Source organism: Jaculus jaculus, chromosome 11 (genome assembly GCF_020740685.1).
Source record: "Jaculus jaculus isolate mJacJac1 chromosome 11, mJacJac1.mat.Y.cur, whole genome shotgun sequence".
NCBI lineage: Eukaryota > Metazoa > Chordata > Mammalia > Rodentia > Dipodidae > Jaculus > Jaculus jaculus.
In genome coordinates, this window is record NC_059112.1 from 50,554,418 (window position 1) to 50,615,365 (window position 60,948).

The window sequence follows — 60,948 nt, forward strand, 5'->3', positions numbered from 1 at the left end:
CTCCCATGAGCCACCATGTCTTGAAGAGAGAGAGATAAAGAAAGAGAGAGAGAGACAGAGAGAGAGAGAGACACTATGGCCTCTAGCACTACAAATGAAACCCAGATGCATGTGCCCCTTTGTGCATCTGACTTTACATGGGTACTGGGCTTTTCAGGGAAGTTCCTTAACTGCTATGCCATCTCTCCAGCACCAGCCTTACTTAAATCACTAAATTTTACTGCTAGACAAGTGTGACAGCCAGAGAGCAGTGTGTGTTGAGGGGTGAGCAAGCACCAAAGACGTAGGACAAAGGGTCAGGAATGAATGGATGTGGCACGAGTGTGGGCTGTAGAGTCAGGCAGGCCATGAGTTTCAACCAGTTGTCAGCACTGGTCAAGTTCACCTTCTTGATGTTCAAAACTAATAGGGGGGATTTTTGATTCATCCAGAGAGAGCTACATGCCTTCATCATCACCAGAGTGGTTAGCTCTGGTCTGGAGAGCAGAAGCAGCATGCAATGCCAAAGGAGGCTGCTGAAAAGATGAAAATAATAGACGATTCTTATATTTGGGCACAGGAGGATTTGTGTCTTTCTTCTGTCTAAGGTAGCACAGGCTGGGAAGGGATCCCACTTGGGATGAAGCCAGCTCTTTGGATAAGTAAATACCTGGACCAATTTTTCTTGGATAGGAAAGAATCAACAACTTAAGGTAATTCAAAGGTGGTGAAAGATTATAGCTGAACCTTTCAGTTATCAAGAGAACCATTCATTCACTCTCTTTAAAAAAAAATTATTTGTTTATTTGAGAAAGTGAGAGAGAGAAAGAATGGGCAAGCCTGGGCTTTCAATCACTGCAAATGAACTCCAGACACATGCACCACCCTGCATATCTGGCTTACATGGTTACTGAGGAATTGAATCTGGGTCTTTAGGCTTAACAGGCAAGCCCCTTAACCTCTAAGCCATCTCTCCAACCCTCATTCACTATTTTTAACTGCCGCTGGAGATGTCACGGTCTCAGCCTTTATTTCAAGTTGGCTTATCAAGGGATTTTCTTCATAATTAAAACCAGGCTACAATATCTTTCCAAAAGTTAGTATTTATAAAGATTTTTATGTGAGTTAAACACTCTTATAAGAGCTTTACATAAAGGGTAGGTATATGTATTAGTCAAAGTTCTCTAGAGGAACAGAACCAATAGAATGAATTATATTAAAAAGGGAATTTAAGCTGGGTGTGGTGGTGCTCGCCTTTAATCCCAGCACTGGGGAGGCAAAGATAGGAAGATCACCATGAATCCCAGGCCACCCTGAGACTACATATTTAATTCCTGATCAGCCTGAGCTAGAGTGAGATCCTACCTTGAAAATTAAAAAGAAGGGTGGGGGAATTTGTTGGATTAGCTTTCAGCAGTCTAAGAACAACAGTTTGCAGGCTGGGTGCCTCAGTAGTCCCAATACTTCACGTCTAAGGGTTGAAGGCTTCCTGGAGAGCTGCAGGTCTTCAGTTCATCTGGAAGGCGACAAGCAGCCTTGGCAACCAGGTGGGAGGAGTGAATTTATTGAAGTTTACAGATAAAGGGGAAGTTCCATCATGGCAGAAGAGATAGCCTTCTTTCACAGGTCCATCCAGAGATAAAAACCACCACCAACATCATATGCAAGCACACTCCAGGAACTCCAGCAGAACTTGGGTAATTTGCATATCTTAGACTGGAATTCAGATCCGCCCCCCCCTCCAAAACACCTTAGGGCTGGACCCTAGGATCTGCCCACAGTAAACCCTCTTCAAGTCAGGCAACTGGAGATCTAAATTACAAGCTTAATAAAACTCCTGAATCTACTGGGGGACAGCCATTCAAACCACCACACTAGGGATATGTTTCAGTTGATATGAGTGTTTGCCTAGCATACACAAAGCTCTAGGTACACAAAGCTCTAGGTTCAGTCTCTAGATGTGGGTGCTTGCCTGCAATCCTAGCATGTGGGAGGTGAAGGCAGGAGGATCAGAAGGCCATACATAGGGGGTTCAAGGCCATCATGCGCTACTTGGAATGCTGCCTCAAAAAGTTTTACAGATATATCATCTCTTTGAATGCTCAAAGCAACACAAGACGTAGGCATTATTATCACCTCCCATTTTATGATAGAGAACCTAGACTCTGTTCCAAACATCTACTTATATCAGTTCTTATGCATAGGAAAGATCTATGCAATGAATCTGAAACTGATGCAGCAAGGAAGCAAGCACAGGTACCATCACTGGCATGTGCTCTACTCCCAGAAAACAAAAACAAACAAACAAACAAAAACATGGTTTGATTGTGGCAATGACAGAGTGGTAGCCCATGTCCAGAGGGCAAGAAAAGACTTTTCCACCCTCAGAGTCAGAGGAGTGACTGGAGGTGTTGTTTTTGATTAGTGCTTGAGGCTCCATGCCATGTTATCATGAAGGCCCAAGTTTGATCCGCAGCACCCACAAAAATAAAAAAGCCAGAAAATGCATCAAGCCTTTAAATGTTGTTTTCACATTTATAAATCACACATTTGCCATGCTATTATAGCACAACTTCAGAGGTCTGTAAGTGCATTTTCTTCATAGAGGTGTTATTGTGCGATTCTGTTTTGTTTTCTTTTAGGTTTTTGTTGTTGTTGTTGTTGGTGGTGGTGGTGGTGGTGGTGTGGTTTAAGCCAGGAGCATATTCTATAGCCCCAGGATAGACTCAAACTCATCATGATCCTCCTTCTTCCGCCTCCTGACATTGTGTGATACTTAAACATCAACAGACCAAGCAAGAGTTGTCTTCCTGAGACACATGACTTGGGAATTGTTTGGGGGAAGGAATGGCCATTGAGGACGATGGAGATGTTGCTGGTTTTGTGTCCTTTGTATCAGAAAGTATGCAGAACAGAGTTGAGTTTGTTTCAGACAGTGTGAGACCAGTACAGAAAGCCCCTGAGACAAAGCCAAAGAAGCAATTCAGTTTGCCAAAATAATTGATAGCTTTGCTTGAAAACCCTGTTTTCACCAGAGAAAGTACACACACACACACATGCGCACACACACACACACACACACACACACACACACACTCCCTTTAATTACTTTTTAAAGAGATTTTTTTTTAGAGCAAGCAGAACTAGGGAGAGAAGGAGTAGCAGGTTTATGAGCTCAGCAGTCACCCATGACAGGAATATGGAGGAATAAAGAAGAAAATGTGGACCATCTACTATCTATGTGAGCCGGGAAGTCCTCAGATCTAGCAATGGCTGTTTGGTAATGGTGCAGATGCTAAAAGTTGGAGCTACTGTGAGAAAAGAGTCAGGCATAGTACATTAAAGCAAAGCAAATAGACAAGGTGGGGCAAGAAAAAGGGCCCCCAGCCTCCTGCCACCTCTATGGCTCCCAACAACCTTCTTCAGTACTATATAAAGGCCTTGAGACCAGTGCTTTCCATAACCTCCACAAATCTTTGGAGTAGCCATTTAATATATTACTCTTGTTCAACACATTTATTGAAAAGCACTAAAATACCTCTAGATATTGAAAACTACACAATAGCAACTTCACAAATCTCCAGTGGCTCTAAACTTGACCATTCAGATGAATCTTCTTGAGGTTGTCTAGAAAAGTGATTTCTACTCCATCCATTGCATCTTGGAAGGGGATGTGAAGAACCAGGCTTTAAGTGACACAGACAGCTATTTCAAGCATGGCTCATGAGCCAGGGCATTAATGAGTCCTGAAACCAATAACCAGACTTGACAGTAAGGCAGGGAAGTCTATGGAAAACCCCCAGAGACCTGTTTCTGAAGACATTCTGCAGGTGGAACTAATTGAAACTTGGGATGATTCCATCAGAGCTGGTTCCAAACACTCCCTCCACCCTAATCCTGGCCAGCCAAGGCTCACTTCCCATGCACAGATGCCTTGATGAAACTGATGCCAGTGAGGAATCCCTGCAATGTCTACCATGGTTTCCATTGCAAAGGCTCTTGGGGGAACTGAATTACCAACCAGGATGAGGCAGAAAGGAGCCCTGATTAGCTGAGTACTCATTTATAGTCAAAGTTCTTTACTAGGCTGCTATTTTTTGCCATTTTCTTTAATACCACTTTTTTTTTTTTTTTTTTTTTTTCAAGGAGGGCCCTCACTCTAGCCTGGGCTGACCTGTAACTCACTATGTAGTCCTCGAACTTGCAGTAATCCTCCTACCTCTGGCCCCCAAGAGCTGGGATTAAAGATGTGTGCCACCATGCCTGGTCAATACCACATTTTAATGAGACAAATTAATAATCTTTGAGTGACAAGGAAGTTGAGGTCCAGAGAGGATCAGTACTTTGTTTAAGACCACAATATGATGCCAAATATAAACCCAGAAATAATTGACTCCAACATTTATGCTATTTTCAACAAATCAAGCAAATTATTTGATTGAATATTGATTTAATTTGTTAATAGTTATAAAAACTAAAAGAGATTCTATATTTCTAAAAATAAAGAGACAAGCCCAATTAATCAAAAATAAAAAACAAATAAAACTAAAATTTATTAGTTGAGAAAAAAAGATCAGCAAGATGAGTAAAATCCAAAGCAAGGCTGATCTAAGAAAAAAAGATAAGAAACAAAATTTTCCATAGTCAGGAATAAGTATATTGTAACTGCTTATTAAGCATTAGAAGGAAGGGGAAAAAAAAGGAAATTTAGTCTGTTTTGAAACCACCCAGAATAATCACATTGCATATTATACTGCAATCATTTTCATCCAACACACTTTTGTTGGGATAGAGCATAAGCTACTGTCGGCTTGGCATTGAAGACCTGGAAAAAGAAGTTTCTCACATATATCTTTTGTATTTGGACAGCGATGAGTTTAAATTCAACTACAACCTTCATTTTAAATGTATGACATTAGACAAATTATATAATCTCTCTGAGCTCTTTTCTCATTTAAAAAGAATGAAAAAATAGCTCTGCAAAATTGGTTGGAGTAAAGGCACCAAGTACTTAGATGGCTTAAATCCTACAGAACACTTTCCCCATAACAGCCATGAATTTTGTAGTACCTATAGGAAGGATACATAACATCATGAAACAATGCCATTAATTTGAAAATGTGGTGTCTTGTGAAAATCTTGAACATTTCATTTTCTTCATTTGCAAGTTCTAACAAGAGAGGTTTTGTGTAGTCATTTTCAATAAGTATGTTTCCAGCTGTGCTGGAATGTTTCTTGGTTTAATCCCCATCACCCCACAAAAGATGTGACCAATACACACAATGCACAACAACGTAAAAGCGCCACATGAAGAAGTTAAAATGAAATAAGATAAAATTTGAATTCTAACTTTAAACAGTACATAGGTGGTTTTTTTTTTTTTTTGTAATACTTGCAGGACATAATAGAAACTATGCTGACAACGCAGTTCATTGTAGTAGTTTGGAGGGAAATGCTTTCATCTCCAATGTTGATGCAGTGACAGAGACCTTGCCCAGAAATCTTCAGCTCTCCCAGCTTGCCTTCTGAGTCATGCATGTTGGCCTTCTGCAGGCCATCTAAGATCTATTCAACCATGGCTCAGACATCAGAGATGCAATACGAATCCTCAGGATTTTTCACGCACTGAACAAACCTGACAGGCCTACAAGAAGAAAGTAAAACAGAAGATCAAGAAGCAAAACAATGCATCTGTTGTCAACTCACCAAGGTAAGAAGGTCCTTTCTTAGCAACAAAAGAAAAATTGACTTCTAAGCATTGCCACGCACGCCTCTGCTCAAGGACAACACTGAGAGAAGCCTAACCCAGGAGGAAGTAGCTGGAAAGTGTAGTCTATGTAGTTTCATAGAAATACTGAGGAGTGTGCGGGTGGCTTTAAAGTGTCCCCGACATGTGACAGCTGATGATCATAGCAGCAGAAGTGGCACTTGGACCAGGGAGCCCACACTGGCTGAGGATAACTTGTTTTCTGCCCTTCAGAAATGTCCTGTGGGAAGTCAAAGGGCGAGAGGCCACACAGGACTGTACACCTTCCTTGGGAGTCCTGGGGGCCACTGGTAGGTGACCATGATGTATCTTTTGCACAGAGAAAACTTTATATAAATATTTAACTGGCAAAGTAAATGGCTGTTGTTTTATAAGTGTGAGATAACAGAGTCTGTATTTCCACATTTCTAAAGTTTTCTCTAAAATACTTTTTTTTAAAAATATTTTATTTATTTATTTATTTGAGAGCGACAGACACAGAGAGAAAGACAGATAGAGGGAGAGAGAGAGAATGGGCGCGCCAGGGCTTCCAGCCTCTGCAAACGAACTCCAGACGCGTGAGCCCCCTTGTGCATCTGGCTAACGTGGGACCTGGGGAACCAAGCCTCGAACCGGGGTCCTTAGGCTTCACAGGCAAGCGCTTAACCACTAAGCCATCTCTCCAGCCCTAAAATACTTTTGAACAACTTAGCTTGGTCACATGTCTACAAGATTTCTTGGTAGTAACTTTTGCATTGTTTCCCCATTGCTGTAGCATGCTGATGGAATTTTTCTGGCAGTTTCTAGGTGGCAGCCAGTTGACTGATGGGAAAGTCAAATCACCTGGGAAATGAGTCATCTGTGACAGCCCCTTATATCTATCTTTCTGCCTTTGTGATATGATGGGGACATGAAGAGGCCGGAAAATATTCCAGAACTTCAGCTTCTCCATACTTTGAAACCCCTTTGCTCTCTGCATTAGTCTTGGTCTAAGCTATTATACATATGAAAATCTCCAAAGGTGCTTCTCAAAACAGATGAGATTAATCTTGATCAACTGTCATGTAGAAATTTACCAAATGTTAGGCATTTATACATGGGATATAACTAAGAAATTTTTATATGCAAAGTTATGCTGACACAACTTGAGAGAAAAAACTAGGTAAAACATGCTTCTGCTCCTGGAAACCCAGCAAGTGTGTTAGGTTACCCTGAAAACCAGGAAATGTGCCTTGAAGAAGCATGCAGCCTCCAGGGTCTCCAAAGTCACTGCTTGAGGCTGGCAGGAGAGAGAAAAGGAAGAAGATGGGGAAGGGGCACAGTGGCTAGGGAAACCTAAGCTAGGTTTGGAAGAAGATCAGAGACAACCACGAAGCCTAAGAGGGACCCCTGCACCCTCAGAACAGAAGGGGAAGGTAAAACGTAGTTGGCAGGAAGCGATCTAATCCAGAAGAGATCCATCACCTGTAGTTATCCTGGCAGACAAATGTAATGTTCCTTGACATTGCTATCAGCTTTAGCTCATTGAGAGACGAGCCGGAGCATGAGTTACTGGGGAAGAAAGAAGAAAGTGTTATAATAACAGGAACTTTCAAACATTTTCTGAGCCTTAATTTTTGTTTTGGCATTGCTGCTCCCAAATGCAACCCTGGAATAGAAGTGAAGTCCAAGTGCACCTTTCAGAGCGCCCAGGTCAGCCAGTATAAACCAAGCATCACACCTTGTGGAGATCAAATGAAGAGGCTGTGTGGTGGGGTGAATGTACAGCAAACCTCATTCACTTCCCTATCCAGTCTGTTCCTTGTGTATTCTAATGACTTTGGATTCTTTTGTGGGCTCATTGATAAAACATCACTCTTGTACAAAGTAATCATATACCTGGTAGCTCCTCCAATGTCATGCATCACCCAAGCCTGAAGAGTATGAACCTTTCTTGGATTCAAATTAAGGAGTTCCACACTTCCAAAAGTGCTAAAATAGAAGAGACAAATAACACTGTCAACCCCAAGCTAAATCTGGGGGCATCCATACCTCGTGTCAAAATCTAGCAGGCTAGCCACCATTGGGTAGAATCTATCATTTGGAATTGACCCATGACTTACCTGAGAAACAGCCACTTTTTCTCATTCAACATGACCCTTACTTGACATATTGTCAAGGTAAGATTTTAAAAATATTTTATTTTTATTTATGAGAGAGAGAGAGAGAGAGAGAGAGAGAGAAAGAGACAGGCAGAGAAAGGAAGAGAGAGAGAGAGAGAAAGAGAGAGAGAGAGAATGGGCATACCAGGGTCTCCAGCCACTGCAAACAAATTCCTGACACATGTGCTACTTTGTATATCCAGCTTACATGGGTCCTAGGGAATTCAACCTGGGCCCTTGGCTTTGCAAACAAGTACCTTAACCACCTAAGCCATCTCTTCAGTCCCAAGGTAAGATTTTTTAACTGTACCTTAGTGTTGATTTTTTTGTTGTTGTTGTTATTGTTGTTGTTTGTTCAAGGTAGGGTCTCACTCTAGCCCAGGCTGACCTGGAATTTGCTGGAATGAGACTGGAATGTAGTCTCAGGGTGACCTCAACTCATGGTGATCCACCTACCTCTGCCTCCCAAGTGCTGAAATTAAAGGTGTGCTCCATCATGCCTGGCTGATTTGCTTTTTTTTTTTTTTTTTTTTTAATCGACGACTACTCAATCAGTAGCTCTAAGACCAACATCATGAAAGAGTGAATTAAAACTATAGAATCTCAGCCCATGCTGATCTGCAAATTGGTCTGTTGGGGAGTCATATGATCAGTACAGTCCAAGAAGCCCCACTCTAGAAGACCCCGATTATCTGTCTTACCCCACTTCTAGGCTTTTCTCTCTTGGTATCAGGCCTCCCCTGCCACAAGGACTTGAATCTCTAATATCAGATTATGAAATTGTGAGTGCTGGCACTTTCACTGAAAACCCACAGAAGAGGGGTCAGAAGAAGACAAAAGCATAGCTGGTCCTTTGTAAAATTAAATATTCAAATTGAAAAGAGGGGAAATTAATTTGAGGTACCTATAGTGCTTACACAAAGTTCCTATGTGCTCCCACCTATCACCCATTCTTATCGAGAAGGCCAAACAGTAATCAGTGTGACAGAAAATAAATAACACATTGAGGTCAGAAAAGAAGGCATGAGTGAGTCTTGAGGATCAAGTGAGAAAATAATAGCTGGAACTCATTCAGTAGTCCAGTTAGACACAGAGCTCAGTGTTTTTCATTCTTTATCTCAGTTCATCTGCATATCAGCATCACTTCATCAATTAAATATATGGAGGCTCACAAAGGTTAGGTGCCCTGCCCAAGGTCAGACAGGTTATACATAAAGAGGTCTGGATTCCCCACTCTTAACCTTCAAGGTGCCTTGCTAACAATGCCCGCAATGAGATGATGAAGGTCAGGAGCCCAGCAGGGTTCCTGATGGTCCCAGTGGTGCTGGCACCACTGAAATAGATTCACACCCTTCGCAGGAGACAGAAAAAAATGAGCCTGTTATTCCAGAAAGTGAGGATTTAGACAGAGGGAACAGAAAGGGAAGCAGGTGTCATGGATGGGCAAAGAAGATGTGGGAGGGTGGAGCGCAGTGGGAGTGCCAGCTGAGAAGTCAAAGCATTAACTGGAAGCAGTTCTGTATCCCGCAGGAGCACTAAAGGATTTTAGACTAAACATTTACCAAAAAATTTCTCCAAAGAATACCAAAGCATCACCTTTCGTAGCCAAAATTTTTTAGACTGATCTGAAATATGAACAGCACATTCTTTCAAGGGATGAACTGTGGGGCGGGAAAGTATGACACAAGGAGGTGAGTACCTGTTTCTGTAAAAGGGTTCACTGAGACTGCCATTGAGCATCACTTGGACCACACCACAGGCAGCTTCTGCAAACTTAAAAAAAAAAAGCCACTATTATTCCCAAACGTGCAAACTATCACTCCTTACAGCACTTCCATCCAGAGCACTTAGTGTTGGCTTATGAGGGAGGAAGGATATCCTCATGATCAGCATGGGACTGCCTAGTCTAACCAACTTTCATTCTAAGCCACCGGAGGGATTTAGCTTCAAATAAGTGTTACTGAGGAAGTCACACCAATCTATAAGTGGTGCAGAAGTTGCAAGTCGAGAGAGGGAAGAGGAATGTCACTAGAAGAACAAGATGAGAGTACTTTCCTGGTGTCATGCTGCATTTTCGGAATTTTCAGTTTTACATCAGAATACAAAGAACTGGGTTTCATTGTGCATCTTCATGCAGATCTTTTGGTTTCCTTCCTCTCCCTTTCCTTTCTTCTTCTGTGACTGTACCCTCCCTCCAACTTAGTCTTTTTCTGCTTTCATATTATACATTTCCGTCGGCCCCTTCCCCTCCTCTCATTACCTCTTGTTCTCTTTTCATGGTCTCACATTCCCTTACTTACATACATACAAGCATCAAGAGTTAAGGTCCACCATAGTTAGGAAATGGAATCAACCTAGATGCCCATCAAGTGATTACTGGATAATGAGAATGTGGTATGGAGACTTACACAGCTATTAATAAAATGAATTTATGAAATAAATATGCTAAGAAATGGATGGAATTTGGAAAAAAAATGTACTAAATGAGGTAACTCAATCCCAGAATGACAAAACGTATATGTAGATGTTACATTTTCTTTAGCAGGAGCAAGGTGGACAAGCCAAGGGTAAAAGGAGGCGAACATGATGGAAAGAGACACTCATTCAAGAGCCAGTGACCTTGAGTCTGGTACGGCACCACGATAAAGGGGTTGATTGGATAAAGGAATATAATTTAGCAAGGAGTATTGTGTCTTCATTCAACCAACATTCAGCTCTATCTCTGCTAAGCGCAGGAAAGGATGTGAACAAAGCTGGATTCCTTGGAAGACAGACCCAGACCTCTGGGACTCAGGTGGCTGTCTACGCCCCCTGACAGCATCCTGCATACAACCTGATTATATCACATTATATTGATGAACTTTATATCAGTTTGGCCAACTACCAAAAGCTCTGTGAGAAACGAGAGCCTGGCTTCACAGATGCATCTGGGTTCTTGGGTGCCTTTTGGTTACAAGGTACATAGCATGGAATGGGCAGCCAGTAAAAATCTGAGGCAGGACAAGAGACAGGGAAGTGGGGGGAGAGGGAGAAGGGGCAAATGCTCTGTGCTAGAGACTAGGAAAGAAATGAGAAAGTGCCACACAAGGACACAAAGGCAATGTCCCAAAGAGTGGGTGAGATTCCATCGTGTGAAAGTGCAAGTAGCTGTCCCTGGACGGATCCCAGGATAGCAGCAGTGTTTGGGCAGACTTAAGTGGATACTAAGGTTGGGTAGAAAGGTTAGTTCACACTTCAAGGAATCTGGGCTTTATTCGCCAGGTGATGTCAGTACCATTGAAAGATTTGAAACTGACTTGTGAAGTCCAGTGCTTGTCTGGCCATGCAGGGGGTGGGGGTGGGGGTGAGGGAAGAGGTCAGAGGTCCAATCCTTATGACTAATCACAAGTACTGACTCAAAAGAGCACATACAGAGTGCCAACGTGGACCCTCCCAGGCAGACTTCTCAAAAGCCCCATGAGGTAAATATTGGGCTGATTACCTCTAGATTATGTTACTTGGAAACAGAGTGAGCTGAGTACTCAAACCAGTAAGCAAAGCCATCCATACTGTCAGAGAAAAGGACTAGTTTGATAAAAGAAGCCCATTGGCAACCATGAGCATCTGGCAAAGATAACGGTAGAGGTACCATAGTGGCTCGGATGCCTTCAGCCATCTTCACTATTATACTCCTAGCAACAAGGCTGAGTGGGAACATGAGAAAACATTTAGTGTTTATAAAATGTGACTCGAGCTGCCTTTAATCCCACCACTCAGGAGGCAGAGGTAGGAGGATCACCGTGAGTTTGATTGAGGCCATACTGAGACTCCATAGTGAATTCCAGGTCAGCCTGGGCTAGAGTGAGACCCTATGTCAAAAAACGAAGGAAAAAAAATGTAACTTGTTATAGAAGGTTTTAGTAATGGTATGAATCTAAATCATATCACACAATGGTGATGCAAATAGAAGTATTCTCAGAAAAAGCAGGTGGACAAAAATATACAGGGTTACCGGTTTTCACAGCACATAATAAGACCTCAACAATATTGTTAGTGGATGTATTCTGAGTTATTTAACCAGAGAGTGGTATTTTATTTAAGCAAAGCAATAACTGTATGGAACAGGCATGTTTGGAATTCCATTTGACAAACGGAGAACTTCAAGGTTGGAATGTTTAGGTAAATTTCTCAAGTTAAATTGTGGACCCCTCACTTAACTCACAGGTTACTTCCCTATCTCAGTATACCAGGGTTTACCGAATCCTCTTAGTGTAGGAATTAGGTTAGGCATGAATAAGGAGGTAAAGAAGAGCCCTTTAGGCCAGCATTCTACTACTGATCTACCACTCAGCCTTCAGACCTCCCACTTAGAGACAGAAGTACTAAGCAGTTTCTGATAATGAAGTGGAAGAGTATGGCATTGGAATAGGGCTGACCCACCCCAGGCTCTCAGCTCTGCTATTTACTAGTCAATGACCTTGAATAAGTCATTTTATTTGAGAATCGTAGCCACCTCACTTCCACTGTGAGAATATGCAATACTTATTTTGAGGACGACTGTTCACATGGATAGGATTCATGCTCTTATGAAGAGGCTCAGGGAAAATAGGTAGGCAGTGTTTGCCTTTCTGTTTTCTGACATGTGTGGACTTAGCAACATGGTCCCCATAGAAGCACAGAACAACCCTCAGGAGACATCACATCTACTGGTACTTGACTTATGATCACTTTTTAGGTGCCAGAACTGTGACAAAATAAATCAGTGTTCTTTATAAATTATACAGTCTTTAGCTTCTTTGTGGGATAACAGCACAAATGGACTATGACATGTGCATTTACAACACCTTGGATTTAACTTTGAAGACTCAGACTTAGTGCATCAGTACTTCCTCCCTCTTTTCCCTTTCTTTTCATTCTTTTTTTCATTCCTATTCTACTTGTAAAGGAGATTTTTTTTTTCCTTGACCACTTGCAAAGATGCAACTAATGAGAAAAACCAAAAATGTACACATAGCCTCAAGTGAGGCCAGAAGTAGATGGGGCAAGAGTGCTGATCTGTCTTAACTCAGACTGGTGCTGGAAGCCCACAAAGTGGGATGAACTACTGCTGCTGTTTACTAACTGCACATTTAGTGGATCACTTGCTTACTTGCACTTCTGTTGTGCCATCTGCAAAGTAAGCATAATACTCATGGTTCTTTGTAGGGTTCTTGTAAGAATTGGAGTTCTTAATTCATGTAAAAATCTGAGCATACATTCAGCGATCTATAAGTGAGATTATTAAGAGGTTTCTAGGCATCTAATTAGTGCCGGGTCACTGGGCTGAACCGAAAGCTAGCTTCCTGGCAAACAGGGGCAATGGATGGGCAAGCCTAAGATTCTTCCACAGGAGACTTCTCCAATGTCCTGAAGATGTAAGGAAATTTTTGTTTTGTAAACTTTTTTCTCAGGAAAGACTATCATATTCTCACTCCTAAAAGGATCAGTGACCCAAGAAGAGCTAAACCAAACACTGATGGGATGACATCGTCTGTCAAAATTCTAGAATTTCACTACTAGAACTGACCTTCTGGGACACCACTTTCCAGAACACCGAGGCAGCATTGTTAGGGCAGTTGTCTTTCTTCCAATGTGGGCAAGACTGCTCGTTCACTTCTAAAACACATAGTTTATCAGAAATAATTAAAATCAAAAACAGTGAATCATGGACCTGCATTCTTCCCTGGCTGTCTAATCACAGAGGAACCAGTTCCAGGGGCACCACTGCCAAGATGGAGGCTAGTGACTGGGCACATCTCAACCCAATTTAACTAAGTGCCCCTGAATCTCTTCCAAGTCCTTACCTTACCGTCAGGATCCCAGATAGGAACACAGTGACAGGTTCTGAGTCATTGTTCTGGGAAATGGCAGCACAATTTCACCCTAGAGAGCCCAGCACCCATCACAACCCCAGAGTCCAGGAACACTCAGAGGCAAAGAAAGGCCTGAGGGGGTACTCATGCCAACTGCTGCTCTACTTCCTGGCAATTACTTTTGTAGAGAGTGTACTTCTCACCCTCCCCCATAAGTACTCTAACTTTGGGTTCAGATGGTCTCAAAGACTTTCTGTTGGTGCCCCTCACCACTAAGTTGGGTTCGGCCCTTTAGTGAGGTACAGGATACAAAGTATGCATACATACTTGCTGTATCACTGCTCCCAATGTTATCTGCATTAAGACATTAACATTTACTTCATGTTACATCTGGGGGATAGAAATATGAATGATAAGGGATCCCAGTCTCACATAGCACATGAAGTACTGAAGTCACAGGACCATAGAAAGATCAACTTGGAGCTGGGCATGGTGGCGCTCACCTTTAATTCCAGCACTCAGGAGGCAGAGGTAGGAGGATCCCGGTGAATTCAAGGCCACCCTAAGAATATAGAGTGAATTCCAGGTCAGCCTAGATTAGGGTTAAGGGTTGTGCAGAACAACCAAGAAAATTTGATATTGAATTTTGCTTTGAGGAAAAAATTCAGAAAAATCTTCAGACAGACTTGAAAGCGAAGGTGCCACAAGCAAAGAGGGTGTGCGCAGAGGCACAGACATGTGAAACAGCCTAATGAGCGGTGTGAGCAGAGGCATGGAACAGTGGGACAGCCTGATGACGGTGTGCAGAGGCACGGAACAGTGAGACAGCCTGATGACGGTGTGTGCAGAGGCTCAGAACTGTGAGACAGCCTGATGACGGTGTGTGCAGAGGCTCAGAACTGTGAGACAGCCTGATGACGGTGTGTACAGAGGCACAGAACTGTGAGACAGCCTGATGACGGTGTGCAGAGACACAGAACTGTGGGACAGCCTGATGACGGTGTGCAGAGACACAGAACTGTGAGACAGCCTGATGACGGTGTGCAGAGACACAGAACTGTGGGACAGCCTGATGACGGTGTGCAGAGACACAGAACTGTGGGACAGCCTGATGACGGTGTGCAGAGACACAGAACTGTGGGACAGCCTGATGACGGTGTGCAGAGACACAGAACTGTGGGACAGCCTGATGACGGTGTGCAGAGACACAGAACTGTGGGACAGCCTGATGACGGTGTGCAGAGACACAGAACTGTGGGACAGCCTGATGACGGTGTGCAGAGACACAGAACTGTGGGACAGCCTGATGACGGTGTGCAGAGACACAGAACTGTGGGACAGCCTGATGACGGTGTGCAGAGACACAGAACTGTGGGACAGCCTGATGACGGTGTGCAGAGGCTCAGAACTGTGAGACAGCCTGGTGATGGTGTGCAGAGGCACGGAACTGTGAGACAGCCTGATGATGGAGTGCAGAGGCACAGAACTGTGAGACAGCCTGATGAGCTTCTACCTGCGGAAGTGGAAGTGAAAAGCAGAAAATTGGTGCACATTAAATACAGCTGCTGGACCAAAGAATGTGGATTATTACCCGGGAGGCAAAAGAGAAATTGCTATGCTTTAGGTGTATGCAGTCATATTTTCACTGTGGAAGCGCACTGACTTATCAGGTGGAGGCTTATCTGAAGGGCTAAGAGTGATCAGTAAGAGAAAACCATCCCAGAAAGAAGGAAACTCTGTTACTCTTCTGGACTCAGGCACTGGTGATGGGATAGAAAGAAAGATGTACTACTAGGCAAGTGGATTCAGTGGGCAATAGAGTGGCTATAAAAGGGAAAGAAAGAAAGAAAGGAGAAAGAAGGAAAGATAGAAATAAGGAAGGAAAGAAAGAAAGAAAGAAAGAAAGAAAGAAAGAAAGGAAGGAAGGAAGGAAGGAAGGAAGGAAGGAAGGAAGGAAGGAGAACAAAAGAAAGAAAGAAAGAAAGAAAGAAAGAAAGAAAGAAAGAAAGAGCAAAAGAAAGAAAGAAAGAGCAAAAGAAAGAAAGAAAGAAAGAGCAAAAGAAAGAAAGAATGGAAGGAAGGAAGGAAGGAAGGAAGGAAGGAAGGAAGGAAAAAAGATCATTATAAGACAATGGCAACTGTGAAGAGATGACAACGTTAATTAGCTCAAGTGTAGTAATCAATTTACCAAGTCTATTTATGTCAAAACATCACACCATATGTATACTTTCAGTATCTATAATTTTAACTTGAAATCTATTTGTGTGTGTGCGTGTGCATGTGTGTGTGTGTAAGCATTTGGAGGCCAAAGAACAATCTCTGATGTTATTCCTTAGGCACTGAGCACTAAGCACTGAGCACTTTCATTTTTTTTTAAAGACAGTTTCTTAGTGGCCTGGAAGTGGCCTAGTTAGGCTAAATTGGCTGAGAGCCAGCCCCAGGGATCCATATATCTCCACTCCTCGGAGCTGGTATTATTTAGCATGTTTCACCATGCTCATATTTCTTTACATGGATCTGGGGATCTAAATTCAGGTCCTCATGCTTTTAAGGCAAGTACTTCAAGGACTTTTCTATTTTCCCATGCCCCTAAAAAGTACTTTTTAAAAGAAACAGTGACCCAAAGTTATGTTCATGAACAATGTGATGCAGAATGAAATAATAAAGGTTAAAGGAAATTTTCTGCAGAAAGAGAGAGGAAGGAAGGAGAAGGGGAAGAAAGGTGCAAGAGAGAAGGTGTAGCAGACAGCTTCAGGTTCGCTGAGATGAACTTCCAGACCAGGCACAGTTATGGAGGAAGGGATATTTATTGAAGCCTACAGATCCAGGGGAAGATCCATAAATGGCAGAAGAAGATGGCCTGACTTCACAGGACCAAGCAGAGAGAGACAGAGAAGAACAAGCCAAAAGCCAAAAGAGCCACACGGCACAGCACACTTCAGGGACTCTTGCTAGGCACACTTTGCATATTTTTAGATTGAAATCTGAAACCCACCACCACACCTTCAGATCCACCCAGTGACACTGCCTCCAGTCAGGTGGATGCAGATGCAAACTACAAACAAATAAACAACTGAACATATTGGGGGCCATCTATTCTATTCAAACTACCACAGAAGGGAAGGGGAGGGTAGAAAAGAGGAGGGCAGAGGAGGGGCGGGGAGGGAAAATATAAAAGGTGAGAGATAAAATGAATTTAGGAGCATCTTATGTCAATGTCATTAGGAAATAATACTCTGATCTGAATATACTCCCCACCAAGACTCACGTTAAGGATTAATGCCCCAGTGTAATGTTTTCAGGAGATGGGACCTTTAAGAGGAGTTTGACATCACAAGGGATCTGATCTGCCTTCATGAATGGATTGATGTTTTCTTGAGAGACCAAATTCATTTTCTGTACACCAGCTTGCATCTTATGAAACTGGATAGGCTACCAAAATAGTGGGTCATCATGAGGTGAGTTTGGTTTTCCTGGTTCTCTCTCTCTTGCTTTCTTTATTACCACACAATTTCTTCCACAAACATTACTGGTCACTACTCAGAGAGCAAAGAGCTGAAGTCAACTTCTCAAGAGGCTGGGAATTGTTGTTTCTCCTGGCCAGAGTTGTTGTTTAGAGCACAGATGACAGCAGGGTGAGTGCACGCAGTCCCTTCCTTCACACTGACCTTCCAAGGCCCCATCCCCATGCATCCTGAGCCCTCCCCATGCTCACTTCCTTACCAGAAGTACTGGGGTCTCCACACCATGTGAGGTCATCAGCAATGTAGCCCAGCAGAGTGTCCTCCAGGGTGAATATATTCCCATGGACCCACGTGTACTGATGGGCCAGATCTTTAGATTTGCTCCAAAAGAGAGTCTAAGAAAGAATGAACACAATCTATTATTGAGATCAATTAAGTAGGTTAAAAATTAATCTAAGGGCCACAGATATGATTCAGTGGTAGAGCACTTGGCTAGCATGCATGAGGCTCTGACTTCTATCTCTAGTACCTCAAAAAAGCAAGTTCACATTGTGTAAATGAAAGAAACAGGAGTTATCAGAGTAAATCACAAGAAGCAATAGCTGCCATGGGCATCATTGCTTTCTGTGTACAAGTATGAGAAAGAGAGTATGTGTGTTTCACCTTCTAGGTCACAAAGTAAAATTAATATATTGGTCTGGGTTGCAAACAAAAAGTCTAAAATCAACTGGTCAAAATCTTTCTTTTATAAGGCATAAGATTACATCTGAATCAGGCATGGTGATATATACTTTAATAGCAGCACTCAGGAGGCTGAGACAGGAGTCAGAAGTTTGAAATAAGTATGAGCCACATGGCAAAACCCAGTATCAAAACCAAAACACACACACACAAAAAAAAAAAACATAGATCATGGGCTGGGGTGTTTGCTTAGTGGTTAAAGTGCTTGCTTACAAAGATAAAGGACCCAGGTTCTATTCCCCAGGACAGATGTAAGCCAGATGCATATGTGTCTGGAGTTTGTTTGTGCACCCATTCTTTTTCTCTCTGCCTCTTCCTCTCACTCTCTGTCTCAAATAAAGAAATAAATAAAAATGAAATATGTAAAAATAAATAAAATATATTTTTAAAAACACAGATCATATCTATAGGCAACATTAATGAGTATCAGTACTCTTAAGTTGTATGTGAACAATTTTGCTTCTGTGTTATTTCTAGAAATATTCTTTTTTTTTCAAAAATATTTTGTTTAGGGCTGAAGATATGGCTTAGCAGTTAAGCACTTGCCTGTGAAGCCTGAGGACCCCGGTTCAAGGCTTGATTCCCCAGGACTATGTTAGCCAGATGCACAAGGGGGCACATGCGTCTGGAGTTCATTTGCAGTAGCTAGAAGCCCTGGTGCTCCCACTCTCCTCTCTCTTTGCCTCTTTCTCTGTCTGTCTGTCACTCTCAAAGAAATAAATAAAAAATAAACAAATAAATTTTAAATATATTTTATTTATTTATTTTAAAGAGAAAGAGAAGCAGATAGAGAGAATTGGTATACCAGCGCCTCTAGCCACTGCAAACAAATCCCAGACATATGTGTCACCTTGTACATCTGGCTTTATGTGGGTACTAGGGTATCAAACCTAAGTCCTTTGGCTTTGTAGGCAAGTGCCTTAAGTGCTAAGCTATCTCTTCAGCCCCTAGAAATATTCTTTAATTATTACAAAGCTCCCTAACCCCTTTGTAATCTTCCCTACCTTCACCACAAAATTCAGTTTTTTTCAGTGTCCCCCTCAGATGTATGTGCAATCAAATATTAGAATAGTATTTTGACTCATGAGTCTATTTATTCCTAGTAGAAACAGCAAAATATAGTTGACCACAGCAGAGACCTAAAGTCATACTCCATATAAAGCTCTCAGCATTGACACTTACTTTAAGCAGTAATAATGACTGTAATGTACTCATGGGATGCTATGGAGATTGTATGAGGACATGAAAATGAAATATGCAGTGCAGTATCTGTGACATATTTACTTACTCAAAAGAGACCAACATGAGTTATTTACCAAACACCATCCCTGTTCAGGAGATGAAAGGTGATCATTTGGAGAAGGGCTTAAGAGCTTTATAAAGGCAAGTTTGTTCACACGGATCTTTGCTTCAAACACTTACTTTATAAAAGATGCACCTTATAAGAGAACTTTTCCAGTGTAATCAATGTATTAAAAGCTTATTCTGTTTACATTTCAGTTGGTGACTTTAAAGCCTGGCACACTTGGGCAATATCTGGCCAACTAAAATCACCAAGATTTACTTTTCTCGGTGGTAAAATGGGAATGTTAGTACCCAGTTTGTCTATTCCATAGAGTGCCTATGAAAGCCTAAGAAAGTGAGGGCCAGGAGAGTCAAGAAAGAGATAGAGACAGACACAGAGAAAGAGACAGAGAACAAGAGTACTCTTTCAATGAAAATTGGCCTTACTACTATCTATCTATATCAGAGACCAGGGGAAGATTTATAATTATATGTCAGGTTATTTTTGTTTATATGGGTTTATGTCATTTGTTTTGCCTGATTTTGGGGCAATTCTTCTTTCCTCTTTCTCTATGCCCATTTATCTCATACTTCTCTTCCACAGATGTCCTAAACCCTGATTTTATCCTAATTCCCCCAATGAATACTCCAACTCCGTTTCCACCAACCACCACCAACAGTGCATAGTCCTTCTACCACATCCTAAGATTGGTCCTGTGATGTCTTCCCTCTGGCTTCCTCCCAGTGTTATGATAAGTGCCCTAGTTACCTTGTTGCAAGGAACTGCTTCGGTGTCTAACTGAATGAGTGGCTGATAGTCTTCTTTGGTGATGCTGCAAGGGTTCTTTGAAATAAATGCTCCTTTGAATGCAGCCATTATCTGTGTGCAATCTTTATTTCTGTAAAGTGAAAGGTGGAAAACATAATGAACACAGATCTATTTTTTAAACATTTAACTTTCTTAAACCTAACAACAAAAGTACAGAATACAGACAAGGCAGTTTTTTCATAAGAGATATAAGAAGTTAACCAACAACTGCATGAAAAGTGTTTAACATCATTAGTTACTAGTGACCTAGAAATCAAAACCACAAGACACTGCTCCATATCCACTAGGATAGTGGTACGGTTGAATTGTGCTCTATACTAAAGTCCTAACTTCCTGTACTCTAAAATGTGACCTTATTTGGGTTATTATTTGGGTTATTTGGGTTAATGGGTTGTTGCAGGGTTCACTCAACTAGGAAGAATAATTTATAATGTTCTATAACATAGCAGTAGCTATGATTGACCACCATTGTTCACTTCAACAAGCCAGTAGAGAGGATTATAAATATTCCTAACACATTAATTATAAATTAATTATAATTATATTATATAATTATAATTATATTATATTTATATATATAATATTTTATATAATAATTTATATATATAATATATAATATATAATATATAATATATAATATATAAATTATTATTAAATATTATATAATATTAATATATAATATATTATATTTATATAGATGATATTTTATATAATTATATATAATGTATATTAATATATAATAATATTAATATATATTATATATATAATTGTAAATGTTCCTAATCATGAATGCCTGAGGGAATAGACATACTGTGGTGATTTGAATGTAAATGTCCCCCATAGACTCATGTGTCTGAATACATAATATCCAGTTGGTGATGCCACTTGGGAAAGTTGTGGAGCCTTTAGAACCTTTAGAAGGTGGATCCTTGCTGGAGGAAGTGTGTCATTGGAAGAGACCCTATTTCTTTCTATCTCTTTCTCATCCTTTCTGCCCCTGTTAATGTGACAATATGATACTGACTTACTGGCCTCTGCCATGCTTTTCATGAGATGATGAACTCTCCCCTTGGGAACTATAAACCAAAATAGACTCTTTCCTTCCCTAAACTACTTCTACTCAGGAATTTTATCCTAGCAATGATAAAATAACTGGTGTACATGCCATTTAGACTGATCTAATTGTTACACATTGTATGCATGCATGTAAATGTCAATACTGTGCTCCATCAGTTTAAACAACTACTACATGGAAATTAAAACTTTAAAAATAAGTCAGGACATTGAAGAAGTACTTGTTAGTGTAGGGCAGGACTCAGCAATTTGCACTCTCATAAAGCCCCAGGCAAATCTGATGCAGGTTTGCTTTGAGAATCAATGGATATAAGCAAACAGTTGAAGAGTTCAACCAAAGTTTGTTGTTGTTGATGATGCTTTCTTCTAACACCTGGACATGACATTTCTACTTCATCCATGTTTGTTTTTGAAAGTTATTCTAGGAAGCCATTAGTGACCTTTATGTCCATGCATTTTATATACAAAAAGAAGAAAAAAAGAAGAAAAAGTAATTATATTATGCACTTCAGTGTCAATCAAAATTTATGTAGTACCATTGGGAGCGGTACAGAGAAAAAACATTGGCCAGCTATTTTGCTTTCAGAGTTTATTTTCTAATTCCATTAATTAATGCAGTCACTTTCTTAGGAACTTTCTGTTTCAGATTCCAACTCTCATAAAATTCTCCAGCTATATGCCTTAGTGGCATCTTCAGGACTTGAGGCCGAGGAAGAAAGAAAAAGGAGAGAATTTTCCATTGCTAAAGGTCTGGCAGGAAAGAGAAATTACTGTGTGCTGAGTATCTACCTACCACAAACCAGAAATTGGGCAAACTCTTATTTAATCACCAAAACCTCACATACTTCCCAAATCACTTTTGTACGCCTTATGTCCCAGAACTCCACTCAAGAAACATTAGCTAAGGGTTCAAACCCTAGGTTCAGACTTTGAGAGTCATCAAAATAGAAAAGGTCTTATTGAAAAGAGCTTCAGTGAAGGGGGATGGGTGAGGTGAGAGACAAAGTTTTGGGAGGACATTTTGATCAAATTGCCTTAACTTCATGTATAAAAATTGTCAAAAAAATAAAACTTTGAGAGGGCTGGAGAGATTGATTAGTGGTTAAGAAGCTTGCCTGCCAAGCCTAAGGACCCAGGTTGGATTTCCCAGAACCCACATAAACCAGATGCACATGGTGGTGCATCTGTCTGGAGTTTGTTTGCAGTGGCTGGAGGCCCTAGTGTGCCCATTCTCTCTCTATCTCTCTCTCTCAAAACTAAATAAACAAATATTAGATAAAACTTTGAGAGCCTTCCTTATTGAGGAGCAAAGAATAGAGTAGTATTGTTGAAACTGACCTTGCAAGATTTTGTAGCCCTGATCTCTTTCCCTTCCCACGCTAATGATCAGATCTTCCATCTGCCCTGCCTCTACCTCAAATAAGAGAAGATAGGGAGAGGCAATAACAAAAGTGGAGGCTCACCTTACAAAGCTATCTTACATCCTTAAAATCAAGGCAGTATGTCACCCTGGTTGTGCAAACGAATGTGAGTGTGTGTGTGTGTGTGTGTGTGTGTGTGCATGTGTTAAGGGTTTGAATCCTTAAACTAATGTTTCTTGAAATAAGTTTTGGGACATAAGGAAAATAAAAGTGGCCCAGCAGCTCCACTAAGCACTAACCTCAGAACAGGCATTTGGACATACTGTGGAGATCAGCAGATCGTGGGAAGTCAGATTCCTGCTAACAACTTGCAGCTAGTTAGCCAATGGCCCTCACTGATCAGTCCCTCACGAAGGATAACAACTGTGACGATGGACATTGATCAGCACTTTCTTGAGCAGCCATCTGGCTTCTTACTAATGCAACTCTACTTTTCTTTCCTCCATATTACTGATAAACTTTCCCAATACCTGACTGTAACGTATCTCAGACAGAAATTGTACCTGGTACCGTCCATGTGCAGAATGCAGACTTCTTTCTCCGTGCATGTGTGCGTGGCTTGTGTATGCGTGTCTGTACGCATGTGGGTGCACATGTGTGTGCATGAGTGCAGAGGTCGGGAGTTGACACTGGTTGTCTTTCTTGATTGTGCCCCACTTTCCTTACTGAACCCAGACCTCACCATATCGAGAAGTGAAGCTACCCAGCTTTCCCTGGGGGCCCTGTCTCTGCCTCCCAAGAGCTGAGACCACAGGTGGGCTACCAAGCCCACCTGGCCTTTATGTGGGTGCTGGAGTCCTGACTCCAGTCCTCATGCCTGTGTGGCAAGCACTTGACTCACCGACTCTTTACTCCAGCCCCCAGGATCAGACTTTTGTACAGTTTCTTTTAAATAGAAAAAAAATTGCCAGCATATATTAATTGTACTAATCAATGACAATCATCGACACTGTCACATTTGCATATAATGTACTTTGATCATTGTCACTTATTCTTGTACTGCCTTCTTCTTGCTTGTCCCCTTTCTTGTCACTTCTCTGCTAGCCCGCCTTCTACTTGTGAGACAGGCAAGCATAGAGAACAGTTTAGCCACCTTGGACACTGCATGGCTTGAGCAGTAGACACAGTGGGCACCTGGGACCCCAACCTGACCAGCTGTGTACACCCCTCTCCACACAGTGACCTGTTTTCTCCTCACCCTAGTGACCATCTGTTGTGATAGTAACCACTGAAATATATTCTCAGACAGATCTGGGATCAGAATAGCAGGGGGCCATCCAGGTTGGGCTGGCTTGGGGCATATGCCCAGTAAGGCAAACTGTGTCCTGTAAGTCAACTTTTAAGAAGAAAGCCCTATTCACCATCGTATGCCTATGTATAACTGGGCAAACATATGATTAAAATAAATCAGCTGGGGGCTGGAGAGCTGGTACTTGTACTATAAAACACAGTGCACATGTGCACACACACACACACCTATCGTAATTATTAAAGTACTTTGGGTCCTGACCTGATAGTTTGTGTTCTTAACCCCGAGCCTTAGGCTAAAATGTCTTTTCCCAACTCTCATCCAGTTAAGGACCACATCATGTAGTCTGGTAAGGTTTAGCAAAGTGTCACTAACCCACATTCTGAAGTCTAAAGATGTCAAATATACACAGACTGGACACAGAGGGATATAGACCTATTACAGTGGAACTTTATTTCCAATTTTAAATACTTCTTTGTATGTTTAAGCAAGATGGAATTATTACATCACATGGAAATTTAAAAAAAAAATCAGACTCTACAAGCAATGTAAAGGAGGCAAGTAGTGAAGAAGTTCAAATAAGACCCAGAAAACATGGCTCACCCTCTAAGGCCCCTGATGTCCTCTTTCTTTCCCACATAAGACATGCTTTTTGATTCATAATAGCAGATAAGGTCACTAAGAGAAAGTCTGTAGGGAACTTCACATAGCCAGAAGGATTTAAGTGATAAAACACCCTCATTCATTCCAGAGAGCTCTATACTTCACATGATTTTTCTGGGAGTCATGTCTCACAGTTCCTGAATTTATTTTCTAGAAATAATTATTTAACCAAGGACATCTTGCTATGGACCATCAAGAAAAGAGTCTCTATTTCAGGCATTCTGGCATGCCTGTCCCATGGACAAGAAGACTGGACCAGTTCACTGGTTCCTTTCATTCCTGAAAGAGCACCCCTTCCCAAACTGAGTCAAGTGATCTCCCGCCCGTGTCTTCTTCCTCCTCCCTAGTACCCATAATGCACAGTTGCTTGTGGAGGTGTTAGTGATAATGGAGAACACAGCTCTGACCTTCAGGAGGTCAGACAATGTGGCCTGGTACTCAAGACAGATAATAAGCTTCTTCAATTCAACATAAACAATTCCACAGAACCCTGGCATCAGATGTGAGCATAGGCAAAAAGAACATCAAACCACAAAGAATGTATCAAGGCTAATAGGAATAACGGCTATGTTTACTTATGACACTATGTTAGTTACTTTCTTTGTTGCTATGACAAAATACTTGAAAGAAGCAACTTAAGGGAGAAAGATTTTACTTTGGTTTATAGGTTTTGGGGATACACTCTGTCACGGTGAGGATGGTGTGGCAGTGGGATCAGGAAGTGGCTGATCATATTCAACCTGTTGTCAGGAAACACTGATGAATGGTAGTACTCAGCTCACTTTCTCCCTTTTGTTCATTCCTCAATCCAAGACCCTCTCCCATGGAACGGTGCCACCCACAGGTAGAATGGGGTCTTTCTGCTTCGATTAACCCATCACTCCTTCCTTTCCTATGATTTGCCCATTGTAGGCTGACTCCAGTAGCTGTAGAGAGAGGGAGTAAAATCCAGCCCAGTGCTCTCCACAGGTCTGACACTACACAAGGTGCCAGTTCATACAGACATCAAACCCTCGTCCAAGCCACTAGGGAGGCGTCTGTCCATGTTTCTTCATTCAGAAGTAAAGGGACGGAAGCTCAGGGCAGCACTCCCTTGCAAGCCAAACCTTGCTCCTTTTGCTAGACAATGCCACCTCCCAGAGGAGATTTAATATCATGCACCCAGCCTCCAAATTGAGCTGCTTCTAGCAGAAATGAAATTGTCCCATCCCTACATCACCAAGAGGCTAACTATCAGAGCAAGGCATTTATTCCAAGGCACTGGCTTAAAGTGAGTGGGACAGAAAGAGCTTAAGTTTTGTGGTTGGGCAGATTGCTCAGTGGTTAAAAATGCTTGTTATGCAAGCCTGATGAACACAATTTAGATCCCCAGAACCCATGCAAAGCTAGATGTATGTAATATATGTATCTGTGATCCCAATGTGCATGTAAACACCCCCCCCCTCGCACCCCCACACACACTAAAATGTCTTGTGCTATGGGAAAGAACATGTGTATTTGGACATTAAATCCAGTTTTTATGCTGTTAGCCTAATGTTACCACCCTCTAAATTTACAACATTCCCCAAATAATAACCTTATTTCCATTCCTATCCACCCTATAATGTGCTGCTCCCATGGAAAGCCCTCACCCCAAAGCCCGCTCTCCTCCACATTGGTAGCTCTCAAGGGGCAGTGAGACATTCCCTGAACTGCCCAGTCTTCCAAACAATGAAAACAAACAGGTTAATTGTTCTGTTTAATTCTTAAATTCGAGTTAAGCCTGCCACCTAGTGGAAGAAGGAGGTTGCGTGTGAGATTTACTGAAGTAGTGAGGATTTCCTGAGTAGGGTTGTAAAATAAGAAAACATTTCTTTTTTTTTTTTTTTTTGGTTTTTCAAGGTAGGGTTTCACTTTAGCGCAGGCTGACGTGGAATTCACTCGGTACTCTCAGGGTGGCCTTGAACTCATGGCGATCCTTCTACCTTTGCCTCCTGAGTGCTGGGATTAAAGGCGTGCGCCACCACGCCCAGCAAGAAAACATTTCTTATTGAAGGAATTCTTAGAAATTATTAATTCAGTAATCCTGGAAGTATTTAGTGAGCATACTAGGTTCATTCATGCTAGGTGCTAGGTTCATTCATGATCACACATCATTGCCAGAGAATGGGACAAAGTTCTCTGCCCTGGTGAGAGCTCGTGTCCTACTAGAGTAAGTAGCAGAAGACAGCCTGGGCCGGGTTGAGGTGGGGGAGGGCTCAGTTGTTAAAGGCATCTGCTTGCAACACTTGCCTGCCTGGGCTCAATTCTGGGTTCAATAGCCAAAGTACAGCTAGATGTAAAGTGGTACATGTATCTGTGATCCCAGTGCCTTATGGTAATGGAAGATGAGCCAGGAGAATCTGAAGCTCACAGGCCAGCTGGTCTGTCATTCAGTTGCAATGACAGAGACCTTCTCTCAAAGAAGATGGGATATAGACACCTTGAAGTTGCCCTCTGACTTCCGTGTGTGTTGTGGGATGTGTGCATGCACACACTTAATAGCACATGCAAAAATACTTTTAGAAATGAAAAAAAGAATGACAACAGAAAAAATAGACTATGTCAGTTATATAGTATGCTAGAAATTTATGAGTTTGACCTGAACACTGGTGGGGGGGCAATAGTAGGATAAGGTTGTAAGGAATGAATGGGGAAGATGTAGCAGTGGTCAACATTAAATAAGGCAGGGGCATTAGATGACATTAAGCAAAGGGTTGAAGGGAGAGGACTTTATTACACACATGTATCCAAGGGAATAGACTATGCAAAGAGGGGAAAGGGAGACCAGTAATGCTGGCAAGTGTAGGCAGTGCCGAGGACTGGAGAACAGTGGACAAGATGGTGAAGTGATAGATGCTAAGTTGGTTGAGAATTTTCTTTCTTGTTTTTTTAATTTTAATTTTTTAAAAATATTTTTATCTATTTACTTGAGAGTGACAGAGAGAGAAAGAGGCAGATAGAGAGAGACAGAGAATGGGCGCACCAGGGCCTCCAGCCACTGCAAACGAACTCCAGATGTGCGTGCCCCCTTGTGCATCTGGCTAACGTGGGTCCTAGGGAATTGAGTCTCGAACCAGGGTCCTTAGGCTTCTCAGGCAAGTGCTTAACCACTAAGCCATCTCTCCAGCCCTGATTTTTGTTTTTTGAGGCAGGGTCTCACTCTAGCCCAGGCTGACCTGCAACTCACTATGTGGTCTCAGTGTGGCCTCAAACTCATGGCGATCCTCCTACCTCTGCCTCCTGAGTGCTAGGATTAAAGGCATGCACCACCACGCCTGGCTGGTTGTGAATTTTCTAATGGATGGGTATATGCTGTGAAACAGCATAAAGAATTAGTGGCAATTGCAAGGTTTGGGGTCTGAGACACTGGCAGGTGGTGTGGCCGTCAGCTGGGTACAGATGGCTTTGAACAGGAGTTCAGGTTGGAAATGCATGGTAGAATCCAAGAGAAGCCATGGAATGAAGAAATAAGCAAGATGACAAAGATGATGAAGAGATGGTGCATCCATGGATTAGAGCAAGGGCTGAGCCCCAAGGCCCTCCAACATTAGGGTGCTGGGAGAAAAAACAGAGACTTTCTCAAAAAGAAGAACAACGGCTTGTGATGCAAACTGAATGAAATGAGACTCAAAACAGAAGGAAGTGTTCAAGTGTAATAGATGCTCTGACTGGCCCGGGAAGACGGGGACTGACACTGGACCCAGAATTATTAGGTACACTCAAAGAAGTTATGCTGTGACAAGAAGCTGCAGGGAAGAAGCCATCAGGGGTGGAAGATTAGGAAGAGCCTGTCTTCTCGGTGCTGCTGAGCTGATCTTGGGCTACTTCACTTCTAAGTGTCTCATTGTGCATGTCAAAAATCTCTTGCTTCAAGCCTGTTTCGTCTGAGTATTTCCTTCCTGGTAGCCCAAAGTTCTTACCTGGCATATCTAGTGGTATGGCTGAAATTTTGTCCTCATAAAGATATTGAAATTGCAAACCACCTGTACCTCAGAATGTATCTTTGCATATTTTCAAGTCAAGGGGTCAGTGGGGTGGGTTCTAACTGGGTTGCTTTAAAGGGGGAAAGTTGGCTGTAAAGACAGAAGCCTGCAGGGAGAGGGAACAGGAAGGTATAAGGCTCGTGGAGAATTCCAAGTGCAGGGCAAGGTATATCAGAGAATGCCAGCAACATATGCCCCTCACAGCCCTCAGAAGAAATCACCCCTGCTGAGACCCTGATTTTGGATTTCCAGCCTCTGGACTGTCAGATGATACATTTCTGTTGCTGAAACCATACAACGTGTGGTTCCTTTTGGCAACTCTGGCAAACAAATAAACCCAGGAAAGGTAAAAGTGGCAGTCTATGGATGAGCAATTTTGCCTTTAGCTAAACACTAGAAAAATCCTACGTATGCCCAAGCACACATATATGATTTAGTATTGTGTGGACCAGCAAAAATGGAGACTGAGGCACTTGGATAATGAAAGTGTGGTAGGACCACTCAGCACGACACAGTTAAAATTCATGAACTAGAGCTTATAGTCCAGCACAAATGAATCTAAAAAGTAGTGTCATCTAACTTGTCAACTATTGTTCACTGGAAAAAGTCGTTATTTCTACAGAGCAGAAATACACAAAAATGCAAAGTAAAAACAGAACCAAGATAACATCTTCTCTTAACGTGCCGGCAATCAGGAAGCAGGGGACACCTGGCATCACGTGGGCATGGGAAACAGTAACGTTCACTGCCAAAGGAAGAGAGATCACTTCAGCTTTGCTTTTAAAATTAAAAATAGCATATGTAGGGCTAGGGAGATGGTTCAGCTCAGCTTGCTGCTCAAGCCTTAGTATCAGAGTTCAGATTCCCAGACCCCATGTAAAAGCTAGAAGCTACTGACGGAGAGATGGGGGACAGAGACAAGAGAAGGTGGAGCAGCTGCCTGGTGAGCACAAAACACAGCCGTGAACCGTAATGAGACCCTCGCTCAAGTGATGGTGAAGGCAAAGAATGACACCCTAAAGTTGTCCTTGGACCTCTATGTGCATGCCACAGCACATGTGTACCCACAGTCAGTCTCTCTCTGTCTCTCTCTCTCTGTTTCTCTCTCTCTCTCTCTCTCTCTCTCTCTCTCTCTCACACACACACACACACAGACACACACACACCCCACACATATACACAAAGTAGTATTTTTTGACATGGCAAGTTTATTTCAGAGTTCTAGCTTATACACAGGCACATACATATACACCAAAGAGTTTTATCACAGCATTACTTGTGAAATATAACAAAAAATATTAAAGCAATGAGCATGTCCATAGACATAAGCCTAGCATACAATAAATTCCTGACATGAATGTCTTTAAACTGTGAGGATGAGGCCCAACTGTGTTGATCACCACAATACATTGTTAAATGGGGTTGGGGAGTGAGACACAGAATACATGTTAAAAACTATAAAAAAAAATATAGCCGGATGTGGTGGCGCATGCCTTTAATCCCAGCACTCAGGAGGCACAGGTAGGAGGATCACTGTGAGTTCGAGGCCACTCTGAGACTCCATAGTGAATTCCAGGTCAGCCTCGGCCAGAGTGTGACCCTACCTCAAAAAACAAAAAACAAAAAACAAAAAAACAATATATATATACACACACTGTTAGATTAGATGCAAAGATTATTTCTAGAAATATACAGGAAAAACAAATGGTAGTTTTGCCTCTGCAAGAAGTAAAGGAAACAGTAGGAGGGTTGTTTTTTTTTTATAAATATTCATGTATAACATGTTATTTCTTTTAAAATATGGCAAAAAATTATCTAATAACTATGGTAAGAAATTGGACATTTCAATGTTATTACATTTCTATATTTTTAGAAGTGTTCATCATATTTTAATTTTTAAGAAATAGACAATATTAACTGAAAGGGGGAGATATCGGAGGAGGAAAATGAGGCCCCTCATGTGAGAACAATGAAGAAAATGAGCCTCAGTGAATACAAAACAGAGTTCTACACTGTGAATTAATGTGCTCCTAAGGCAGGATTCCAGAGAACCTTCTACAGCATCTTGAAACACAACGGTGGGAAATGAAACTGCATATGTTGAAGTTGTCCATTTTCGACAGATGCGCCCCTTCCTTTCCTACATCACCTTACATTTCATGTATTTGGTGTTTGTTTGCTTGTTTGTTTTAATTGTGGTGTTCTTCACTATCTAGGATTCTGCTTTGGCAGTTGATTTTAGATTCCTTTTAAAAATATTTATTATTGTTATTTATTTGCATATACATACATACATATATATACATGGAGAGAGAGAGAATGGGCACACCAGGGCCTCTGGCCACTGCAGACGAACTCCGGATGCATGCACCACCGTGTGCAACTGGCTTCATGTGGGTCCTGGGGAACTGAGCTCCAGTCGTTAGGTTTTGCAGGCAAGTGCCTTAACTGTTGAACCATCTCTCCAGCCTGATTTTATATTCTTCATCCCTTATTTTTAAATCTTTAACTGGGGTTCTACAGTGTGCATATCTCACTTCCATTGTTAGATTAAAAAAGTCAGTCATAGAATGTAACAAAATGTTAAAAATCTTAATCTCTTGTTTGATGTATTTTTTAAATTTCTGACTGGAGTTCTCACTTTCTTGTTTATTCATCCCCCTCCTCCAGAGTGGGAATTTACTGTTCTTTCGTTTGGGGGTTTTTTGTGGGGGAGGGGAGGCTGAAAAAAAAGTTCTGCTGTGTGTAGTGGCTCATGGCAAGGGTAGGAGGATCACTGAGTTCAAGGCCAGCCTGAAACCACATAGTAAATTCCAGGTTAGCCTGGCTAGAGCAAACCTTTAGCCCCCTCCCCGCCCTGAAAAAATTCTAATTCCCAAGTACATGAACTAGAAACTTTACAAATACAATTGCTCCTTTTCTTTCTCACCTTTGGTCTGAAATACGCACACAGAAGAAACTAGACCGTGATGTTATCTTCCACTCACTTTCTGGGCTTGGTCTCAAAATCTTGCCATTCTTATCACCATTTCTCCTTTGATAAACTTAGTCTTGTGATTTCATGATCAGATCAATTTCTAAAGGATTCCTTTAAGAGCAAGAATAATACCTAGTCAATTCTTAATTCACTTAAAAAAAAAAAAAAAACTCTTAACCCATAGCTATTTAACTGACACCCAGCAAACCAACACTATTCTTTTTTTTTTTTTTTTCTATAAAGCAAATCATTTCAACATGGCTACTAGGCTACTCTGCAGTACACTCAAGAACTTTTGTTTCTGTCCACTCAGATGTTCAGATATCTCTTCATAAATATGTGTATTTTGGTATTTTTGTCATAACTATATAATTCTATTAAATCGCACATAAATAAGTTAGGTAAGTGAAAAAGAAAAACCATTTTCCCTGTGAAAATTAAGTAATGTTTTGGTAATAATAAGCAGACAAGCATGAGGAATACTTGAACAAGTTGGGCCACTTAAAAATTTTTTTTTTTACTTATTTGAGAGAAAGAAAAAGAAATAAAGAGGCAGACAAAGAGAGACAGAGAATGAATATGGACTTGCCAGGGCCTCCAGCCACTGCAAATGAACTCCAGATGCATATACCACCTTGTGCATATGGTTTATGTGGGTACAGGGAATTGAACCTGGGTCCTTAGGTTTTTCAGGTAAGCACCTTAACAGCCAAGCCATATCTTTAGCCTAAAAATTGATTTTTTAATGCATTCGCTAGCAAAAAACAATAGATAGAAGAGTGACAGAGAGAATGGGTGCGCCAGGTCCTGAAAACTCCAGGTGCATGCATCACTGTGCATCTGGCTTTACGTGGGCACTGGGGAACCACACCTGTGTCAGGCTATTCAGGTAAGTGCCTTAAGTGCTGAGCCATCTCTCCAGCCCCCTTTCCTTACAATTCACCTAGCACCCTTTTGGCAAGCTGGGACCCCCACCTGCATTGAGGTGCACTTCAAACAGAAATCAGTTTCTCCTCCCTTACAACCTTTAGTTAACTCTCCTTTTGTGGTCATATTTTATTTAAATGAATTGTAAGTTGTGTCCAGGATCAAGAGACAGGGGCCATCTGGCCTAGACTAGTTTTGGGTGCATGCACAATAAGGCAAAACATATCCCCTGAGTGAACAAAAGGGAGAAACCTCTATTTGTCATCTTTTGCCTATGCATGATTGGGCATTGTGGGAAGGAGCATGCGTAGTAGATAAAACCTTATATAATGTGTCTGCCAATCAAAATAAAAAATTACCCAAACCGCACTCTTAGCAACAAGCTCCTCTTCCTCCCAGACCCCATCAGAGGAAGCCCCAGATACTGACCCAGGCACTCTAGCTCAAGAAGCTGCTGCTCTCCCTCAGCATCCACCCTTCCCTTTGGTTTTGCTCTTTCATAATGCTTCTGGCTGCTTTCCGTCTTGTGTGTATCCTTTCCAGACCTTGGAAGAAGACAGCAAGAACCTGGGAACATCCAGACAGAGATGACCAGTAACAATAATGACCATGAGTCATTTTGTAAAAATGCCCCTGAATTTGCTATTGGTATATCCATTTAGAAAGGAAATGATAGAACTCTGGATGCAGCCCTCACTGAGATGGTATCTCAGCTTACATAAAAGAAGCCAAGCCGTCCCTCTGATGACTTTGCATAGCTTCCATCTTGTTCACCCAACCTCCACTCCATTTCTGTTCTTTCCAGAAAAATGTACATGGTCTCCAACTTCTTCACGTTTCCTCTTAATCCATTACAGTGATCAATTTTGTCCAACCTATCCAACCTTGGGTCAGGGTCAGTTTACAGCCTATATTATACTTGATCAATCAAAATCACTTAAAAGATGTGATTTTATTCTCTCCTTCAGAAACATGTTGTTCTTTGAAGTTCTCTACACACTATTTGTTTCCAAATTCTCCAGCTCTCCAGCTTCTGCAGCTCACACATCCAGTTCACTACTCACACTCTCCACCTGCATGATTGCAAAGGCACATTGCAACACTAGATTGTGCAAATCCATTCCTTTCCTAAATTGCTTCACTCTCCTCTGTCCGTTTCTGAAATGGCAATTTGGGTTTCTAATAGCTCAACTCAATACTCTTGAAGTCTGCGCTCTCGTATCTCTCTCACATTCCATACTCAAGCCCATACCAAATCAAATGGGGCCTACTATCAAAATGTATCCATAGATTGGAGTGGCTGCATTCTTGAGTCCCAGGATTCAAAAGTAGGAGAGTCATCAATTTAAGTCATCCTGGGTTACAGGGAAGTTTGAGGACAGGCTGGGCATGAGCCTTGTCTGCTCCTCTCCCAAATGTATCCACAGTCCCTCTACTTTTCACTACCATTCACTGTAATTCAAGTCGCAGTCATCTCTCATTTCAAGAGCATCTCCAAAGCTTCAGGCTTCTGCCCTTGTCCTGCTGCCATCTATTCTCAATACAGCAGCCAGAGAGCCTCTAAATGTAACACACCAATGCATAGTGTGCTCACAGCCCAGCACTTGTAGCATGTGCCGTGTCTGAAGAAAAGTACCGTGAAGAAAACTTACATCACTTAGCATATATTTTGTTAGCAATAAAAATTACATACACATACAAATAAGTGCATTTTATTATATATCACACATACATACAGAAACAAACACATAATAGATTAGGAACCAAGATTTTCAGTGTAAGAAGATACAAGCTTAAAGTTTATAAAACAAAATTCTTGTGACATTTGCATGGAATTGTAATTATAGATGTGAATTCATAACTTACTTGTTTCTTCCTTTACTATCAAGAAAACACTTGCCAAGTGTGGTGGCAAATGCCTTTAATCCCAGCACTCAGGAGGCTGAGGAAGGAGGACTGTGATGTGTTAAAGGCCAGCCTGGGCTACAAAGTTGCATGTCAGTCTGGGTTATATTGAGACCCCACCTCAAAAAAAATAATGTGGGCTGAAGAGGTGTCTTAGTAGTTAATGCATTTTCCTGTGAAGACCTAGGACCCAGGTTCAATTCCCCAGGACCCACATAAGCCAGATACACAAGATGGCACATGCATCTGGAATTTGTTTGCAGCGGCTGGAGTCCCTGCTGTACTTTCTGTATCTCTATTTGCCTCTTTATTCCCCCACACACACTCACAAATAACTATCTAAATAAATAAAATATTTTAAAAATAAAAAAGAATGTTTTCTGTCACTGTCCACTAAAACTCCAGAAAATCATGACAACCTGGTAGCAAGCAGTATTCTCATTGTCTTTCTAAATATGATTTCCACTAAAAGCAGTCCAAATTCCTCAGAGTGAGGGAAAATCCCATTTCTAGGACATAACACTTACATGCTGTGTGCATGGGCTGCTTATTATGATAAAATAAGCAAATAGCTATGGTCACATCAAAACACCACAGCACTATTTGAAGGATCCCCACTGGCCAAAGATAGAATTTAAATAATACAGTGACATCAATGAATTGATGTTCATTGAATAATAAAGACAGTGAGCTCATGATGATACTCAAAATAGAAATCCACTGCTCACCTTTAGAGACTGATGTAGCATCAACTCATCATTCTACTTTGATGGTTCATTTTAGATATCAGCATGATTAGATTAAGATATACGTAGACACTTTGAGGGTTATCGTGGTTCCGTCTGTGAGGCTTTTTTCAGAAAAGGTGAGTGTATGAGCCTGAGTGTAGGAGTTGAAAGCTGCACTCAAAGCAGACAGGTACCATCTAATCAGCAAGGAGCTTAGAGAGAAGAAATATAGATGAATGAATTGATCTCTTGCTTTGAAGCAGGGGTGGAGGTCTATTTTCTGTGGCTCTGGGAGTCCAAGACTTATACAAGCAGCCCACCAAGTCCTTGGGCTTTAACCTCACGGTGAGAGTTACATCTGGCTGCTCTGGCTCTGAGGCCTTGGGACTCAAGACTGAGAATGTTATGGCATCCAAGCATCACCAGGCTGCAAAAGACCTGTGGTGGGACTTCTCAGTGACCATGATCACCACATCAGCCCATCCTTCTAATAAACTGTCTATCTATCTATCTATCTATCTATCTATCTATCTATCTATCTATCTATCTATCTATCATCTGTCTATTTTCTATCATCTATTTTTTATCTATCTTCTATCATCTATCTCATCTATTATCTATCTATCTAGCATCTATCTAAACCTTCTATTGGTTCTGTTTCTCTGAACAACCTTGGCTAATACATTTGTCAATTGACTGATAAATGGAAGGAATTAAGTGCCTGTCCTGTCTTTCTTTTATGACTTCTCTTACAGGGCACCCAAATGGTGGAGAAAGTCCTCTGTTCAGAAGAATTCCAGTAAATATGTGCCCAAGGAATTTTCCACTTAGAAAATACCAATCTGGTGATTTGTATGGAACTCATCAGTCTTGGCCACAGCCATCAAATACTGCTGAACTAATTGGATGAACAGTTGCCGTGTGGAGCTTTAGAAAGGATGGGCCAGGCACATGACGTCCAACCCTGATATCCACACTCAAATGTGGGACAGTGAGATATTCTGAGTCTCTTGATGTGGCGTTGAAGAAAATTATTCCCTGGTCCAACTCACTCTAACCTGCTCTCAGTTAATAACAGGCAAGGAAAGCACTAAGATAGCATGTTAAACAATGCCACAAGAATGTAGCCAGCCAAATGGTCTAATCTGTCCAACACTCTAATACATATGTATAAATGAAAGAGGAAAATAGAAATAAAGAAATATTATATGTTTGTATACTGTAAAGCGTGATACTAGAATAGAACAAATTGATAATAAAACTATACTTTTTAAAAGTTTTTACATTTATTTATTTATTCATTGGACAGAGAGAAGGAGGGAGAGCGAGAGTGAGAGTGAGAGAAAGACAAACGGGGGGGGGTGGTGAAGAATGGGTGTGCCAGGGCTTCCAGCCACTGAGAATGAACTCAAAATACATGCGCCATCTTGTGCATCTGGCTAACATGGGTCCTGGGGAATCAAACGTGAGTCCTTTGGCTTTATAGGCAAATAAATGCCTTAACCACTAAGCCATCCCTCCAGCCCTAAAACTATACTTTTAAGAAAATAATGGTGGCTGGAAGATAACTCAGAGAGTAAAATTCTTGCTGCACAGGCATGAGAAGCTGAGTTCAGATGCCCAGCACCCACGTGAAAGCTGGGTATGGTGGCTGATAGCTGTAACCCTAGCTGTGGAGAGGGAGGCGCAGAATCCCTCCAGCTCTGTGACTCGCTACTCTGCCAAAGCAGTGAGCTCGAGGTTCAGTGAGGGACCTCACCTCAAAACCTAAGGTGGAGTGCAACTGAGAAAGACACCCCACCTCAACCTCTGTAACAATGCACATACAGACACCCACCCATACACATATGAACACTTGTGCTCACACTCATATACTACACATCCAGACACACATTTATACACACATATATACACAAAAACATGAAAATTTGAACACAGGGTGAACACCCTTTCATGCTCTTTTCATAATTTTCACCAATTGCTATATTATATATTTTCTTGTTTTCATGTCTTTTTTCTCTGCCTATGAAAATATAAGTTCCACAAATTTAAGGAATGTTCTAAGCTATCTTTGCTGATGTGTACTCAGGATCTAGGAGAACTTTCAGAGCATAACAAGAGCTCATGTCAACAATTAGTCTCTGTATTGGTGGGCTCACATCTGTGGATCCAACCCACTGCACATTGAACACTTAAACAAATTTATGTATTTATTTGCAAGTAGAGAGGGAAACAAGAGAGACAGTGATAGAATGGGCATAGCAGGGCCTCTTGCCACTACAAATGAACCCCAGATGCATGCTACACTTTGTACATGTGGCTTTACATGGGTACTGGGGAACTGTGGGGTTATTAGACTTTATTGGCAAGTACCTTAAATGATAAACCATCTCTCCAGCCCCAGAAAACAATTTTTAAAAAACTTAATAGGTTGATATTGTATATATGTAAGTACAATGATTGTAATGGGGAGGTAATATGATGGAGTATGGAATTTCAAAGGGGAAACTGTGGGGGTGGGGAGGGAGGGAATTGCCATGGGATATTTTTTTATAATCATGGAAAATGTTAATAAAAATTTAAAAATTATTTAAAAAAAATGAATTGGGGGCCAGGCGTGGTGGTACATGCCTTTAATTCTAGCACTTGGGAGGCAGAGGTAGGATGATTGCCATGAGTTCAAGGCTACCCTGAGATTATATAGTTAATTCCAGGTCAGCCTGCACCAGAGTGAGATCCTACCTTGAGAAACAAAACAAACAAAAAAAAAAAAAAAAAAAAGAATTGGGGGTTGGAGAGCTGGCTTAGCAGCTAAGGTGATTGCCTGTGAAACCTAAGGACACAGATTCAATTCCTAAGAGCCCACATAAGCCAGATGCACACAGTGGTGCATGCATCTGAAGTTTATATGTGATGGCTAGAGGCCCTGGGATGCCCATAATCTATCTCTCTCATAAATAAATAAAATATTTTAAAAAGTGATTGGTATAAAATATATACAGACTTTCTCCCATCATTATCATTCTCTAGACTAGAGAGAATAACATGCTATTTACATAGCATTTACATTGTACTAGCCATTATAACTAATATAGAAATAAACGTTAAAGTATGAAGAGCAATGTGAGAGAATTATATGCAAATACTTCATCATTAATATAAAGGACTTCAACACTTTAGTATGGTGGAGGGGAAGTCCTGGAACCAGTTCCAGGAATGACTTATTTATTGAACATTACAAAATACTTAAAACTTAGAATTAAGGCCAAAAGATGAGCAGCAAATCTTCTTAATGGCATGCTTGAACACTGCCATGGTTTGGATATGGTCTGCATGTGTCTCCCAAAGGTGCATTGCTAGGAGCTTGACTCCCCATGTGAGAGAATTGTGATGGTAAGAACTTTACTAGGTAGAACCTAAAACGCTTTTAAGTCCTTAGGGATTGCTCTCTGAATGTGTTCATATGCTGGTCTCATGGAGGAAGTGAGTTCCTGTGTTCCTGTGAGAGAGGTTGCTGTAACAGCCTCCTTGAGTCCCTCCATGGTCTCTGGCTTCCTGTATGACCACATGATATACACAGTCCATGCTCTTAGACTTCCAAAATTGAGCTAAATATTTCTCTTTCCTTTATCCATTACTCACAACTAGCTACTTAATTACAATAGTAGAAAGTGGACTAAATAGATAATACTGCACAGATTTAGCCAAGAATCAATTATCTAGTAGAATCTATATTTTGTTTCCATTGCTATTTACTACCACTTTGTAGCTCAAACCTTACGAAGTTAAATGGTAGCTGGTAGATCTTTGTATGTTAGAGATGCAAATAATTTTTCTGCAATAAAATATATCACAAAGTTTCTGACTTTCATTACTCTTTAGAACAGTCCCCAGTTTTATATCTACCCTCAATCTAATTACTTTCTTAAAATATTTCAAATACTCAGTGTTTCAAAATACTATTTAAGCTGAGCTTACCATTTTACCAATTCCCTTAAAAATGAATAAATCTTTAATGTATACTGATTCTGTATACTATGAAAGCTATGCTCTTAAATTCTCAAGATTTGAACATTGAACAATACTTTCAAATTATGTTGTTAAAGTTGGCTGCCCTTGACTTTTTTGTAGTTGAAGCTGTATTAATTAACTTTTTATTACCATAATGAAATGTTTGATATAATCTTATGTAAAGATGATGGGTTTATTTTGGCTCATGATTCTGCCAGTTCCAGCCCAAGATCAGTAAGTTTTCCTCTCTTTGCTAGTTTGTGGTTTCTTCACATGTGTACAAAGGTCAGAGTTCACCTTAATAGCATGCTGAAGTCATTAAGATGGGAGATCCAGGGAAGTGAAAATAGAAAATTAACCTCTGAGAAAATCTGGAAATTTTAAACAGGAAGAAGCACCAAAAAGGAAAGAAAATAAAAGAAGTGATCTGAAAAGGATATGCAAAGGCAGCAAATATGAGCACAGAAGTGATACTTAGAAGGCAGGCATAAAAAAAAAATAAAAAGATAATAAAAAAAAGGAAAAATAAAAAATAGAAGGCAGGGGATGACAGATGAATTTTCTGTCTTTTACTGTTTATATTAGTATACAAACATTGTCTTATTGACATAAATGAGTGCAATTCAGTGAACTTCTGCTTACAGACTGGAATATGACCAGTTATACGCTAGACCACAAAGGACGCAAAGGTGAGAGTTTCTCCCAGCTTGTTCCCAGCTCCTCCTGACCTGGGATGAGGAGCTATCAGTGAAATGCCTGCTCCAGCCTGCATTGCTGCCCAAAACCTCAGCCTGTGCAACAGTCCTTAGTGGCTGCCTTCCTCATCGTCCACAGGAAGAGCTGATCTCTGAGCTGTGAAGATGCATGGGACTGAAGTCATGACTGCCAGGATCTTCCTTCCTAGAGGCCCATCTTACTGTGGGTTCTGGCTCCCAATTCCCACATGCAAGCCCCAACCCTATGCATGATTCAGGTCCTAACAGTCACAAGGTCATTTGATACTCTCCCACAACACCAGGAAATATTTTCAGTGCTAACCATCTGTGCACACTTTGGTGAGTCTTGTGTCTCTCAGGCCTTGTGTCCAGGGCTGTCATGGTTTGGATTAGATGTCCCCCATATGCTTGTGTGATCTGAACGTTTGGTCCCTAACTGGTGACAATTTGGAAGGTGGAGACTTGCTAGAGGAGATGTGTTATTGGAGGCAGGCTTAGAGGTATCATGCCAGCTTCCCCTTGCCAGAGTTTGGCTTACTCTCCTGCTGCTCCACCTGCCATGGCAGAGGTGGTGCTCAGCTTCTTCTCATGCCATGCTTTCTCCTGCCATCATGGAGCTTCAATTTGAGACTGTAAGCCAAAAAAAAAAGAAAAAAAAGCTTTCCTCTTGTTAAGGCTTTTGGCTGTTAAGCCAAAGGACCCATGTTCGATTCCCCAAGACTCATGTTAGCCAGATCCACAAGGGGGCGCACACATCTGGAGTTCATTTGTAGTGGCTGGAGGCCCTGGCACGCCCATTCTCTCTCTCTCTCTCTCTCCCCTTTTTCTCTGTCAAATAAATAAATAAAAATAAAAATATTTTTTAAAAATTTTCCTCTTATCAGCTGCTTTTGGTCAGGTGCTTTATCCCAACAATGAGGTCAGTACAACAAGGGCCATCTTGGTAAGAAGGGAGGTGTAGCCTTAAACAGCAGAACCAAGGGTGTTCTGCTCAGGAATATTCTGCACTAAATGCTTTTAGCTCACCTCAGAGAAGGTTGAGCTTCATAATAAGTCCAACCTTTAATATTCATCTACCCATGAGGCTGGACATGTTGCTCAGTAGTAGAGTATGTGTTTAGCTTGCACCAGCCTCTGTAGTCAAACCTCATGTATTACTTTTCTCATCATTGTGACCAAATAACTGATATGGTAGTTATTTTTCCTGTTGCTCTTGCAAAATACTGGACAAAAGCAACCTAGGAAAGAAGAGTTTAGTCTGGATCACATTTTGAGAATATAAACCATAATAATGGGAAAAGGATGGTGGCAGAAATGTGAGGATAGCTAGTCAGGTTACATCTGCAGTCAGGAAGCAAAAAGTGATTAAATATGTTGGTATTCAACTTGTTTTCTCATTTTTATTCATTCTTTGACTTCAGCCCAAGGAGTGGTGCTACTACATTTAAATTCCTTACTTTCCCAGCAAGCAACATATTTTTCTCATATTTCTGTTCCACTTGTTACTATCTCTTACTGAAGACCTGGATAATAGCACTAAGAAGTGACAAGGACACAAGTTTAATGCTATCTTGTCTTGAAATTTCCTGTGACAAACTAGTCTAGAACTTTTGAATTCATCCTTATTCAATTCCTGAGTGCACCACCCCAATGAAACCATATTCTTTGCCAAAATATCACACAAATGGCCTCTAGCCCTATTTCCAATAGAGTCCTTATTTCCTCTGAACCTTATGTCAGGGCCTCAACTCTGCATGTTTCCTCAGTATTCTGGTCTCACAGACTCCCACTAGAATGCCCCACTAACCTCTGCTTGCAGCATTCCAGAGATCCTCTAGTCTGAAGTTCTAAACTGTTTTATAGTCCTCTAGTTCCAAAGGCCTAAGAACCACATTGACAGGTTTGTCATAGCCATGATCCCACTCTTGGCACCAAGTTTGTGTATCAGTCTATTTTCTCATTGCTGTGAAAAAATTCCTGACAAAGGCAGTATAATGAAGGAAGAGAGTTTTTTGCTTACAGTTTGAGAGTACAGTCCATCATGGTAGAAGGACATGAAGATAGCTGGTCAAATGGCATCCACAGTCAGGAAGTAGAGAAATGAATGCTCATGACTTTCTCCTGTTGATTCTGTCTAAGATTCCAGCCCATGGAAGTTTGTCATCCACATTAGGGTGAATCTTCCCAGTTAAATTGAGCCACCCTGAAACTCCCTCAAAGACATGCTTAGATAGTTGTCTTGTAGGTTATTCTAGACCCTGTCAAGGTGACAATCAATTTTAACTATTACAACTTTCTCTCTTTCTCTTTCACACACACACACACATCAATTTGAGGGAGAAAGTTTATTTTGGATTACAGTCCCTCACACAGGAAAGGCATGGTGGCAGGGTATTTGGTCTGTGGCCCCAAACAGAAATCAGAAAAAGAGGAGGGGGGTGCCAGTGCTCAGCTGGCTTTCTCTTCTCTTTTTAAATTTTTGTGTAGCTAGGGACACCACAGCACATGGGATGGTGCTGCCCATATTAAGTGTGGGTCTTTTCTCCTTAGTTTCCTCTCTGGAAATACCCTGGGAGACATACCTGAACATGTGCTTTACTCATGTCCTGGGAACTTCTTAATCCAATCAAATTGGCAATGAAAATTAACTGCACAGACAGAAATAAAAAGCTGGTAGATGATAAGTTTTGTGAAGATATGAAATTTTTGTAAAAGAATAGTCAAGGAGAAGTAGGGAAGAAAAATAAAAATCATATAGCCTGTAAGGAATTCTCTAGAAGCTATTCCACAAAGGGAAAACAAACAGTATATCTTCCCAAAATACAACTGGATAGATTGGAGGGTAGTGACATTTGGAATGTGTATTTGGTGGGTCTTTGTTTATATGATTGCAGAATACTGGCTTATATATCATTAGAATTCAACTAAATATATTTAGAAAATATTATATTCTGGGTGTTCAAAATATGTCAGTAGACAAAATTTCCTCAACTGAAGGATACATTTCAGGAGGCATGTGTTATGTCTTTGTCATTGTAAATCTACTTGTAGCAGAACAAAAAACAAAAAAGACTAGAAAGAAATGGGAAGAAAAAATTCCTATATAAACTATGAGGATTAAAGCTGTCTACAGAATTTGTGTTACTCCCTGAATTAAGGTTGGAGTTTATTTCTCCTCCTTTCATGTCTGGGTTGGTTTTGGCCTGTGAGTATTAGATGCATAGACAGGGCATGTAGAAAGAAACTGGTATCCACTATGAGCCTAAAACTTTAAGTGGACCCACCAGGCTGACCTTTTAGAATGTAAGAGCCCTAAAGAAATCTTGCTGTCACAAAGTGGGACTGTGTGAGAGGACACACAGAGAGAAAGCGGCCCTGAGAGACACACAGAGAGAGACCATCTCAGCTGAACCCAGGTGTCAGTCATGCAAGTGGGACATTTTGGATGATTCCCTGAATCATGGCAGACTCCACCAACATAATGGGAAGTAGCCCATGGAATCATGGAACATAATGCATGATGGTTGCTTTAAGTCACTGATTTCAGAGCAGGAGTTCATTATGCAGAAAGAGAAAATGGTGCCTGGCAGTGCGGAGCTGCATAAATAAAAACTGAAGCAGCACAGACGATTCATTTCAAGTGTCATCTCAGTGAGGCCACGGCAGTTATTTAGTCAAACACATCTGATTGTTGCTGTGAAGGTATAATTTACATAAGATTAGCATTAGATCAAAGACCTAGTGAAGAATACATTCCCGGACTTCTGGCTAAGATGACTGCTTAGGTACCACGCCAAAGCAGCCTAGGGGAAAAAGACCAAAAAAACTCAGCAAAATACACACTTTTACTAAAAAATGAGGTGTATAGGAAATTGAAATGGCAGTGGAGAAGTAGAAGAGATCCAGAGCATCCAGAGTCCACACAGGCCGGTAAAAGCAGCCCCGGCAGGTCCCCCGAATGGGGTGGCGGCAGCACACCAGAAAGCTTCCAGGCTTGGTTCCAGCCGCAGGAAAAGCCAGGTGAGGGGAGCTTCCACTCACACCGGCGCTCCCTGCAACTCAAGAAATGTGAAGGAAGAGCAGCAGTGAACAACGGAGGAGCAGATCACAAGGTAGAAGAACACGTGGAACAGTGAGAGAACTAGAGCAGCTGCGGCTTCCTCCCCTCCCCCACCACCTGTGCCCAGCTCCAGCGAACAGAGCAGTGGTCCCGGAACCCGGCCATGCCAACTTGAGGCAACAGCGGGACCCAATCAGGAGCAGAGTCAGCAGCAACATCAGTAGCTCTGGCACCAGCAGCAGCGGCCCCAGCAGTGGCAGATCCAGTAGCGGCAGCAGCGGCAGATCCAGCAGCAGCAGCAGCTTCAGAGGCAGCAGTCAGAGATTCAGCAGCAGCAGCGGAGGATCCAGCAGAGGCGACAGACCGAGCAGCAGCAGCTTTAGCAGCAGCGGGGACAGATCCAGCAGCAGCAGCTTCAATAGCAGCAGTGGTGGTTCCAGCAGCGGGGGTGCCAATCTGCAGGGCCACAGTTGCCAGGCTCGGTTTGCCCCACAGGAAAAGCCAGTGCCCAGCTCCAGAAATCAGAACAGCAGCCCACGACCCACCCAGCAACTTGACTGACACCAAAATCATCAAAAAGGGAACTGGGATTGCACCAGGGAAGGGTCTCACTTGGTCACAAGCTGACTCAGATCCCTCAACAGACCAGAAATCTTAACCTCTTTGTTGATACAGGATCTGGTTGTTATAATAACTACTCTTGCATAAATATTCGGTGCTGTTTTTGATTGAATGTGTACAGTGTTTAGTTAAATTTTAGAATCTACCTATATTTTATTCCACTTAGCCTACTTGAATACTCCCATAGCAGGGAAACTCAACCCCTAGGAACACCTTTGTAGATACTCTCAGAGTCTTAGGAGCCACACCTAACACCTTAAGCTCCTAACCTGAAGATATATAACATCAAATCAATTGATACAGCTAAGAATATCCAGCTAGCTAGAAAATCCAACCATTAACTTAATCCAAGATGCAAAAATATATACATTATCACACAAGAAACACTAAAAAGCAAGACAATATAAATCCACCTAAAAGTATTAGTGCATCAGAAATGACTCCAGTGAGAATGAGATAGAGGAAATGCCTGAGAAAGATTTCACAAGAATGATTGTACACATGTTCAAAGAAGTCAAAGAGCAAATCAAAGGAATCAAAGAAGAAATCAAAGAGGAAATCAAAGGAATCAAAGATGCAGGACACCAAATTCATGAAATAGAGAAGGCAATACAAGACATAAATAAGGAAATAGAAATAATAATAAAAAAAAACAGTCAGAATTACTAGCAATGATGAACACAGTTCATGAAATTAAAAAAAAAACTCTGTAGAAAATCTCACCAGTTAGAGTGGATGAAGGAGAGGACAAAATATCTAAGCTAGAAGACCAGGTGGCAGATCAAATACAGGCCAACAAAGAGAAAGACAAACTTATAGAAAAGTATGAGTGAGAATTTGAAGATATTCGGGACACTATGAAAAGATCCAATATAAGAATTCAGGGCATAGTAGAAGGAGAAGAATTCCACTCCAAAGGCATAGTAGGTGTCTTCAACAAAATCATAGAAGAAAATTTCCCCCAAATTGGGAAAGAGGTGCCAATGCAGATACAGGAAGCCTTTAAAACCCCACCCAGACAAAACCGGAAAAGAACCTCTCCTTGTCATATTATAATCAAACTACCAAACACACAAACCAAGGAAAAAATATTGAAAGCAGTTAGAGAGAAAAATCAAGTTACCTACAAAAGCAAGCCCATCAGGATTACAGCAGATTATTCAACACAAACTTTAAAAGTCAGAAGGGCTTGGAGTGATGTATTCCAAGTTCTGCAAGATAACAACTGTCAACCAAGGTTACTTTATCATGCAAAGCTATCCATTCAAACAGACGGGGAAATAAGGACATTCCAAGACAAAAGCAGGTTAAAGGAGTATATGAAGACAAAATCAGCCCTACAGAAAATACTTGATAGAATCCTCCATGCTGAAGAAAAGGAAAAGCACACATATAAGGAACCTAGAAAAAGCAAGCAATACTCAAATACTAGTTAACACAAGAGAGCAAAGGTAGAACTGGAACCACAAAAAAAAAAAAAAATGGCAAACATAAATACACACCTTTCAATAATATCTCTTAATATCAATGGCTTCAATGCCCCAACCAAAAGACATAGGTTTGCAGACTGGGTTAAAAAGCAGGATCCTACAATTTGTTGTCTCCAAGAAACTCACCTTTCTACAAAGGATAGACATTATCTTAGGGTGAAAGGTTGGAAAATGTGTTTCAAGCAAATGGGCCTAGAAAACAAGCAGGGATTGCTATCCTAATATCTGACAAGGTAGACTTCAGTCCAATGTTGATCAAGAAAGATAAGGAAGGTCACTTTATATTAATTAAGGGCACATTCCAACAGGAGGACATTACAATCCTAAACATACATGCACCTAACATGGGGCTCCCAAATTCATCAAACAAACACTGTTAGAACTAAGGTCACAGATAACACCAAACACAGTGGTGGTGGGTGACTTTAACACCCCACTCTCATCAATTGACAGGTCATCCCAGGAAAAAATAAACAGAGAGGCATCTGGACTAAATGAGGTCATAGAAGAAATGGACCTAACAGATATATACACTTCATTTCATCCAAATGCTGCAGAATCTACATTCTTTACAGCAGCACATGGAACATTCTCTAAAATAGACCATATATTAGGACACAAAGCAAATCTTAACAAATTCAGGAAAACTGAAATAATTCCTTGCCTTCTCTCTGACCACAATGGAATTAAACTACAAATCAGTAGCAAGAAAGGCTATAGAGCATACACAAAATCATGGAAACTAAACAATACACTACTAAATGATAGATGGGTCAATAAGAAATCAAGAAGGAAATAAAAAAATTTATAGAGTCAAACAATAATGAGAAGACAATATACCAAAATCTCTGGGACACAATGAAGACAGTTCTCAGAGGTAAATTTATAGCCTTAAGTGCCTATATTACGAAATTAGAAAGGTTGCAAGTAAACAACCTAATACTTCACTTTAAAGCCTTAGAAGAAGAAGAACAAGGCAAACTAAAAATCAGTAGACAGGAAGAAATAATAAAGATTAGGGCAGAAATTAATGAAATAGAAACAAAAAAAAAATCCAACGAATTAATGAAGCAAAGAGTTGGTTCTTTGACAGGATAAACAAGATTGAAAAACCCTTAGCAAATCTGACCAAAAGAAAGAGAGAAGAGCCACAAATTAATAAAATCAGAGGTGAAAAAGGTAACATCACAACAGATTCCAGAGAAATTTAAAAAATCACAGGGACATAGTATAAAAGCATATACTCCACAAAGTATGAAAATCTGAAAAAAATGGATGATTTCCTTGATTTACATGATCTACCTAAATTAAATCAAAATGAGATTAATCACTTAAATAGACCTATAACAAACATTGAGATCCGAACAGTTATCAATAATCTCCCAACTAAAAAAAGCTCAGGCACAGATGGATTCACTGCTGAATTTTACCAGACCTTTAAGGAAGAGCTAACACCATTGCTTCTTAAGCTTTTCCAGTACAGTACAGATCCTAGCTACAGATGATTGGGCTCCTGCGTGAGATGGAAAATGCTTACTAGCAGAGGCCAGTAAGTTGAAAGGGAGATATAAAGGGAAGAGAAAGGAAGGGAGGAGGGTACTTAATAGGTTAATATTGTATATATGTAAGTATAATGATTGAGATGGGGAGGTAATATGATGGAGATTGGAATTTCAAAGGGGAAAGTGTAGGGGGTGAGGGAGGGTATTACCATGGGATATTTTTTTATAATCATGGAAAATGTTAATAAAAATTAAGAAAAAAGAATACATTCACTCCATAATTATGTGTGTCCCTCAGGCTATGAGAACGTTTGAGGTTCCAGGAGGAAAGAAAAATCCTGCCAGAGACTTCCCTCATACTCAAGTTGTGCCATCAACAATTCCCAAGGCTTCCACCTGCTCACATACCCTGCAGATACCTTCAATTAGTAGTTTGCAAATTACATGAATCACTTCCTTAAAATCCTTCACTCTCATCCCCTCCCCTCTCTCTTATATCACATGTGATTTCTGTTTCTCTGGAGATCCCATAACATTAATACTGTGGCTAGGTAGCTGGCAGAAGAAAAAAGGTGTCAAGAAAACTGTTTAGTGTTGCCCAAATGGACAAAGAAGTGGTTATTGGAGGCTGCAAGGTGGTTACTGGAAGGCAGCTCATGGCACAGCATGGCATAAATACCATCCACTGCAAAAATTCAGACCCACAGAATGCACCAGACACACTGCGTGTGACTCAGAGGACTTCTGTACAGAATGCTGAAAGTCCTGATTCATTTTTTAGCTGTGTCTGAGAAAACACAGAGAGGAAAGAATTCTGGCTTTTAAACGCAGAATCAAGAGGAAGCATTTCCAAGCTACAATTTCTGGATTTTAAAATAAAACTGCCATTCCTATAACTATTGCCCACAAAATATGTTCATGGGGAAATTTTACGGATATAGCTGGAAGACAATTTGTGTATATATGTGTAAATATTATCTAAACCTTAAAACACCCATAAAAACAAATACACAAATCAATAAAAATGATCAAGAACCTGAAATAACTTTAAGTGGTCCAAAAACATATACAAGATGCTCAGAGTCACAGGCAACCAGGGAACAATTAGATGCTTTTTTTTCATAATTAAAATAGTTAAAAACAGTCAATAGTGGAGAGATTATGGAGAAGTGTGCCTTCTTACAGAGTGTCTTGGAAGTGTAAAGTGGTAAGGCTATTTTGCAAATATCTGGAATTTGAAAAAAAATTGAAATATGTACAATTTTCTCTCTTACCCAGATATTTCATTAGTAGAAATCTATCGTATAGTATACAACACTTCTATAAGTATACAAAATATAGGTTGAAAATTTTTGCTACAGCGTGTTTCTCTCATGGAAAGGAAAACGTCACCAGAATGGGAACTCCAGCACTCACGCGTGTAAATCAGAAACCCGATCACTGCCTAGAGCATAGTAGAGGCTCAGGCTAATGTTTGTGGGATGAGTGGCTGGGATTAAAAATTTGGAAACTGGCCGGATGGCGCGGGCTGGGCTCCAGCATGGCTGAGGGCGCCTAGGGCCCGGGCGCTCCCGCAGGAGGTGGAGGTTCAGAGAGGATTAGTGATCTGTGTGTGCTTCTTCAGGGGAGCTGATGAAGAACTTCCCAAAATGCTTAATACACTGTTAAATGTGAAGTTAAGAGAGACAGAAAATGGCAAGCACGTCTCCATATTGGATCTGCCTGGTGACGTTCTTACCGTCCCTCAAGCCACCCTTGGGGGCAGGGGCAAAGGAAGAAGCATGCAGTATCACTCTCACAGTGGAAGGAAGAAGGGTTAGAACTGTATTCCCAGTTTATGCACCTGTGTGAAAAAGAAGCGGCTGCTAACAGCAAGTGCGCTGCAGTTGGGGTTGTGGTGGAACATGGTACTTACGGGAACAGGCAGGTATTAAAGCTGGATACTAATGGACCATACACACACCTAATTGAATTTTAAAAATTCCTAAATTACACAGCTGTTTTCTGGTATGAAATGACTTTATCTGTAATTAGATTTTCTTCCTCATCTTGAGTACACTCGTCTGCAACATTTTTAGGCAAGAAAATCCTGGATCTCATAAGTCACTTCAATCTGTTAATCAGGTAGCCTTGCCTGGTCACCTAAGGTCTGGATCTGTCACCATGTCCTGCTTTCCTCCACCCTTCTACTTGTAAGTTGGAAAAATATGACCTTTTCATAGTCATTAAGAAAAACCACAAATGTATTTGGAAGATTACATGCATTTAAAACACTTTGTTATAAAGAAATTTGTAATCATATAAAACACTCTCAAATTTATGTAGTGTGAAATAAAAATAATTATTTGTAAAAAAAAAAAAAAAATTGGAAACTGTCCTGTAATCCCAGCACCTGGGAGGCAGAAGTAAGAGGATCACCACGGGTTCAAGGCCAGCCTGAAACTACACAGTGAATTCCCGGTCAGCCTGGGCTAGAATGAGACCCTACCTCACAAAAACAAACAAACAAACAAACAAAAAGGAAACTAATTTCTTGCCAACTGGAAATAGGTACATCTAACTTCTTGAAAGTAATTCCTGCTAAAAATGAATGAGGTAGGTCTAGGAGTACCAACATGAAAGACCTCTGAGACTAAGTGTTAAGTTAAAGAGGTGCAATAAATGAGAAACAACCTAACTTCCTCCGCAGGAGGACTGACTTACTGGATTGTGACTGTAAATGGTTGTGTTTGTCTGACATTTGTTACTATGGAAAGGTGTCCTCAATACTGCATTTCCAAGAAGTAGCAATTTGAGCACTTACGACAAGACGCTTTGTCTTAGTCCTCCGAATTTACCCCCGAGCTGGCCACCACTGTTTCCATTTTATATAAGAACACCATGACACAAATGCATTACGGCCCTAGTCCCAGGTCACGCTGTGACAGCCAAGATTGAAACCCAAGCAGTCTGACCCCCGAATTCATGATTGCCAACTACCAAGAACAAGTGCCATATGTTCTAATTAAGCCTGCTGGCTCAGCTTAGCTGTCAGTATTGTTCCCCTTCCATTTCAAAAGTCTCTGCACGTGACTAATAACTTTTACAGCCACGCCACCTACACAACATACACAGTAAGTTAATTTAGTGGTTATGTGTTCAGTCTCTTCAACCAAATGCTAGGCAATTTGCATAAACTTTCTAAGTCAGTTTATCTGTAAAATGGGAATCCAACCATAACTTTCCTGTGCAACTGTTTTTTTATTGTTTGTTTGTTTGTGAAAATACTTCCTTTTCTTTTTTAAAAATTTTATTTAGTTATATGGGAGTGACAAGCAGAGAGAGAAAGAGGCAGATAGAGACAGAGAGAATGGGCATGCCAGGGCCTCCAGCCACTGCAAACAAACTCCAGATGCATGCGCCACCTTGTGCATCTGGCTTACTTGGGTCCTGGGGAATCGAACCTTGAACTGGGGTCCTTAGGCTTCACAGGCAAGTGCTTAACCCCTAAGCAATCTCTTCAGCCCACAATTGTTTTGTATAACATTTTTGTTTTGTTCTGTTCCATTACATTCTTTTCTTTCTACTCACTCACTGTGATGTTGAGGATGAGCTAGAGCTTCACCATGGTAGGCAATATCTAAGCAAGCATCCCCAGCCTACATACAATTGTTAAAGGACTATATGACTGGATACTCCTGAAGTGCCTGGTGCCCAGTAAGCACCTGATCACAAGCCCACTTACATAAAATGTGTGTATATGCAGTGTGAGATGTCTGGAAGGATGCTCATCAAAATATTGACAGGGTATATCCTCTTATTTTTTAAAAACCATTGTTTATTTTTATTTATTTATTTGAGAGCAACAGACAGAGAGATAAAGAGGCAAACAGAGAGAGAGGGAGAATGGGCATGCCAGGGCCTCCAGCCGCTGCAAACGAACTCCAGACGCATGTGCCTCATTGTGCATCTGGCTAACGTGGGTTCTAGAGAATCGAGCCTTGAACCGGGATCCTTAGGCTTCATAGGCAAGCGCTTAACTCTTAAGCCATCTCTCCAGCCCTCCTCTTACTTTTGACTGAAATATCACTTAAATAAATATTATGTTATTTGCTGAATGCATATCCATCCGCAAATGTGATAGCTTAAACACACACACACACACACACACACACACACACACACACACACGGGTTTAATGCTTAGCATGGTCCCAAACACGTGTCAAAAGCCACACTGTTTCTATGTGGATGTGCTCAGCTAAGTACTGTGAATTTACTGGAGGATTTAACAGTGACCAAAGACATTTTATATTTGTAAACACAACACTTCAAAGGACCCTCGAAGCTTCCTTGGTGAATATTTTATAATAAGTTCATCATGAGGAGCTGGGCCACCAAGCTGCTGGCCAGACTGACTACTTGGTTTATACCTCAACACAGAGTGTAACATTGCAATTCCCCTGCGTTCTTCTCAACCATGTTGCTTTCTGTCCTGCTTCAGAAATTCCTTCTACACCAAAACCAAGCCTCGAAAATACATGCAACAAGTGCTTCCCTTCAGGGACAGGAAGCAGGTGGTGGGAGCGCGAGAAACCTTCCCAAAAGGGTCCATCTGCTGATGTGTTGAAGGGTCTGAACAGATGCACCAAGCTGATGTGGCTGGCCCCATATGTCAGCTTTTAACACTGATTTTTGTTTTGTTAAAGGTCACCTGCATTTCTGGGCACAAAACCAACCTTGGTGTTGTTTTGGTTCTAGTAGGTTGGTTGTGTGTGTGTTTTGAAACATGGTCTCACTCTGTAGCCTAGGCTGTTCTGGAATTCACTGTATGTATTCCAAGTTGGCCTGGTACTCATGGCAATCCTCCTGCCCCAGCTTCCAGAATGCTGGGGTTACAGGCATCCACCACTATGCCAGAGTGCTGTCTTAGATGGGTAAATAAAACTGTGTGCAGTGATCGATCCTTTCTGACGCCCTTCTCCTCCCTTCCCCACCGCAGGCTCCACAAGACATTTAACCAAATGTCATCTGTAACTTTAACTTTCTCAGCAGAGAGGCACGCCAAGGAAAACCTCAAGCCCAGTGAAAATGTCAACAATTTTCTGCGCCTGCGAGTCGCCCTCTGTCCCAGCAGGGGCTGTGGCCACATTGGCCACGACTCGCCAGGGGCCTTGCTCAGACGCTTTGCGCGGGAGGCGGGCCTGCAGCGGCCTCTGCGCAGCGCTCCGCTCCGGGCAGGGCACGGGCAGCTGCTCAGCAAGCTGCCCCGGAGCTTTCTCCCCATTGCGGCTCAGCACACCCAGAGGGCTCTGTGCAGAATCGAACACGAGATGCCTTGTTCAAAGCAGTCACTCTGAGCACCCGCTCCAGCTGGGCAGCAGATTGACCGCGCCCGTGACACCCGGTCCAGCTCACCTCAGCTCAGGCCTGATGATTTGAGTGTAGACGAAACATCGTCCCAGGAAGATCTCAGAGAAGTGCTTGGTGGTACCCTCCCCATTCCACTCCAGGGGTGAGCGCCACCTCACAACTGCGACCACGGCCACCACAAGGATGATCAGGAGGAGCAGGACACCCACTCCGAGACCGACCTGGGCTTTCCTAGAGAGCCGGCAGCAAGGTTTGTCCCCGGACACAGGGCTGAATTCGCAGTTGGCCATGGGACACTTGGAGAGATCCGAAGGCTGGGGAGGAGGCTGGGCAGGAGAGGAGAGCGCCTGCCAGGTCGGAGGCTGCACCTCCCCCTCTCCTTCACTTGCCTTTTATCTGCTTCCTTTCCTACCCCCAACCTCCTGCTCTAGTTCCCTGGGTGGCCAACCAATAAGGCTTTAAAGGACATCCACAGCCGTCCTCCAGCGCTCCCTTCCAGACTAATGAGCAGATGGACCTGACAGTACCACGCTTTAACCTCTGCAGCTGCAGGAGCAACAGTGGGACCGTGCACTCTTCGCCCTTCATTTAACGCTTTACATATGGTCTGTGCTGTCTGGGAAAGAACGCCCTACCTCTACTTCTTGGCTGTGACTCCTCTTACACACAGCATCAGTTTGAAACCCCAAAATGACTTAACCTCTACGCTTCTGATATGAAACAGAGATTAGAAACACAGAGACTACTTCACAGAGTGATTACTACTGAATGAGTTAGCAGAATCCCAGAGATATGATCATTTCTCAGTGGATTTAGCCTATTAGTTCTTGTTCCCTGACTGCTGGGGCTGTGAGAAGATGGGATGTTTGGAATTGTGTCTGATATGCAATGCTTATGCATTATAAGTGAGAACCCCCAAGCAAAGGGGCTTTTCCTGTTTCCCCTTTCCCACAGGGACACCTGTAACCTTGCAATGTGAGGGATCAGGCTGCAGGACTTTCATGGAACAGAGCTTTTCCAGGCCAAGGCAAGAAAGCCCAGACCTGTTGAGGAGCATCAAGGTGGCCTTGTAGTTAGAGTGGGACACTGAAGAAGAAAGACTAGAAGTTCCCAAGGCAGCAGAAGGCCAGGTTATCTATGGGACAGGATTTGGACTGTTTTGGACTGTACATTTCCATTTACACATTCAATTCAGGTCAATGAGTGAGTTGCTGTGGCCTTGGCTTTGGTACTGAGAATAAGACTTTGAGGGCGGGGCTGGAGTCCAGTTCTGATGTGTTTTGACTAGCAGAGTAGTAACAATGGAGGCAGTGGGGGAAGAGATACTAACTCTGGCTACAGTTTGAAAGCAGAAGCAACAGGATTTGCTGAATAGTATGTGAATTTTTTTTTTTTTGTTTTGGAAATGAAAGAGTCAAAGATAATGCAATAGTTTTGATTTGAGTAACTGATAGAAGGAAGAACACTTGCTGTGTCTAGAAATAGGAAAACTGGAATGAAGTAGGTTTGGTTTGGGGGAAAGGCAGGAATAGAGAGAATCCTGTTAGACGCAGATCCCAAAGAGGAGACATTAAGTTGGGTACAACATAGAGTTTGGGGGAGGGATCAGTGCTGGGAACACTAATACAAAAGGTTTTAACATACAATTTTAAGCCAAGAGGATGAATAGATCATACAGAGAGCAGGTGTATAGACAGAAGACAAGAGTCCCAGAGCCTCTATGGGCAGGGATCATGTAGGTCCCATTTTAATTACCTCTTCACAGACAATTACACTATCTTCCAGTATAGTCACATTTTGAGACACAAGGTGTCTCAGCATAAGAATTTAAGGAGGATGCCGTTCAGTCCTTAACACAGGGTAAACATGGTGGAACAAAAGAAAGCAAAGGAATTTGAAGAGCTGAGCAAGCATAGAGCCCAGCAGAAGCTGGAGCATGCATAAAAGGAAGATGAGAATGAAAAATGGAAGTCATGGCCAAGGTCAATTTGGGTCCAAACAGTTATACAGAAGGGAACATCTAAGCTTGACTGGTTTTATAGGTAAAACATAACATTGATTATACTCCTTTAAACTGGCTGCTTTCGGGTCTTCCTTAGTTAAATGAAAAGACTGAACATCCTCCCAGGCGCTCAAGTTTGAAACACTGGAAGGGTCCCTCTCTCTCATCCACATGTGCAGGAGGTTGGTTCCTGCTTGTCTGTGGACATTCCACGAGAGGTCTGTGTTTCTCCTATGCACTACAGCTTCGCCCACTCCCTCACCTCAGAGTGGCTTCTCAGCGGTTCTCCAATTCCTCTCCTCAATCTGCATCCATTCTCTGCCAGCTGTGGAATCCAGACACCCTTTTGTTAAGATGTAACTTTTCCAACAAAACTGATTCCCTCATCTCTCCATACTACCCTAAGATGCAAACAACTGCAAATAAGTCCTGTCTGCTTTTCCCATCTCCAAGGGTCCCCAACTTCCATGACCTTCTAGTACTGCATCTTCTCTGTGTCAGAAGCCATTCCAAGATTTTCTCTCCCTTTTACCTTTACAGATGCCATTGCTGCTGCTACTCATTGGGCCTCAGCTCCAGCACATCTTGCTCAGGAAGCTTTTCCAAATGGGGCAGGCCTCCAAGTTGTTCACTCTCCTGGGTGAATAGCATAGATGCCAATGATCTCCTGGAACAAGACAGATTCCTAGAGGCTCCATGCTGGACCACTCAGCCAAGCAAAGTATCCTCTAACAATTTTTTCTGGATGTCTCCTCCCATGGCACCAGCTGTTTGCTAAGGGCTGGGTTGGTAACAATTAATGCCTTTTTCCTGGTATCCTGAAACTCAAGATGAAGTCTGTAAGTGCTAGTTAAGCAAGTGAATGAATGACTTCACCAGACATTTATCTCTGGAATCCACTTTTCTGAAAAATGCAGAGTTATACTCATGTGCTAGACGCTACAGACACGAAAATGGAATATGGAATGCTGGTTTTGCTTCAAGTTCACATCCCTAATTTCTTCCCTTGCTCTGTTTCCTACCACTTCCTACCCATTTGTCCTATGCTTTTCATTATGCTGTCTATAGTGCAAGGTTCAAAACCAATTACTGTGTAACAAGCCTTGCAACCTCTTTCCTAATCATAAAGAAAACTGAGATCTGCCTTCCACAAACCATGGCTTTAAAAATACTATTTATTTTTAAATTATTTATTTATTTGAGTGAGAGAGAGAAAGAGAGAGGGGGGGGGTGGCATGCCAGGGACTCTTGCCGTTGCAAATGAACTCAAAGTGCATGCACCACTTTATGTAGCTGGCCTGAATGGATAGTAGGACATCAAAGTCAAGGCATTAGGCGTTGTAAGCAAATGCCCATAACTGCTGATCCATCTCTCCAGCCATATCATTTTTGACAATAAATATGATTAATTCACATGGGGCAAAAGTCATGTTACATAAGCACATGTACATATGTCCACACATATATAGTGAGGCAGACCTTCATTATGACAAAAATATGAAACATGACATATTCTGTTCGTTACCTGGCTTTCTTCACATCATGCTATATGCTGATAACATTCCATACCACTACACAGTGCTAAATGGAAATCACTTAAATGATCTCTGATAGTCTGTCTACACTATGCCTGCTATAGTTTGCCTAACCAGACTCATATCCATGGGCACTTAGTTTTTCTACACCTCTGTTACTACCTGAAAGGCAACCATAAGTATTCTTGTGATGCTGTACTTTTCCATGTCCAAGTGCATATGCTCTCCTAGTAGACTTCTTGGGTCAAAGAGCATGGACGTTTATCCTTTAGAAAGCTATTGCCAGCCAAAGACACTGTACCAAGTGGCACACATGCTAACAGAGCTTAAGAATGTGGGTTTCTCACATTCACAGGAGGGTGACTGCTATGTGCCTTTTCTTCCTTTATGATTATTAATGAGCACTGGGTGAGGAAACCACAGCTTTCACTTCCTCTTTCTGTTCAATGAAATGGAACAAGCACATGAGAAAATGAATCCAAAAAGGACCCTGTAACCCTTGACTTCTGGTGAGCCACTTAGTTTGTGAATATTTTGATTTTGGCTTTTGTTTTTGTGGAAGGCATTTAGCTACAAAGTCCAATATTCTGAGACATACTTGGAGAAGAACGCTTCTGCACAATTATCCTTGACTTCCTAGCACATCATACTGCTGTGCTTTAACTGGGGCAAGTTACCTACATTCATGAATCCTCATTTTTCTCACCTGTAAAATGGGTGCCATGCAATGCCTAATCAGGCTGTAGTCAGGACAACATGGGATCATCTACACCCAAGCACAAGCACTGCACCACAGTTATAATGGATTTATGTGTGGATACTTACATTTCACTGAGGTTCAGAAATGGCATATCCTAGCATGCAAGCATTCAACTAATACTAAGGACCTGCCCACATGAGTTAGAGACTATATTAGGTGCTGCAGGCACAAAAATAAGCTGGCCTTGCGTTCCTGTGTCACACGGCGTGAAAAATACAAGCTTTGTGGTCAGGTAGAGCTGGAGGACTTTGCCTATCTGGAAAATAATACAACTGCTCTGAAGGAAAAACTCATTTTCTGTGAAATGAGCTTGAAATTATCCCCAGGCATGATTTAGCTGAGTGTGACCTCCACCAGGTATTCAGGTCTAAGTAGGGATACTGCCATACCTGGATGTCAGGAAAGAGAGCTGTAGTAAGTCAGAGTGGCTATGAGGAAGGTTTTGAAAAGATGGTGTCTACCTGAGGAAAGCAAGGTATGCAGAAAGGTGAAACAGGCATTTAAACACAGCCATAGAGAGGCAGCAGGGATGGTATGGGTGTCTGGGAATACCATAAACACAGCCATAGGGAGACATCAGGGATGTCTGGGGTGTCTGGGAACATCAGCCGAATAACTGCATGCAGGCTGCTCTGAATAATATTGGTATCTTTCTTTTTACTATTTTTCTAACATTATAACATTTAGTAGATTTACCAATAGTTTTGTTATGTTATTTAATTGTGCCAGGTCATCTTGCCTCTCTAAAACATAAGAACCCAAATAGCAAGTCTTTACATTTCAGTAGCTCCTAGAACATGCATGGGATCTGTAATCTCCCTGCCCCTCAGGCTTGCATAGGAACCTGTGTCCCTCAAGCAGATACAACCTCTGACTCCAGAAGTGGGACATATCCTCTCCTCAGTCCTCTCACTGGAAGGCTTCCATCTAAAGAACAGGGCCATTGCCTACCTTTGTTCACCAGCAATACCAAGTTCACTGTGCCCCCAGCACCGGAAAATGCCCACCACCTTTCTGTCACTTGGGCCAGTCCCACTGTCTAACTCACGGCACCTGGCTGAACATCCATCTTTAAGGTACTGCCATCCACTGATCATTCCCTACCTTTTCTCTTCCAGTAGGCATTGCTAGTAATGATGGATAATAGCCCAGATGACTGCCATCTCAGATGTATATCACTAACTCCACTGCTATCATTAATCTCTGTTGTCAACTTGATCATCTCTAGAATCACAGGCCTCAAGTTGACTAGCTCTAGTGGGTTCTTGAAGAGGATTTATTGACCAGAATAGAAACTTCTGGAAATATCTTTAGGGGTGGGCCATGGCAGCTGTGACATATTTATGCCCTCAGAAAGCTTAGAGTTGATCGGTTCTTCTAGGGAGGGCTCTTCTCCCAGACAAGTTTGTACCTCTTCAAATCCGAAGAACCGTGAAAAGCTTCTAAGCACAGAAACATCAGACCATTCCCAATGTCACCTGGTCACAGCCTGTGGCTTTTTTTTTCTAACAGATTTATGAAAACAAGAGCTATGTGGCTTCTCAGCCCACATACTGAAACTGATCAAGGCCCCATCTCCTATTGACTACCTTTCCTACATAGTCCCCACAAAGCAGGAATAAACAGTAATTGGCAGAATGCCTCAAAATATTTTTAATTCACTAGGGCTTCCTGTTTTCTCACAGCTTCTTGTGTACATACAGTAGGTGTCACACAGAGTGCACAGGAGACAACTTAGCCACATCCTCAGTGACTGTTTACTTTAGCATAAGCTGTACAGCAACCTCTCAGCTCCCCTCACCCCACATCCTCTCCCTCAGCATATGTGATAAAGTGGCCTCTCAGTGCCCTTCACCCCACGTCCTCTCCCTCAGCATATGTGATACAGTGACCTCTCAGCGCCCTTCACCCCACGTCCTCTCCCTCAGCATATGTGATCAAGTGACCTCTCAGCTCCCCTCACCCCATGTCCTCTCCCTCAACATATGTGATCAAGTGACCTCTCAGCTCCCATCACCCACATCCTCTCCCTCAGCATATGTGATACAGTAACCTCTCAGCTCCCTTCACTCCACATCCTGTCCCTCAGTTGTCACTTTTCCTGAGCCCTCAGCTGACCCCTCCTCAACTGCTTGAGACTGTTTGCAATTCTTAACTTTGAGTGACCCTGCCATGTGTTCTCATGTACACCCTGATTCTTTTGACAATTTTTTCACTGGACCATGTATGGATAGTGTTGCAGTCCGGTTCACATTGCTGGTAGAAATAACCCAACCAAGAGCAGCTTCTGGGAAAAAGAGATTTATTTTGGCTTACAGGCTCAAGGGGAAGCTCCACAATGGCAGGGGAAAACGATGGCATGAGCAGAGGGTGGACATCACCCCCTAGCCAACATAAGATGGGACACAGCAACAGGAGGGTGTGCCAAACACTGGCATGGAGAAACTGGCTATAAAGCCCATAAGCCCGCCCCCAACAATATACTCCCTCCAGGAGGCATTAATTCCCAAATATCCATCAGCTGGGAACCTAGCATTCAGAACACCTAAGTTTATGGGGGACACCTGAATCAAACCACCACATTCCGCCCCTGGCCCCCATAAACTGATACCCATACGTGATGTAAAATACAATGCATTCAGTCTGACTTTAAAAGTCCCCATAGTTTTTTTTATCAATTCCAATGATGTTCATACATCCCCATAGTTCAAGATCTTTTAACTGAGCCATAATACCAAAAAATAACCTCAAAAAACCCATAATGGCACAGAATAAATATTCACACTGCAAAAGATGGCATTGGGCATAGCAAAGAAACATTCAACCAATACAAGATTTAAAACAACCAGGGCAAACATCAATCTCTGTAGCTTCAAGTCCAGCAACTCTAGCCAGTTACAAATCTCCAAGTCTGATAATTCTAACCAGCAAGTCTCTGGCATTCCCATTCCGCCCCTCCAGCTAGACTACTCACAGTCCTGGGAAACTTCATTGGGGCCAGCAGCTCCTTGGCAGCCATCTCATGGTCCTGGCATCCCCACTGGGTCTCCACTGCAAGCCATGGTTCATCCTCATGGCCCCATGGGGTCTCTATGCAGGCAATCAGCAAACCTGCTTCACACTGCCCATGGCCATTTCCAAAACACAAGACCGTGTTGCAAACTCAATGACCCTCTTTCCAGCATTTCTTATACTCCACGATACCAGGTAGGGTGCCAATTTGTTAATCCAGGGGGGAATAAAGCAGACTTTGAAGAACAGGACACTCCTTGAGCACCCAGGCCCCTTCCTTCAAGAGAGTCTACATTCTTCTTGTTGCCCAAGCGCAGGTCAGCTGGACCAGTCTCAAAGGTAGTAATCTTTCAGTTGCAGCTGAATGGGCAAGAGTTCATCCAAAGATTTTTCTTTCTGTGCCATATCCCTCTGCACACACCAGTTCATTTCTACTGAAAGAAACCCTGCACAACTTCTCAGGACATGGGCATAAGAGCAAGCTTCTCACACAAACTGCTAGCCTAGTTCAAGCAAAGCTCTTTCTCACCCTCATAAGCCAAACCTCACAGTCCATAGTTCTTATTGCATTCAGGTCTTGCAGCTCAAACCAGAATAGTCCATCAAGCTGTACTTAAAGCACTGCAAGGCATCTCTTAGGCCAAAGTTTCAAATCCTCCCACATTCCTCTTGAAAATCAGCTCCAAAAGACCAAAACCACACAATCGGGTGTCTAGCAGCAAACCCACTCCTGGTACCACTTTACTGTTGCAGTCCGGTTCACATTCCTGGTAGAAATCACCCAACCAAGAGCAGCTTCTGGGAAAAAGAGATTTATTTTGGCTTACAGGCTCGAGGGGAAGCTCCACGATGGCAGGGGAAAACAATGGCATGAGCAGAGGGTGGACATCACCTTCTGGCCAACATAAGGTGGGACACAGCAACA

General features: G+C 41.9%; 1 protein-coding gene across 1 annotated transcript; it reads right to left on the bottom strand.

The window, feature by feature from the left end:
• Positions 1 to 4,665: 4,665 nt before the first annotated feature.
• On the bottom strand, positions 4,666 to 53,076 carry Cd38 (CD38 molecule). The gene is made up of 8 exons (XM_045161855.1): positions 52,760 to 53,076; positions 19,956 to 20,085; positions 17,421 to 17,556; positions 13,412 to 13,500; positions 9,566 to 9,639; positions 7,604 to 7,696; positions 7,190 to 7,276; positions 4,666 to 5,623 (listed from the first exon to the last, which is right to left on the bottom strand). The coding sequence occupies exons 1-8, from the start codon at positions 53,002 to 53,004 to the stop codon at positions 5,560 to 5,562; spliced, it is 918 nt and encodes a 305-aa protein (XP_045017790.1). The 5' UTR covers positions 53,005 to 53,076; the 3' UTR covers positions 4,666 to 5,559.
• Between the last annotated feature and the right edge of the window lie 7,872 nt (positions 53,077 to 60,948).

Excerpts from the sequence above, each read along its gene's own strand:
- Cd38 (XM_045161855.1), bottom strand. The coding sequence starts at position 53,004 with ATGGCCAACTGCGAATTCAGCCCTGTGTCCGGGGACAAACCTTGCTGC. Across the intron at positions 17,557-19,955 it reads AAGCAGTTCCTTGCAACAAG|ACTCTCTTTTGGAGCAAATC; the intron begins GTAACTAGGGCA and ends ATTCTTTCTTAG. Across the intron at positions 9,640-13,411 it reads GGAAAGTGGTGTCCCAGAAG|TTTGCAGAAGCTGCCTGTGG; the intron begins GTCAGTTCTAGT and ends TTTTTTTTTAAG.